Here is a 60,948-nt window from a genome sequence, read left to right as displayed (position 1 = left end):
TAAAAGCAAGATAAAGAGCACTAGTTACAGTGCAGCATGAGTTCAGTCATGAGTGAGCCTGCGCTGTAGGATCTCAACACAAGTAGATGGTGAAGTGCTGTCACAGACGAGTCCCCTGCTGCCACTGACTGCTGGAACACTTCTTAACTAGGACTAGATGTGACAGCGGTTGAGTCCTCTGTTCTCCTGCTTCGACAGCTCGTCACTCACTGTCTGCACACTGTTACACATATTCAACAGCTGCTTTCTCTTGCTCTTTGGTCCTATTAGACAAGAAACACTACATTTGTACAGTATTCATACTCTGTTGAATTATTCATTGGGAAACATTAAAATATTCAGAAACATGGTTGTGTGAAATCTTGAGGGATTCATTGTACAGGAGCACATGCATTTTGAGAAGCCTGCTTAAGTTCCTACTCATAAATAATTAAAATAATGGATTTCGATGGAAGTGTCTCTTTTTTTATCAACTTTTGTTTTATTAAAGAAAAGACAGAAATTACAAAGGAAAACTATTATCTTCTTGGTAAAATATATAATATTTGACTTTTAAAACATTTTTTGCATATTTAGTTCAGAATATTAAACACATTATCATATTAAGATGAAATACATAAATTAAGCCATCAATTTATTCATATTTGGATTTATTGTGCTAATACCAGTGTTTTGTGAGAGATCAGAAAGTAACCAGAGAAGCAGGTGAAATGTGTAAGAAAACATCTGGAAAGCCTGTTGCTCTTGTTATGTAATCTTTATGTAAAGTTATGCTATTTTAATATTTTAATGATAATTTGCTGAAAATGTCCTAAACTTTAGGCCATCCAAGATGTAGATGAGTTTGTTTCTTCATCAGATTTGGAGAAATGTAGCATTGTATCACTTGCTGGTTCCTCTGCAGTGAATGGGTGCCGTCAGAATGAGAGTTCAAACAGCTGATAAAAACATAAAAATAATTCACAACACAACTCCAGTCCATCAGTTAACATCTTGTAAAGTGAAAATCTGTGTGTTTGTAAGAAACAAATCCATCGTTAAGGCATTTTTACTTTAAAACGTTGCTTCTGGCTAAAATTCATGTCCATAATATCCATAATAACGTTTCCTCCAAGTGAAAAAGTCCAACTCCTGTTGTCTCTCAAATCAAAATAAACACACATATTTGTTTAGAACCGTTTTGGACTGTTTTCTCTTTTAAACGGTGGTTAATCTGTTCATATTTTCTCCTGATTCATATGAGATGACTTTTCCACTGGAGGAAGCATTATTATGGATAATGGACTCATATTTTAAATAAAAGAAATGGTTTATGGCATTCACGATGGATTTATTTCTTACACACATGCAGATTTTTACTTCACAAGATGTTAATTGATGGACTGGTGTGGTGTGGATTACTTGTGGATTATTGTGATGTTTTTATCAGCTGTTTGGACTCTCATTCTGACGGCACCCATTCACTGCAGAGCATTCATTGATGATGCAAGGCTACATTTCTCCAAATCTGATGAAGAAACAAACTCATCTACATCTTAGATGACATGAGGATGAGAACATCTTCAGCAAAGTTTCATATTTAAGTGAACTATTTCTTCAAGAAATGTACTACAGTAACAACTCAGAGTTCTGTTTTGCTCTAAGCTGTGAGCAATGGAAATAGTAGTTTTGCTTGTAAGCTTATATCTACCAATATTTATGGACTATGGAGTCAGTCTCTCATCAGGCATGTGCAGCGTGCATGAATCAGAAAGTGTATACAGCTCACAGCTTTGAATACATCAGCTCACAGTAAAATATTATAATTATTTTTTAGCTGACGATATCTGGCAAACACTAGAGCAATCCCGAATCAGACTTTATGCATAAACATTATTAGTTCAAGCACAGCACTAATCCTAAACTCAAATCTGTTCTCTTAGCCCATGGCGGCCTCTCACAGCAGACATCACATCTCCCTTCTGAAAGTAATTCATTGCATCCAATTATTTCAGCGCTTCTCCGTTCAATAGTACTGTCCCAAATAGACCTTAAGAGGAAGCGCACGGCGCATTGCGTTTTATACCCTTTTTTATATTCTGTTTGATTTGTTTATGCCTTGGGAATTGAGGCAGCTTGTCTGTCGGTGGTTGTTCAGCACAAATCATGAATCCCTGTCTCTCAGTGGCCAGGAAAACTTCTTGACTTATTCTGGATTTCAGATATTATTTAAAGTGTGTGGAAGTCATGCCATTTCTGTTGGCTGGTATTGAATACATACACATACACATCAATATAACAAGTTTGGAAACAATGGAAGTTAAATATGTAATAAAAAATTAGACACTTTTTTAAAATGTACTGCGACATACTACAAGTATGACATGCTTAAACAAAAGAGCACTGTAGTCTATTTGCATGAATTGTTATTGCACTGATGTTGATCAGGTGGTAATGGTTATGCAATGTGATATTTGGCCCAGTTTCACATTATCTGCTCAAAATACTTTTGCAGAATGGGAACAGAGGCAGCTTTTGTCACAGTGGTACAGCAGTCTAGACTGCATCTTAGGACTGTTCATTTTAAGAATGCATTTATTACCACTTACGGCCCTCGTTTTGGCTAAACTTACCCCCCAAATACTGATCTGTTTCTTTTATTTAATGCTTTGATATTGTGTGTATTTACATAGATGTACATTGGCTGAAACTGGCATGGTAAACCGCCAACTTGGTAAAATTTACACCCGTAAATGTTTCATATCACTGAAAACACTAGAACTATTGCATTTAAGGTCTAAAAAACCCATTGCTGGATGAGCTTTAGGTAAAAATGGCTGAAGAGCACCCGAATGTTAAATAATATTGTTTGTAATGGCAATAAATTCAGGAAATTTCAAGGTATTTTTTAATATTATATTAAAGCCCAGACAAAAAAAAAAAAAAAAAAAAAAGAAATATGTATACTACATTTACAACTTTATTGAAGTCAATGGTTCCATGAAGAGCATTTATCCAATGGAGTCTTTCCATTACACAAAAGTTCTTTATATTGTTCTAAAAAAACAAAAACAACAGCAACAACAAAAAAAGACTCTTTTATGCAATGTTCTTTGGGGAACCAGAATGGCTCTTCTGTTGAATTGCTACAAAACTCTTTTGGAAGTTTTAACAGGATAGTTCAGCCAAAAAAAGAAAGTTATGCCATCAATTAATGATCTTCCACTGGTTCCAAACCTTTCTTCTGTTATTTTGAAGAATGTTGGTAATCGGTTGACAACAGCCATTGACTTACATAGCATTTTTTCCATACTAAGGAAATCAATGACTGTTTGGTTGCCAACATTCTTCGAAATGTCTTCTTTTGTGTTCTACAGAAGAAAGAAACTCATTCCATGAGAGTGAATAAAACACACAATTTTCATTTTTGCCTAAACGATCCCTTTAAGGTTAATAATTATGGACCCATTTCAAACACGGTTCCTAAATTTAAACAGTATCAAGTATCAATCAAAGAAACAATGCATTATTTCTTCTGCTCCTCTCATCTTTTACTCGTTTCCCTCCTCCACCTCTTCCCTAGGGAGCCCTTCAGTCTTCTGCCACAGACTAGGAGTAGTAATGCCAATCACACAGCCAGCGATTCTCTTCCCAGCATTCCCACTGCGTTTGCTCTCCTCATCCGTCCCCATTCCCAGATCATCCTCCTTCTCATGAACCACCACGGCGCGTCCCAGAATGGACTCACCCCCAAACAGCTTGGCCTCCGGGAGCTTCTGGAACTTCCTTATAACTCCTTGCTCAGAAACAAAGTTGCCCAGGTCTCCGGGATGACCGGGATGGTCGACTGCCCGCGGATTGTAATGAGGACCAGCAGTGACGCATCCCTGACTGAGGTCTCCGTACTGATGGATGTGGATGGCGCGCGCTTGCTGATCATCGGCAGGCAAACCACGGAGGTGGATTTTCACTTCTAGAGTTCCATTGGGAAAGATCTGCTTGAAGAGCACCTGCCCAAAGATCTGTGGCTGGCTTGGTGGTAAATTAGGGACGGGATTTACTTCACAAGTGGCGTAGATTGTGTTGTTGAACTCCACGACTTCTGGCTTTGGAGCTTCGGCGATCTCATGAACAGGACTGTCAGAGGACGATCCACTTTGTATATGCAGCACCAGCAATATCAGAGGGAGCTGTAGGATGATTTTCTCCATGTTGCTGTTTAAAGCCTAGAATGAAGAGTGGAATCAGTGAAATCATGCAATTTTAGCAATGTAGTGTTTTTGATAGAGGTGCAATTCAGGGAAATATTTTTTGTTCTTCTCTTCTCTGCATTAGGCACATTACAAATCTTTCTTCCAGGGAGCTTTGTGAGGGGAAGTTGCATTAGCTTGAAATAGCACAGCCAGATTAGATTGCATTAATGGCAAAACAGCACAACCGTATGATTTTTTTTTTTTTTTTTTTTAAATGCTGAACAACAAATGTTCTTTGTATTGAATGTGCACTTGTAGTGTGCTTCAAATCTTGAAAGTATATTTAAAAATAAAAAACATGTACTTGCACTTAAGTGTGCTTAAAGAGAGACACTTTCATGACTGTGTTTCTTAACACACTTAAATATACTAAATAATGTCAAATTAAAAGTTACTTTAAGTAGATTTTAAATTAGATCATGTTTTAATTTTTTTTTTTATTGCTTTAAAATACAGTTGACACACTAAAGCACATAATGGTAAAAGTGTTATTCAATATTCCATTTAAAGTTAAGATATTTTAAATGCACTGAATTGCAACTCCATCATTATAAATGTCATCTACATTTTTTTGCTATAAATTCTTGTCAGTACATACAGCAGTACTTTAACCATATTTCTAAAACAACAGAAGTAATTATAAAATTACATATAAAGAAGTCCTACAAAAGCACTTTAAAGTTCAAATAATCGAATTTAATATAAATTTAAACTGTAATGCGTTTCATTCAGTTGCAATTATTTTCATAACTTGTACTCTTTTTATGTGGAAGTCTACTTTTTAACAAGGGAAAGTTAAAAAGAAAGACAAAATATTAATGCTTTTGTTTAACACTCTATGATATTTTATTTATATAGCTAAATCCCAACAGCTTTTCTAGCACATTCTGTCTGGTATTATTAGCTATGCAACCAAAAAAGAAGATAAAAACAAAAAACAAAGGGAAAGTCCATAACACAAAAAGCTACATTGCTGATTGGACTTGAACATCAAGTCAATATTTGCACCATCAACATCAAGTCGATATTTGCACCAGCTATCAATGAAAAAAACAAAACAAAAAAACATTGAAAAACAGCGAAGATACATTACCGTATTAAAATGTTGTCCTGAAACAGTGTGCAGACTGAAAATTGCAGTCACAAGGTTTTTGCAAAGCTTAATCCGTGTGCTGGGGTCGAGAGAACATCCACTTGTGATCAAACTTTGTATTATTGATTGGCTGCTCTTCTGAGAACTCATGTAGAGCTTAAGTTAACCATGATAACACTCCTAGTTATGTTTGGTTACAATTATTTTACAGTACAGACAGTCTCAAAGTTTTTATGTAAATAAGGCATATTAACCCTCATGTTGTGTTCCAGTCATTTTGACACAGGGAGGTTTTTTTTTTTATTTATTTATTTTTTTTTGTTGCCAAAAATGCTAGTTAATATTATCACATTAGACTAAAACTTACTGATTTTGCCTTCACAGTGAATATTTACTTCTCTTTTTTTCCCCCTTTAGAATTTTTGTACTTTGAGATATTTTCCCTCTATATTGTTACACTTAAGTCAAAAACTACGGAAGAGGATTAGGGCCAAGCAATAATAAAAAAATAAAACCATCTCGAGATTAAAGTCATTATATTGCGAGATTAAACTCATTAAATTTTGAGAAAAAAAAAGTCGAAATACAATCTTGCGAATAAACTCATTAAATATCGAGAATAAAGTCGTTGTGTTTCGAGATTAAACTCGTTATATTTCGAGAAAAAAAGTCCAAATACAATCTTGAGAATAAACTACTTAAATATCGAGACTCACGTTGTTGTGTTTCGAGATTAAAAACTCGTTAAATTTCGAGAAAAAAAAAAAAATACAATCTAAATACAATCTTGAGAAAAGTCGTTGTGTAACGAGATTACATTAAATATCGAGAATCAAGTTGTTGTGAATTCGAGATAAACTTTGTTAAATTTCGAGAAAAAAAAAATTTCGAAAAACAATACAATCTTGAGAATAAACTCATTACATTACACGCCATTAATGGCAATGCCGTATGGTTTTAATTTATCATAGCTGTCCAAGTCCCAGAGTGCATTTGGGTGAAGCCAGCGATAACCTTGCATTTGTCCTCTGGTTGTCATTTCATGTTGGACAAAAGCGAGTAGCCTACATCGCGCAAATTGGACTGATTTTTTCTTCTAAAAAGACCTAGCCGCTTGCAAATTCTCTTTAAAGTTCGTATGCTAATTATTATTCTGTCATAATTAGCTAAAGTTGATAGTATTTCTTTGTTACTGAAAGAAAGTCTAAAATATAGCTTGACTAAGTGATCCAACTCTGCCATGTACTCTATCAGTAGGCTATACAATGAACACTGATCGAATGCGTTATTCTCTACATTTCATTTCGACTTTTTTTTCTCGAAACACAACGACTTTATTCTCGAAATTAAATGAGTTTATTCTCACGATTATTTTGACTTTTTTTTCTCGAAATTTAACGAGTTTTTTTCTCGAAACACAACGACTATGTTCTCGATATTTAATGAGTTTATTCTCAAGATTGTATTTTTTATTACTTTTTTTTAATCCTCGAATAACAACTTGCCTCCAAATGGGCAGTTTAATCTCGCAATTTTATTTTAATGACTTTTATCTCGAGATGGTTTTATTGTCAGAAATATTATATGGATAATGTCCTGGATATATTTTCTTTTTATAACAGGTGCAGGTTTTGGTATATATATATATATATATATATATATATATATGTATATAAATATATATATATATTTTTTTTTTTTTCTCAAAAACAAAAACATAAGTTCAGATCAATGAGGCCTACAACTAGTTGAGTCCAAAAAGAAATACAAAACCTATGCAAACTGAAAGAAGACAAGTTGACAAAAAGATTGAATCCAGGATTTGGAAATATTATAGCATCATGAGAGATTTACAAACAATTATTAAAAGGCTGGTCATTTTTGACCAGGAACACCAAATTAGGACAAGGATTTTCAGCACAGCATTTGTTATATAAGAGTTACATTTGTTGTTAGATGTGCTTCAGCTGTTAGTTATCTTACAGAAAACTGATTTTACAAAGCCACCAACATGCTCTGTAAATGCTTCTCCACTTGAAGTTCATTCATAAACCACGCTTCATAAGGGACTGTCGTAAGTGAATATCTCACAGTTCTTCTGTTTCAAGAAACCATTTCTGCAGACTCTTTCCTGAGCCTGACAAGCCACATGCAAATGGCCTGTTATTTAATTGTCTGTGAAAGCAGAAATAAAAATGGCCAGTATTTCAGATTTATACAGAGAGCAGTGCAAAGTCTTGTTAACGTTAACTTTGTTTTTCCCATCACCATCAATTCCCAGCCGCGAGCAATGATCCTGTTGCTATTATGAAGCTTGTTAGCCATGCCTAGGCTGTGTAATTACCGGTGTCGACGGCAATGATTGTCTTCTGCACTAGCTGATTCATTACAGTAGATTATCATAGTCTGAATGTACAGGAGCTGTCTGAGATGTACAAGTGCTCAGTACATTCTGAGACTTCATTCAGGACACTCTCAAGGAATGCCAGTTCAGGTTTTGATCATTTCTCAATTATATATTGGATAGAAATATATTAACTGTTGACTAAACACATTATATGGGAATACTACTGTAAAGTGATTTCTGAAAATCTTCACATAAATAACATGCATAGTAAAAATTGGATATTTGCTGCAGGCAATAACATCAGACTTGTGTTAATATGTTATAGATAATTTATGTCTGAGACATCTTTTAGTGAAAGCGGTAGTTCATCCAGAAATAAACATTCAATTATTTACTCACCTGCAGGTCACGTTTCCTGTTAGTTTCTGATCTGTTTCCCTGTTCTGTTTATGTTTAAGTCTGTCAACTTTCTAATTTAATTAGTTTAGTTCTCCTTGGCTCCCTGCTTGTTTGTTTCCATGGTTACTGATTATTTTGAGTCCTCAGTTCAGGTGTGTCTTGTTTGGTTCTTCCTTTGTTCTACTTTGTATTTAAGCCCTCAGTTTTCCTTTCACCTTTGTTTTGCATTGATTCTGTTGCTGTTTGTTTTGAGTTGGAGCGGTTGTATTTTCTCCTGCTTTATGTTTTGTGCTATATTAAAAAGACTGCCAAGGATCTCCTTCATTGTGTGCTTTATTACAGCCCTCAACCCATTACAGCATATTGTTGTAAACTGGAAAAACTTTTTTTCTGAAAAGCATAAATGTAGATAAAACCTGCATACTCCTGTATGCACATAATTGTATTGAATGTGCACTTGTAATTTAGGACAGGAAGAGCCACATCCAAACCGACAATGTGTTTATTAGATCCAGTACCCACTAAATTACCGAAAGAGATATTATCTGTAGCAGAAAAAACACTTCTCAATATTATTAACTCGTCGTTATGTCTAGGACACATCCCAAAGCCCTTCAAGATTGCGGTTATTAAGCCTCTTATTAAGAAACCACAACTAGATCCTAGTGAACTAGCAAATAACTGACCCATTTCAAATCTCCTGTTTTATGGCTAAATATGCTCCTTTCTGCAAAAAAAAAAAAAAAAATATATATATATCTATGAATAATTTCAGACCTTATCATAGAACAGAAACTGCACTTGTTAAAATTACAAATAACTTGCTTCTTGCATCAGACCAAGGCTGCATCTCATTGCTAGTTTTATTTGATCTTAGTGCTGCGTTCAACATTATAGATCATGACATACTCATAGATAGATTACAAAACTATACAGCTATTCAAGGGTAGGCTTTAACATGGTTTCAATCCTACCTGTCTGATCATTATAACTTTGTTTATTTTAACGGGGAGTCATCTCAATTAACTCCAGTAAAGTATGGAGTGCTGCAAGGATCTGTCCTAGGCCCTCTACTATTTTCAATATATGTTGCCCCTTAGTAATATTATTTGAAAATATGGGATTAGTTTCCACTGTTATGCTGATGATATTCAACTATATATTTCAACAAGACCAGATGAAACTTCTACATTATCTAAGCTAACAAAGTTTGTTAAAAATTAAAAGATTGTCCTATCAAATTCAGATAAAACAGGAATATTACTTATTGGATCAAAAATATTTTAGATTACAATTTGCATCTAGACAGATTTACAGTTACTGCCTCTACGGTCAAAAATGTTGGTGTTATATTTCCCATGTTACAAAAACAGCATTCTTCCATCTTAGAAACATTGCCAAGCTGCGAAACATGTTACCTGTTTCTGATGCAGAAAAGCTAGTTCATGCATTCATGACCTCTAGACTGGACTTTTGTAATGCACTGCTAGCTGGTTGTCCAGCATCCTCAATAAACAAGCTACAGGTAGTCCAAAATGCAGCGGCTAGAGTCCTTACCAGGTCAAGAAAATATGATCATATTACCTCAATTTTAGTCTCTACAATGACTAACTATTAAGTTTCGTATCAGTTCCAAAATATTACTTACTTATAAGGCCCTTAATGGTTTAGCTCCTGCGTACCTAACTAGTCTTCTACCACGCTACAATCCATCACGCTCCCTATGGTCACAAAACACTGGACTTTTGATAGTACCTAGGATAGCAAAGTCCACTAAAGGAGGTAGAGCTTTTTCACATTTTTTGTTAAAACTCTGGAACAGTCTTCCTGATAATGTTCGGGGTTCAGACACACTCTCTCTGTTTAAATCTAGAGCCAAGCATTCACATAATGTATCTCATAACTTTATGCTTCAGCTATCTAATCAAATGCACACATGATCATTCTTGCTTGGTTGGAACAGCAGCTACGCTAATTTGTTCTCTGTACCTGAGAAGAGATGATGCCAACACTGAACCAACACACAAAACTACCAAATAATGCTTTAAGTTTAATCGCAACATATAATTATTGCTGCTATAGTGTCCACCATCTGTTTGAATACATGTCATTAACTGACTGCATGGTTTGTACTGTATATTTCTGGCATATAGACGTCACCGCTGATAAGTTATTTTGCAAAGATTTGTATCGTGAAAGCATTATACAAATAAACGTGAACTGAACTGAAATTTACTAGAAATCTTAAAAGTATTTTTAAACTGTACTTGCAGATGCATGAAATAAAAGGCCACTTAAGTGTACTTAAAGAGACACTTTGTGTTTTTTATTCTTTAAAAGCTAGATAACATAAAATAAAAAGGAATACACATTTGAAATCATTATTTTCTTTTATATTTAAATATTTTGACGTGCTTAGTAACATACTAAAGCACATGTAAATATATTGATTACAATTTTAACTCAATATCACATTTAAGGTAAATATATTTTAAATGTACTTTTTATGAAAATAAAACAACTGGCTGTTCCTTTTAAATACAGTCAATTACTTACAACTAAAAATCCAGCAGTTATGACTTGCAAAGAAAATCCAAGACACTAGGAACAAGAAATGTATAAAAACATCTCTCATATTAAAAATGTTATCGCCCATTTTTGTTTGTGTTCTGTTTGATGTTTGTTTTTGAAAGAGAAAAAAAAGAAGAAGAAAATCCAAGGACACAAACTCTGTAGCGCCGCGTGCGGTGAATACCGGAACTGTCGCGCGCTCTGCTTTATTTGGCGCTAGATATAATATCCTCCGGTACAGTATGCAGACAACCCACAACGTGCATTATTCAGTATACATCTCTTGCAACCTAAACCAAAATATACTGAATAATACGCATAATCAGAGGCGTCTGCTGCAGTGTTGAGCTTCGGTGCACTTGCAATAATCATGATGAGGTAAGTGCTTCCGGTCGCCATCTTGTCTTTTAGCCGCGCTTGGGAGAGAGAGAGAGCAGTGGCTGCGGTGGAGAAACCGACCAAACTCTTTTCTCTTTTGCCTTATTAATATTTCTATTACGAGATGTCAAAACGGCATCGGTTGGATTTAGGCGATGATTATTCGTCGAGCAAGAAGAGGTCATCTGACGGGTACGTTGAGCTGGAGGAGTGTATTAGCAGTGAGCGGCTAGGTTGTGCTAGCATAGTCACACTCCTGTGCTGGTGCGGGTTTAATACCGCACAGACAGGGACATCGTTGCTAATACATATTGTATATAAAAGGCACGGTTGCCTTCCGAAGAGGTTATTGTAGCTCGCAGGAAAGCGTGTGTTTGCACAGAAGCGCGCGAGTCTTTGTGACGGCTGCCGCTAACACGTGCGCTGCTGCGTCGCTTTGACGTACAACTGGCACTATTTACATTTCTCTCTCTTGTGTGTGTGTTAAGAGTAGCTACTTCATACTTCTGGTTTGCAATATGTAAAGAAGCAGACACGAAGCCTTTGTGAAGCCGTTAAATGAGTAGCGTTAGCGGATGATGTTGAGTGTAAACGTGTTGTGTAATCGTGACTTTGCCGGTGTCGGAATGTGGAACACCACTAGGCTCCGAAACCGTCCTCAAAAAACTAACTATAAAAAGAGTAAAATGTTTAGTGTTTGGGATGTGATCTTACGTTAATGAGGCTGTTTTTTGGCTGCATGCTGCTAAAGCGCGGCCTGCTTTGTTTATCTTTGGTTTTCAGTGACATTGTATTATCTTTTAGTGTATTTGTATGAATTGCTCGTTGTTTGGGTTTAATGTTGTTATGAGTAGAAGTTCTGAATTCTAAACGAGTTGTTCTGTTATGCCGGATCTTTTAAACGATTCGATTGAATCGGTTCTCGGTAGTGTTCTAAACGATTCGTTAACCTGAGTGAATCGGTTCTCGGTGGTGTTCTAAACGATTCGTTAACCTGAGTGAATCGGTTCGGTCGTCGACTTGTTGAACTGAAGGATGGATGGATGATGAGAGTTAAAAGGGTTTTTATTTAACGTTGTGATGTTGGGAATAGCGTAAATGTTACAGATAAACACCTTACGAATATGTTTGAAAACGGGCTTTTTTAGTAAAATTTGTATTTTATTTTTCATTTATTTTTTGCCAAAAGATGTCAGTTTGTTCAGTGATTTTTGCCAAAAGATGTTTTCGCACTTGGTTCAGTGAGTTGACGACCAAACTGATTTAATCGGGTTTGTGAACGAATCATTCAGACTCTTTTGAGAGCCGACTCAACTGATTCATTTAAAGAAAAGGCAAGAAACGCACAGAAATTCTTTTGAGATTCAGACATCGCTGTGCACCATTCAACCTAAGCTACAAGCATTTATCAAAAAAAAAAAAAAAATTAAAATACTCTCATTTTTAGTAGTAAAAGCAGAAGAAAAAAATCCTGTTCATTTGCTTCACAGGAGAATTGATTTTGAACACTAACTTTAAACACTAAAACTGATCTGCTCTCATCTCTGATATCACATAAACTGTGAAAGCTCTTTGTCCACATTATTTCAACTTCAGTAGTTATGATACTTGTACTTTTAGAAAGAGTTGTTTGCCTGAAATCAATTACTGGCCTTTCATCACTAAGTTGCTATTAAATGGGTCCTAAACATACACATTGTTTACATATATATAAAAACAAACAAACACTGGGTGGGTCTGTATCATTACTGGCTGGTTGTGTGTACACAATACCAACACTCACGTTCAAACAGCATGTAAAAGTGAATTTTGCATCTGATGACCCCTTTAATAAGATGTTATGTTGGAGTTGGCTAATAGAGTCATGCAATCGCTTGCATACATGCATAATTTGAATATCAATTTCTCATGAATGTTATCAGTTTGAACATTGACTTTTTTCCAGGGAACTAAATCCTTGTGTTGTTCTTGATGTGTTCCCATCAGTAAGGACCGTGACCGCGATCGGGACGAGCGGTCGAAGGATCGGGACCGTGATCGTGACCGGGACCGCGATCGAGACCGGGATCGAGACAGCAAGGCGTCCAGCGCGTCCCTCAGCTCCGTCGTGCCCAGCGCCGGGATGCTCACACTCAAGCAGACGGCCATGCAACAGCAGATCAACCCCTTCACCAACCTGCCTCACACGCCGCGCTTCTACGAGATCCTCAAGAAGAGGCTGCAGCTGCCCGTCTGGGAGTACAAAGAGCGCTTTAATGACATCCTCCACCGGCATCAGAGCTTTGTGCTCGTCGGAGAGACAGGCTCTGGAAAGACCACACAGGTCAGTCCAAACAAGGGTTTCCTTGTAATTGATCCTGTCATTATTATTGTTACATAGACAAATAAAACGAATCATATAAAATATTCCCCTGATCATTAATCCTATTCAAATACACACCAAATCCTTTCTTGTATTTTAAATCATGCTGCCTGCTAACAGACTCAGGCAACCAAAGCTAGTGTGCCCTTTTTCACAACCTTCCCGAGAGTCATTCTGACGAGTTTGTGACTGGCACCATGTTAACTACTCATTCATTTGTTCAAGGGAAGACTAGAGAAACACAGTAAAGCGCATTAATGAATCGGCCGTCTTTTTCAGATCCCTCAGTGGTGTGTGGACATGGTGAGGGCCCTCCCAGGCCCCAAGCGCGGCGTGGCTTGTACACAGCCTCGTAGGGTGGCAGCCATGAGTGTGGCTCAGAGAGTGGCAGATGAAATGGATGTCATGCTTGGCCAGGAGGTCGGATACTCCATCAGATTTGAGGACTGTAGCTCTGCAAAGACCATTCTGAAGTAAGTAACAGTTCTGGTAGAAAGCAAAGGTTTAGACACAAGCAATGTGTATGTGGTTTTTAAACAGGAGTCGTAGTGTAGGTACTTTTGGGCAAATGACACCTGAGATAAAGATGAGTGCATTAACGTGTGTTGTGTTCACAGATATATGACAGACGGTATGTTGCTCCGCGAGGCTATGAACGACCCGCTGCTGGAGCGATACGGTGTCATTATTCTCGATGAGGCTCACGAGCGCACCTTAGCCACAGATATTCTGATGGGCGTCCTCAAAGAAGTGGTCCGGCAGAGATCCGACCTCAAGGTATGTCATGCTGATCGTATGCTTGCACCACCTTGTGGTTGTTTTTTATCCTTAGAAACTGGAGGACATGAGGGGAAGAATATTTAGGTCTGCATGAAATGAAAATTCACCTTATTTTCTACATGCATCTTGATGATCTTATTGCAAACAATTTATCCATGCATTTCTTTTTTTTTTTTTTTTTTACCATAATGTTCAAAAAAATAAATAAAAAAATCATAGGCCAAGATTAGATTGGAAGATTGCATTCAGTTATGCCTCCAACAACAACTGATGGATAAAATATATATATATATATATATATATATATATATATCTCTTCAGTTACTTCGGTCTCATCACAACTTTAGAGAGAAAATTAGGCACTTTATAGTACAGTCATGTTTTATATGTACGTACAATGTACTTACTATATTATTTGCAATAACTGAATAATAACGAGGTACTAATCTTGAACTTGCACCTAAACCTAACCTAAACCCATGTCGTAACCTTACATTAGTCTGTACTTTCTTTGGTAAGTACACTGTAAGTTACACTAAAGTGTAAGGTGTATTTGATCAGTTGAAAACATTCATGTTTGTTTATAGCAGGGTTTTTAAAAAAATTGTTTATAGCAGGGTTTCTGCTGGTCTTAAAAAGTTTTAACTTGTCCTTCCACAAATTAAGGCTTTAAAAAGATCTCAAATGGGAGCAGAAAGTCTTAGTTTTAGCGTTAAATGTTGCTTACACTGCAAAAAAAAAATAAAAAATATCACTCACTTTTGTCTGGTTTTCCAGTATAAATATATAAAGAGCCTTAAATCAAGAGTTTTTTGAGAGTCAAAATTATGATAAAGTCTTGTTTTCTGAATTAAATATCAAAATTAAATGAATTTATGGTTAAAATGAGCACAGATGTCACTCAATAAGGGAAAACTTGTTTCCCTTTGAATTAAGTTGATTTTCTGACCTCATTGGCAGATACTAATCTTAAATGCTTAATTTTGAGCAATTTCTCAGAAAACAGGACATCTTGTGTAATTTTGCTTCTCCAGTACATGTATCTTGATTTCAGATTTAGATATTTTAGATATTGTTTTTAATTGGTCTATAAAAGGTCTTGAAAAATTCTTAAATTTACCTTCATAAAGCCTGCAGAAACTCTCATAGATTTGTGTCCTGGATGTCCAGGTTTCATTTCATAAACGGCTTTTTTAACCACTAGTTGTGGAGGCGAATTTGTAAAGCAAAATAATATGCGCATTAACAATCGAATAAAAATGGAATAATTTGGATTTGATAGTATTCTGAATATATAATAAATAAGGTGAAATTTACCAAAAACTGAATATTTTGGAAGGTGACTATTGTGTGCATATACATATATTTGATTAATACACTACCATATACATATTAGCAATCATCCCTTTGCTGTTGGAGTGAATAGCTGTTGATGTAACGGAGAAGAGAGAAAAGCTAACTAGTGAGTTGTTCAGTTTTGAAGCCAGATCATGCTGAGCCAGGAGAAATTGTTCTCTTAACAAATGCAAATAATTCTGCAAGTGTGTGGACTGTCGCCGATGAAGCCGCTCACACACCTGACAGCTGCGTGTCCGTTTGTTTGAAGACAAACGTTAGAAATGCACAGCCAGTCGCTTTAGTGGAGGTAAAGCTGCCGCTGCTGGGTCAGCCCATTTGAAAGCCATCAGCCCAAGGAGAGCAGAAGCGCAGCCAGTTTTATGGCTGAAATGTGCTGGAGCGATTCTCATAAAGCAGATGGGTAATGACTAGTTGTTGTCAGGAACAAATCAAAGGTTATACATGTGTTCAGAGACTGTTAAATAAGGTGTAGGTGACTCCAAGTGATCCCTCAGCCCACCGTCCCCATGCAGCTTTAAAGTTTAATATGCTTTAAGAGCTATTATAACTCGAAATGATGTGGAAAGGTGGCGGGTGGACCTCAGAATAGCGCTGTGCCTTTTTTTTTTTTTTTGTTTGATTGCAATCATAATATCCCCAGAGAGAACGAGACGTGCTTGCTGTCGACACGGGCAAAGCACAGCGGCTTTTACCGAATGCTGTGTTAAACGGTGTCTGTTCAAAAGCCAACGCAGTCTATGTATTTCTCCCCAGGTCATCGTAATGAGCGCCACTCTGGACGCTGGAAAGTTCCAGGTGTATTTCGACAGCTGCCCCTTGCTGACTATTCCCGGCCGGACGCATCCCGTGGAGATCTTCTACACACCCGAGCCGGAGAGGGACTACCTGGAAGCGGCCATTCGCACGGTCATCCAGATCCACATGTGTGAGGAAGATGAGGGAGATGTGCTGCTCTTCCTCACCGGACAGGAGGTAATGCCTCCTCTGAATATAGCTCATGCAAATAATTCTACAATCCAAAAAACGCTAAAAAAATTAAAACCAGATAAATTTTACAATCCTTAACACGTTAAAAGAATTTAACGCAAAATTACTGAAGCACAATTTAAATTCTAACCCTTTGCTTCTCTGCTTGCGATCAGATCCGTGAAACTAACCAATACAATGATAAACTAATAAAATGCATTCAAACAGTCTGTCCAAAACAACGCTAATATAAAGGAAACCAGGCTGATTACATCAGAGATTGCAGAGAGAATAGAGACTTGCGTTGTGTTTTCAGTGAATTATACATTCCAGTGTGTTTGGCTTTAAAGGGCAAGCTCTGTCATATTCTGTGATTGTCCCTGAAGAGCGTGAGCTCACACGTCGCACTGTGTGAAGCACAGACTGAACGGATTGTCAACAAATCCCAACGCTGTATGGTCAGATGAGACGCAAATTACGTTTTCTCAACTGGATAACCAGTGTCTTGCTAGTATAGTTTTGATGGATGAAGACTGCATTTAAGGTTAAGACGATTGCGGTGGCGTACAGGAGTCATACAGTAAACACTCGTGAGGCCATTATATTTATGCATGTATGAGTGCTCTTTATGCACTGTTTGCACATTGTATTATGCACAGGTACAGACATTGTTTCCACACACATTGACAATAATGTTTTGATTGTCATGTGTATGTTGCTGTGTTTAGTTTTTCTGAATGGATCCGTGTACTGTAGTAAATGCAGTCAGCAGGTGGTTGGTTTATGGGTTTTTGGCATCTCCATGTGGTCCTGTTCGGTATCGCAACTTGACTTCTCTGAAATGTAAAAAGCTCTATGCTGTTGCACTGTACACATAGGCTACTATACAATTCTGAATTTTTTTAGCTCTTTTTTTTCTTTCATATGTGCTTATATGGGCTCCTTATATCATATTATATCAGGTCCTTTGGTGTCCTTTTGGAGACCTTTTTTGGAAAGACATCTAAATTTATCTTGGAAAAAAGCTTGCAAAAATGCAGATTTTCGAGAATCACCCTTCAATCTTTTGGTTTGCTTTGCTAGATATAGCAAATGATGACAAAGTAAAGATAGATGGTCTATGCTTAATTTCATGAAGTGAGCGATTTAAGGGTGTGATTAATTAGATTAAAAATTTTAATTTGGTTTCTTTAAATTATAAAAAAGTGAAAAAATGAATGGTATTATAATGTTATACTAAAGCTAAAATTAAAATAATGGGAAAAAACCTTAAGATAACATGTAGTAAGAAAAAAATGCATCTTAAGCACGCAGAATAACATAAGAGGACTTTGAACAATTAATTGCTATATATATATATATATATATATATATATATATATATATTTTAGAATATTATATATATATATATATATATATATATATATATATATATATATATATATATATATATATTGTGACATTTCAATATATTTCAATATCTTCGCAGAAAACCATGAATGACAAACGGGGGGTGCTTTATTTTGGTTGTGTGTGTGTGGCTTTATGACTTCACATTCAAGATGCTCATTATGAGCCACATTTGTCATTTGTGACATTTTTCAAGCCGCCTCACACACAACTGTTAAATAGTGCGGAAGAGATCAATGCTTAGATTGATAATGGCCATGAACACAGCTGGCCTTGGCGCAAAGGCAAAAGCCTGTGAGAGATGGCAGAGAATGACCCAGATTCAGCCCTGAAATTAAGCCATTTATTATTTTACGTCTCCCGCAACCAGTGCTCACCTGAGCACAGTGGAGGCTCAGGGACCCACCCAAATGATAAATACGCTCACAGATGGAGAATCACCAGCGTTCCCCACATATCTGTTCTCTTCGTTTTCTCCTTTTGCTAAGATCAAAGAAAAAATTACTTCATTTTCTTGGATGCTTTACATAAATATAATGAGGAGGCCAGAAAAATCATGTAAATTGCAGTAATCCAACAATTCAGTCAATTTGAAACCTCATTCAAAGCAGGCTAGACAAACGAACAGACAGACAGTCTAACTGAACATACTACTTCCTCTATTTATGTCTCTTACTTCCCTTTGCAAAGAGAAGTCATATCTTCGCACCATCCACCTAATCAGATAATTTGACACCCTATTTATTAACGGCAGACTCTCGTCATTAGTTTCTCCAGTGGGTCTGCTCGTGTACATCCGTTTTCATTTGCAGGTGTGAGATTGATCGCTGGCTCGTTGCAGAATGAATGAACTCAAGTAAGTTGCAGTTGGACTGTCTCCACCAGCATCGGATGATAATTGAGTGGAGATTTATTGATGCGCAGGATTGTTCTCTATGCTGTGAACGAATCATTATCAAGTCCAGAATGTCAGCGGATACAAGTGAGCTCGTCTTTATCGCGAACAGACTGACTCTGTTTGCGCTTTTGATATGTTTGTGTGGATTTTCTGTGCTGCTAGTTTTCAGAAGTAATTGAAAAATTAATGACGGTTCTAAACTCGCCCATCTACTGTTTTCTGCCAAACACATAGTCCTGCCCTGAACTCACACCATTGGTTGAGTACTTAGTTTTTGTGTCAGGCAACAGAGCAACATTAAAATCATCAGTGCTTATACAGAAAATCAACCTCCATATGGCATTCTTAAAGGTGCTGTATGTATTTTTTTTTTTTGACTATACTGAAGAGTAAAAATACTGTATGTTTGCAGATATTTAGGAAACATGCCAAGTTCAATCTGTGTTCTGTGTTGGGATGTCTATTTTTGTTTTGGTCTGTGTGACTCCACCCACTGCTAGTTTACCCAATTGGATTTCGACACCCTGGGTTGCTAGTTGGTAGAAAACACAGCTTATTGCAGCCACGGAAGCCAGCAAACGAACTGGAACATAAATAGCAGATTTTACTTGACCTAAAAAACCTCGGCATCCATTTATAAAAAGCTCTATGACCAGAGGAATATTAAAATGCAGATAAATCAACACATCAACTTACCGTGTAAGGCTCGTCGCCTTCCGTTGTCAATTTTGCTCGTTCCAGTTGCGAGTCCTCAATCTGGCAACCTGCATGAGTGTTGAGTCTTGAGGAATTTTTTGTATTTGGACTGCAGTACCAATTTCAACCAGTAGCCGTCAATATTACATACTGCACCTTTAAAGGCATAGTTTACCCAAAAATGAAAATACTTTCTTCTGTTGAACGTAAGATACAGTACTTTAAAGAATGTTGGTGATCAAACAGTAAGGACATAATATTGACAAAAATACAATGTAATTCAAAGGGAACCAGAACTGTTCGATAACCAACATTCATGATAATATTTGCAGAAAAAGAAAGTCATAAATGTTTGGAACGATGTGACGTTATATGAAATGACAACATGATATTGGTTTTTGGGTGAATTATTCCTTTAATTGGTATGTTTACATAAAAGAAATAACAACTTAAACTCACATTAACACGTTGGCTATTTGGACATCTCTTGGCTTTGTAGTAGCAGATCTTGCTTTTTAATGGATATCCGCTTGTTAATGTGCTTTTAATTGGGTTAATGGAGTTCATACGGACTTGGGCAGTTCAAAGGGTGCAGTGCTTCACATCTTAAGCATGTGATGAGACTAATGATCACAGTAGTGGAGTTGGCCATTATATTTCACCCATTTAAAGAACGATTGAATATGCTAAAATCTAGGCCAGGAACATGGTTTTTAGGCTGGTCACATAATAGCTCAGTTTGCTCCTTTTGGTCAATGAAGGTGCCTCATTTCAGTTGAGCAATTTACACTGTTTGTCCACTTCGTTTTAGCTTCTTTATCTTTTCCTGGTTCCTGCTAATGCATCGAAACTCTGCAGAAGAAATGGACGACTTAACTCTATAGGCTTTCCGCAAACAGCAATTAGTTTTAAACCACACGATCTTTCAAAAAGAAAAAACCCACGCTGATACGGTTGCGGTTATTTGTTCAACTTTGCTCGTTCAAATCAGGCCTAAATTACCACTGATTAAGATTAGTTTTCTCCTTTAGATCTGTGCCAGCTCATTTGCATCTGCAGCATGTAGATTATAGCGTCCATTTAAAATATTTTTCTCCAGCATTGTATCGCGCCACTGCGAGAAGCGAGGGTCTCGATTTGGCATCCTGCTCCAGGTGCAGGCTCTTCTGCTTTGGCACAGCCGCTTGTCCCTCTCTCCCCAGTGCCTTGGCAGCAAGGATAGCAGTCCTCCTGACAGCTGCCGCTTCCCAAGGGCTGATGGACTATTAATACTTTGGCTAATTTGATCAATCCATTCAGATTTGCCTTGTCCTGCTCCGTTGTGGCAGAGCTTTGATTAAGATGCACATGGCCACCGGCACCATTTTCTGCGCATATTGTGCCCCAGGGAGCGATTCGGTGCGTGCACGGACTACCGTGTCTGGGATATCAGCACGCTTACGAGCTTTAATGCTTTTATGGGTAAATGATCAGCTATGGCTGCTTAGATACCCAATGAAAGGGTCTCAAGTAAAAGACTTTTAGGGCCTTTCGATGTTGCAGTGCATGTCATGATATCGATAAATGCTTTATTACAACAGCCTGAAGTTTTTCTAGAGATGTACCATTTATCTCTTTCCTGCTCAAGTCGCAGTGCACACTTTGCCCTGAGGATGGCGGTACTGCATAAGCTTTGACTTCCAAATGAGTAGGACTGTGCCACTTGTCATGAGCGCAGTGTGCTCATGCATGAAGAAAAGACAAAGCTTTGCTGTAAATACTAAGCATTCTTCATTTGTGTCAGAGTGAATATTTCTCTTGACTTGTGAGAGAAGGCATTTAGTGAACACTGGTTAGGGTAGTCTAGAACTTTATTTTGACACCTTTTTTTCTTTTGTAAAATGCGTGCTTGTTAAGGCTGCACTACAGTGTGTGCTTTATAAAACACGTTCGGATCTCTAATTTTCTGTGATGACTGGCACGTATTTCTAGATCTCAAGCCATAGTGTTTGAAAAGTTCAGCTTCACTTAACTGATCTGTTGTGATTTGCTCCTAGTTATGCACCATTGCGGCTTTCTCATCTCACATTAGCTCTACTACGTTGCCATCTGGAATAATAAAGTGGGTATGTGAATGTACACGTGCCCTTGTGACTGCCGCTGTTGATAGCACAGCCGTAAGGATCTTACCCAAGCACCACGAAAGCCATGCACTCCAGCTTTCGTTTTCTCACTCGGGTGACATGACTGGCACGTCAAGTGTACCACCACTGAACCACCAAAGCCTCAGTGGTGCTGGTGTTTCCAGAATGGGGGAATTGATCCAGCAGTTAATGATGTTTGTAAAAGTGGCTAACATGGAGCTTAACGGGTAGCTGATCCAAAATCAGTTGATGTGAGGAAGTTGGACAAAGAGAGAACGGATTTACACAACCCACTGATTTGGAGCTTATAAAAGCAAATGAAAATAATTATTTAACATACCCAATGCGTCCTGTTTTTAAAGGGAAAGGTTGTACAAAATGACAATTCTGTCATCAGTGTGTCGATCCCAACCTTTATGACTTACTTTCTTTCATGGAACATAGAGACATTGTTTTAGCCTTTTCAAGTCAGTGGGGTCTGAACAACACACGACCCTAATGGCATTTGCTCTATGGACAAAAACATCCCTAAAAATATGTTCTAGTTTTTATTTGGTGTCTTTTGGGTCCTAATGGAGATCTGGAGGAAACTTGCCATTCTAGACTATACTTTCATAAAACAACCAAGATTCTTTGGAAAAACATGACATCTCTGGAAACTATTACATTGCTTCTTGCAGGTTTTGGGACACTTTCACAGTGAAATGTCCAGTGAGCCAAAAAATGTGTTAGTTTCCAAATCATGCACGGTGTTAAGTGTTTTTAGCTCATAACATAGTAATTTGCAAGGAACTGGGCAAACATAATACAATGAATAAATGGCTGACATAAAAAAATAAGTCTAATAATCTGCCTTATCATTATTCATGTGAAAAGGAAGAAGTTGTTGGTGTTTTACTGTCACTAGTGTTTATTCCAGATGGAACCTGCAGAGAATTGTATGTTTTGGTATGTTTTTGGACACATTTTTCCAACGAGCCTTGTTTGTGTTTAAAAAGTTGTCATTGGCAAATGTCAGCCATTTATTCCTTGTATTATGTTGCAGTTCCTAATATGTTAATTATATTTAATTTACTTGCTAAAAATGTCTTTTGGCAATCGCCAGGCATTAATTTTGCACCTGATTCTCTGTCTGTGGTCTCTAACATCAGTCTTTTTACCTTCTAGGAAATCGATGAAGCCTGCAAACGGATCAAACGTGAGATTGACGATCTCGGCCCTGATGTTGGCGACATCAAAATCATCCCACTCTACTCCACGCTGCCACCACAGCAGCAGCAGAGGATCTTCGAGCCGCCTCCGCCCCGCAAACCCAGCGGAGCCATCGGCAGGAAGGTAAAGATCAACATCGTACATATGTCTCAATACATCGTGATCATCACAAGATCTTAAGAGGGTTAAACTATGACAAACCCAGAATTCCTAGAAGTGTATTGCTTTTAGTCCCTCTAATGTGGTTTGGTTCAAGAGATTCTTAAAATTCTTTGATAGAATATTCCACAGACAAAAGTTCCAAACCAATAAGGGGCCGTTTTTTGCAGCTTCTCGCATATGGCACCACGTTTTTAAGAAGCCGTGTCAAGGCGCAGCACTGCTCCTCAATGTCAGTTTGAGAACTTTGAGCCAATCAAAAGATCCCGGAGGCGGAGCAAGTGTTTCAAGCTTTTGTTTACAGTAGCAAGTTGGCATGGTGACTTTTTTATTTAACAGCAACATGGTGGACTTGTTTTTAATAACTTTTTTTAAAAACCCATTCCTGAGCGCAGCATCTCGTGTTTTTAGACACAAAGATGCATTCTGTGTGAAGGGCCCTTAAGACTCTCATTCATCTTTCAAACTCAAATTTTAGGATTCTCTCAATTTTTGTCCATGCATTAAAAGTCCACTCAAGCAAACCTTCTAATCCATTTAAACTACATGTAGCTATTCCTTTCACTTTTTTCAGTGAAGTATGATATCAAAGATTCAAAATATTGATGCGATTGTATCAGCACAGCTATAGTAGCATCTTCAATTCATTTAAAGAAAGGAGAGGATGAGAGAATGACTCAAGTGTGTCAGTAGAGGGAAGGATGAGGAGCAAGGAATGGTGGAAATGAGGTTTTCTTTTTTCTCTCCTTCCATCTTTAGCTTTGGTAAAGCAATGACTCATGGCATATGTTGCTTTTGTCAGCATATGATTCTTTTCTCTAATTTTGGAAAGGAAAATTACTCATCCTTCCATGGTTTGAAAAGGGTTGGAGCAGTTATGTTTTTCTTGAGTCGGTTTTTTGATGGTTTGCTTTTGCTCCCTCCTGTTCTGCTTCCCGACTTGAATATGGTCCTTTGGCATTTTTGGCATATTGGCTTTGAAAAAATGAAACTCACTCTAGCTGTTTTATCAGAGCTCATCCGCTATAAAGTGTCTTTCATTGTCTGTCATCCTTTACTCTTAGCAGGAGGTTGTGCAGATACAATTGCTCTTTTGTTTTCTCTACTCGCATTTCACTTCTTTGTGTCTCAAACAAGCCTGATGACTCCTGCGTGACTGGCCAAAGATCTGACAGAATATCACATCTAATCAGCGGCTCTGAGTTTGCAAACATTTGGCCAAACATCTGATGAGGAGTTGACTGAGTCATCTCTCCCCTACAGAATCGGCTCTGCTTGTCATTATTTCCAGGCAAAGATTTCTGATGTCCTAATGAACGAATGCATGCGTTCACTGAACTGCAAATTTCCACATTCTTGTTCCTTCAACATGATGGCTCTATTTGTAGCTGCAACGAAGTCTTCGCTCCATGCCTGGTTTGTGTTTTGATGTACCGAAAAGCATCAGCATCCTCCTGCTTCACATATCAAGTATCTGCCTCCTCCATCCCCCTCCACCAGGGCATTGTGTCATTTCATCTCTCCCCTGACCACTTCCATGTTTAAAGAGGCTCTAGGTTTCTCAGAGGTTTGATTACTCGTAAGCCCGGGCATAAGCTGCTTCAGAAGTTCAAACATCTGCCGGTGTTTGCCTGCGCGGTTCAGAAGAAAATGAAAGTGCACATGGATTCACAGGGGCTGATGTGAATATGCTGCAACCCCTGTGATGCAAACGAATTTTGGGAACTGAGAACTGCTTATTATTCAGAAACATTCTATTTGAAAAAAAAAAAAAAAAAGGAAACAAATTGTTCACCAGGTCTCCAAACTGCAACTAAAACAGTTGCATTTGTGACCAGAAATATTAAATTGCATATGAAGTTTTTGCTGAGGTCGCTACTGGCGACTAGGCCTAAGTATTTACACGTTATAACTTAAATTAATTTTCCTGATTGTTTTGCGATCACAACTTTTATGTTCGCATATTAAACCGAGATAATGCACATCAAAGTTTTAGTGGAAAAAAGAGTTTCAAACAGTCCTCATCTCTGAGATCGGCATGACGGAGATGTAAAAAGTGAAAGTGAGTAAAAGCAGCATCTATTTCACGCACAACATGAACAAGCTACAACAGGTAAAGCTGTCAGCTGTGTGGATATTGGCAATATTGTTAATTCTCGTTTATAATCATTAATAATATGGCTTCTTCTTATCAAGATCTTAGTCTATGCTGTGTTCTGTTGATGCATGAGCTTCATTTTTTGAAGCGCACTTGCCGTCCAGTAATCGCAAAAAGCTTTGTGCTTTGATACTTTTGAATAAACAAAGTATCAGCTTAAAATTTTTTCCAAATTCATATCAAAATTCAAACAATAAATACAGTTTTGGAGCTATATAATGTGGCAGGCTCGGTCACTTTAGCGCCTCAGTTCAAGACACAGTTCAAGCGGCAAGTGAACCCATTTAATCTTCCTCTTTACTACTATAGTAATGAACATGAATTAACATCAAAAGCTATTTTATCAGAGAGCTTACAGGACAACTTACTGAAATGTCTCATGTAAAAGCTCATGTAAAGATTGTAAACATTGCAACGTAATATACATTTACCTCAGAATATAAGCTCATCAATCAGCTAGAAAAATAACTATAAAGAGGAGCATTTTTCTATATTTATGCGCTATTGCATTTTAATATTTTTACTTGTCTACATTGAACTCCTCCTATAAAAAATTGGATTTTGCGAATTAAGAAAAACTGAAAGTGTGAAAGACATACACTCTGAAAAATAAAGGTGCTTAAAAGGTTCTTCACAGAACCATTTTTGGTTCCACAAAGATCCATTCAGTCAAAGGTTCTTTAAAGAACCATCTCTTTCTCAACTTTTTGTAATCTGAAGAGCCTTCTTTCGCCACAAAGAACCTGTAAAGGTTCTTCAGATGTTAAAGGTTCTTTATGAAATCATTTAGAAAAAAAAGGTTCTTCTATGACATCGTGAAGCACCTTTATTTTTAAGAGTGTATGACAACATTTACAGGATGCACTGAGGAGCCCAAACTACACTCCAAGTGATGATTATGGTCCATCATATTGGTACAGATTCTGTGTAATAAACAATGTGTGACTGTATATTTCAAGTTGTAAAAGACATTTAGTTCCCACTTCAAGTGAACCTTAGTTCCCAGGTCATCGACAAGATGAATTAAAATGCTGATAAAGTCAAGAAAAGATGAGACACTTATCACAGGGAAGTAAGAATTAAATGTTATAATGTAAAAAAATAAATAATAATAATAAAATAAAACACGTTTATTCTGTGGCACCTTAAAAAATATATTTTTCTTATAGGAGCCAATGGCTCTTTACTCGATTTTTTTTTTTTTTTGTTTGGAGCCCTGTTCACAACAATTGTTTTTTGTTGCAATCAGTGATCTTTTATAGAAATGAATGAAACGGTAGTATTTTTTGTAAATATATGTAGCGGTATTTTTTTTATTTATTTTTTTAGTCGAAAGCTCGGATTATCTAGTAACAAGGTAACGAATGATGATTCTCTACTTTCCTTGCATTCAAAAAATTGTTTATTAAATTAAGAATCCTCCATGCAGTTAGTTTAGGGCCACAAAACAACACCAACTTTAACTAACCAGTGTTAATTTTGTGTCATTGAGATACTAGTATTTTTATTAATATTTTGAATTTTTATTTTTTTCTATTCTCAGTTTAAGCTTTTTTTATTTTTGTAATTTTTTTTTTTATATCTATTTAATTAATTTGTATATCAGTTTGTTATTTTTAGAGCTTCAAGCAAGATTAAATTAAAAATGAGTGTATATGAGTATATTTTATTTCCGTTAAGGTTTAAGTAATTTTTCATGTAGGTTTTATTTTATTAAACCGTAATAAACATTGTTTAACTGAACATTTAAACACAGTCGTTCACTTTTCTGAAAAGTGCAAAATTACACTTTCAATATTTACTCTCTTAATGCAGTCCTATGCAAAGCATGCTGAAAACTACAGATCTACTGCCCAGTTTATCTTAACAATAAGCAATACCTATATATGATTAAGTTAACTTGTATAACATTTAAATGGATTAGGCAATGAAATTAAATTGTGACAGAAAATTCAAGATTTGTTGCATTAGCGCATTTTAAAGGGGTCATATGATGTTGCTAAAAAGAAAATTATTTTGTGTATTTGTTGTAATGAGATGTGTTTATGCGGTTTAAGTTTCAAAAAACAATACAATGTAATTCAAAGGAAAAATTTAAATTGCATTATATGACCCCTTTAAAGAGATATGAACAGACAGCAAAAGTCATTTTTTGAGGATGAGGTAACTGTATAGTGTCTTGAATTCAGTTTTTTTGGCACCTTGCTTGTCTGTCCTTCAGTGGCAGCAGTACATAAGGATAGGCTCAGATTACCTTGTAAAATTGTCAACTCTTCACACCCTCTGGCATATATTAAATGCGATGCATATAAGCCAGTTTTGGCAGATACAGGATATGTGTGTGTGTGTGTGTGTGTGTGTGTGTGGATATTGTGAGATCCGCACCTGTGCAGTCACATCCTCCTCCAGGACAAATCCAGCAGCCCTTCTGCACTGCTGATGCATGGATTTATTAGATGGGATTTAACTTCACGTGACTCTCTGCAGTCACATGTAGGGAAATCGAGGACTGTGGCAAATTTCGGCAGCGACTTTCTTGTTGATCCTGGAGTTAATTGGGATGTGGTAAGATCTCCCTCGTGCTGACTGCGGGAATGGAGGGTTATGGAAGAATTAAGGGAAAGCGAGGCTGCCGTGTGTGTGTTAACCACCTAAAACAATCCTTAATGAATATCTGCACTTAACATTGGATTGCAAATCTAGCTTTTTAATAACTGTATCTGGGCAGAAAGTCGTCTTTATGGATATTTAAGACCCATCTAACCTGATAGAGACCATATCTGTGCCTAAAACATTTGATACTTTACTGTCCACTCTAAGCAAAGTCATAAAGCATGTCTGTTTTAATTTAAAGACTAGTCCATCAGTTTTAACGGGTTGTCGATACAGCCCAGTAATGATGGTAATGTTTGGAGCTCCTTCCACTTGTGCTGCTTAAAACCCAGAGGTACAATGAAATTGTGCTATTTCTGACGAAATGTCTTTTTTCATTCAATACAGAATTAAACAGACAGTAGCCGTCTCAGCTTGTTTGCGACTGCCATGGCTTCCATAGTCACTTTTAATTCAGCTTGATTGAAGGCAGGCTCTCGCTTATCTTTGTGAATATGAAATGTGAGCGACTGGTCAACTGCTGTCATGCTGGAGAAACCGTTTGAAGAGGATCTCGCAAAACAAAGTTAAACTGTCAGCATGTTTATAGCTAGTTACCTTAATAGCAGCACATCTGCACATTTTTACGCTACAGTAATGAAAAAAAAAAAAGGAAAAGCGATGGTGACTATGCTTGCAAATTTACAGTACTGGTTATTTGATCAAAAATACAGTAAAACTATAATTCTACTATTTAAAAGAATGTTTTTCTTTTTTAATATATTTTAAAATGTGATTTATTGCTGTGATCATAGTTGAATTTTGATCAGCTATGTGTAATATTTTGTGGAAATGGTAATACACTACCATTCAATAATGAGGTAAAAAAAAAACTAAATTGATCAAAAGTAACATTTGCTTCAAATAAATGCTGTTCTTTTTAAATTTCTGTTCAACGTAAAGTCATAAAAATGTATATGTTAAGCAGTAAAAACTGTTTTTAACATTAATAAGAACTAATATTAATAATTGAGCACCCTTCAGCATATTATAATGATTTTCGAAGGATCATGTGACACTGAAGACTGGAGTGATAAATTGATGATAAATTCAGCTTTGCATTACAACAATAAATTACATTTTAGATTTATTCAAATACGAAATAATTGCTTTAAATTGTGATAATATTTTACAAGATTATTTTTAATCTTTTGACCTATAGTGTATGTGTCTGTCTTAGTTTTATTATTTTTTTTCAACAAAAAAGGAACATTGAATGAGAGACTCATTGGAGAGAATTGAAATTGCATTTATTCAAGTGAAATGTTGCTGGTATTAGCCTTGTTCGGTCAGCCCACCTATTTTTTTTCCAGACCACTTGCGCATGGATCATTGCCTCCTAAAAGATGCAATTTCTCAACACCTCACGGTTCAACGACTATGACTAAGTACTGGTAATGCATTTAGTGTTTTTGCTGTGCAATTCATTCCAATGGCGCTCACCTTTCGATAATTTCCATGGCTACCGCTCTGGAATATATTTCATCTCAAAGGTCTTTCCCAGGTGGTCCTATTTTCTGAAAAGATGCAGACTGGTTAGGAACCCTCATTTCTTTTTATCATGTGTCTGAAAAGCTCCGGACCCTGCTGTCATTCAGTGGTCTGTTAAGAGCACGCTCTGTGGGCATTGGGTCGTAGCCCTTAGTCTCCAGACTCCAGATGGCCTTTTTTCAGTGAATTCTCCCAGCCTTTCCATGAATATATAGGTAGATGATTCTTTTCAGCAGCTGAATTACATCAGGTCAAAGGCTCTATGAATAGACCCTCTGCTGCATTACCAAACCAAGCCAAACATTTGTGGCTATAGAGAAATCCACTTATAAAAGTAGGATTCAAATGCCTCATAGGCATTTGAGGAGGCTGAATTACATGAAATATGAGGTTTGTTTGTTTTCTGTTAGTAATGGGGGCCAGGAAGTTTTATGAAACTCAAAATTTACATTGCAAAAACTTTTTGGTAGAGCTTGCCAAAGCACTTAGGGTATTTAAACAAACCTAACCCATTTAATTAAACTTCAGAGCTTGTTTCTGCTCTAGGCATGAATTAAAGCACAGATTGTGTATTACTGTAAGATATTTGAAAAATTCTCTATTTGTTTCAAGGGAAGCATATTTGTCCATCTGTCTGTTACCGTTGTAATTTCCATTAGGATACTTTTCAAATCTTAAAGGTGCTGTATGTAGGATTGACACCGAGTGGTTGAACTAGGTATTGCAGTCCAAATTCAAAATATTGGAGAGGGTTTTTTCACCCGGCCCCTCGTCCTCAGACTTGACGCACACACAGGTTGCCAGATTGATGACACAAACAGGAACGAGCGCACTTGACTATGAACGAAATGAAATATGCTGTTTTCCGCCAACTGGCAACCATGGTTGCCGAAATACAGTTGGGTAAACTTGCAGTCGCACATTTTCTAAGGAGAATAACTGACTGTAGCATTGTTTTTCAGATAAACGAGTATGTTAACTTAGCATGTTTCTTAAATATCGGCAAACATATGGTATTTTTATGCTTTAGTAGAGTCAAAATCTTACATACAGCACCTTTAAGTTGGCATGAAATGGCAATTTATCCTATCATTTTCTAAATGCGTGTTATTGGTCTTTAATTGATTTATCCATGCATTTGTTTTGCTTTTACATTTTTTTGCTCAAAAAGGCATAACTCGATCTTCCAATGAAGCAGCAGTCTTTTTGTTGACGTATACCAGACTTTTTCAGTCATTTACTACGTTTAAACCCCATCCCTTTATTACAATTGACTGCAGGCTACATTCAGATCTGCCTCAATCAAATCAACAACCGATGCACAGAACCAAGTCCTCACCCTACATTTAAGAATATGTATATGCTTTTGCTACGTTAACTTTATAGCGTGCGAAAAACATTCAAAATCATTGTTATCTGTGAATGTGCGCCTCACACCTCCATAGTTCTCTGTCCATCGATGCCATCAAGCTACAGCTCTGTTGGCTGCACATTTTTTTCTGGGACACTACACAAAGCAAACCTTTAAATTATCGAGAGACTCTGTCCTACCTCTGACTTGACTCGGATTGATGTTTCTCGTCCTGTGATTCATGACAAGCATTTGGCTCTTTTGACTCCAGTAAGCAACCCTTACCTATGCAATGTTATAAAGCTCTTCCGAAGCATCTCGTTCCACGGTCTCTCAAAGATGATTTAAAATGTCACTAGCATACATGATGAAGGCCACCTGTACTGTAAAGGGACAGAGAAAGAGTGAAGGAGTGAGACGTGGCATGAATAATAGAGTTTCTTAGAGGTGGGCTTCTCTAGGGAGGGGAAGATGGCTGCATGCTGTGCACAGACATGTATCTTGCCGCCAAAAAGAGCAGTAGTAATGTGTCTGGACGGGTTGCTCAGTGAAAAGCAGTTCGGCTCAGCCGGCACACTCCCGGTTTGACTTGATTGCAGCAACTGTTGCCTTACTCCCCTGTTGGGTTGTATTAGTCTTCCAGCTTGAGACAGCTCACTGAAGTGTCTTTAAGGATTTAATTCCCACTGATTTTTTTGCCTTTTTTTTCACCCCTCTCCAGTTACCACAGAACTTTTTCCTTTTAATTTGATTTTTGTTTTGCCCAGAGCAGTGCAGAACTGTCTAATCACCAATGAAATGTGCTAAAAAAAGCCACCCTGCTGGTGTAGAGAGTGGTTAGAGATTTGAATAAACCCATTAGGCTAAATATTCAACATTACTTGTCCTCCACCACTTGTGCAACTGGCATGAATGATGTGTCAAACTGTGCAACTTGGTTAAAGTGATATTAATATAAAGACATTTTGAAATGTGGCAAAAATGGACTTATCTAAAGGCCAAAGTATACTTTGGTTTTTACTCGTACGCGAGGGTCAGCGTACAGTGTGCATGATGCAAATTTTGTACCAAAATAGTATGTGTGCGCACTGTACATGCACCACACAAGTTTTGTAACTGCACATACTTAGTATGTACAGGTCGCACATGTGCATTTAATTAATCAGTTGTTCCACAAGGTGGCAACCAGAGCTGGGTACATTACTTACAAATTGTAATCCATTACTGATTACAACTTGTAAAACTTACTATTGAGAGTACCATATTGGTATAAAAAAAGCGAAGAGAAAGAAAATATAGGCTGTTCCTTTTTTTTAAGCATTAAACATTACATTAAACCAGAGGTTCTTAAACTGGGCTTAATACAAGAACTGCAATGGGTTTGTGAATTGATAAAGCTAAACATTAATCAAACACTAAAGTAGAAAGATTTAATTAGTTTACCTGCATGTCAATGTGACCATTCAGTGATGCATCAATATGTAAACATGCAAATGTATGGTTAAATTATTGAAATATTAAGTTCCTCAGATATTTCATGTCAAAGTGGTTTTGACTGACAAAAATGTATGGTAATCCATTTAAAAGAAGAATTAGGGAGAATCAGATTATAAATGATTTACTGCCATCGTGTGAATATGTAATCCATAAAAAGTAACTGTAATCTGATTATGAGCATTTTAAAATGTAACATACTCTAATTGCGAGTACTTAATTTTTGGAATCTGATTATGTAATCCGGATTACATGTAATCAATTACTGGCCCGGGCTGTTTTTTTTACCATAGAAAACAAAACTAAAAAGAACAACAACAGAATACCGAAAACGACAACAGACACCCGGAAGCGTTTGTGTGAGGTTATGATAGCCGCAACTTTAAAAGATTACTAAGATATTTTTATCAGTCATAACTTCTGGAAAAACAGTGCAGAGACTTGACAAATATGAATCTTGAATTTGAGCATATGCTAGCATACACATACATAAGCAAAGTAAACTTTGTGTCGTAAAGAATTGAGGATGGGCTGTTTTGTTAGTTTTTAAGGTGCTTTTTTTGTGTGTGATAAAAGATGTATGGTCAGTTTGATCTTCTGATCGTATTGTTTTTGCTCTCGTAGGTTGTGGTTTCTACAAACATCGCTGAGACGTCCCTGACCATCGATGGCGTGGTGTTTGTAATTGATCCTGGCTTTGCCAAGCAAAAGGTTAGTCTTCTCTCCTCTGCCTCACTTGTCTAATCTCGCCCCATCATCTGTTTCTCTTGCCTCTGAAATCCCCAGATAAACCCAGTGGCTGGGCTCTGACAGCGACTCGAGATGGAAAAGCTAGTTATTTATTCTGCTGACATTTCCCTAGCCCAGCTGCTGCTGTCATACATGTAGTCCAGTCAGAGATGAAGGATGGCTTCGCTTTGGCATATTGCTGTGGTGCAATGGTGTGCATTTATTATTCACAAAGCTCTTTCCTTTTCGTCGCACAGGTGTATAACCCTCGCATTCGAGTCGAGTCGCTGCTCGTAACGGCTATCAGTAAGGCTTCGGCCCAGCAGAGAGCCGGTCGTGCTGGACGTACTCGCCCAGGAAAGTGCTTCCGGCTCTACACTGAGAAGGCCTACAAGACTGAGATGCAGGTTTGTGAAACCAATCATAACTGCTGCAGGCATCTGGGAATCGCACTTGTTCTGATTTTATTGTACGCCAGTGAAATTGGTTGGATTGTGTTTTGGTCGATCAGCAGATGACCCTGGTTCCTTCAAGCCTTTAGTACTTATGGTCACTTCTAGCCCCATTTTTGTACATAGGACAAGGCAAATTTCCATGTAAATTTTTTCTTTCTATGTGTCCTCCCTTTTTCTGTCAGGACAACACATACCCTGAGATTCTCAGGTCGAATTTAGGCTCTGTGGTGCTACAGCTCAAGAAGCTTGGTATTGATGACCTAGTGCACTTTGACTTCATGGACCCACCAGGTATGAGTTTTAAGAATACTTTCATAAATATCTATATCTGCAGTAGACTTCAGCAGAAGATTTTGCTAAATTAAGACAATAAAATGAGAAAAAGCTCAACCCAACATTAAAATTTACCATAGTTTAAAACCTGTAATATTGAGTATGTTCATATTAAAAAGACAAACACATTTACTTAAACCAATCAGAAAACAATAGCAACCAAATAGCAACATGTTAAAAGTGTTGAGAACACCATAGCAACATTCTTAAAAGCGATTTTAAAAAGCTGCATCCCAATTGGCATACTAGCCATTTTAATTAGTGTTTGAAAATAGAATTAGTGTGTACCAAATCAAAGTAAGGTAAAATGAATGTTAACCTGGTTGTTTTAGTTTTTCCAGTAGAAATTCAGAACCTTGCTCACTCAGCTAATATGGGCCACCGATTGCGCATTGAACATGGATTCGATTAGAACTACAAATGCAAATAAAATGTTACAAAAAAAACTACAAACATAGTGGATGTGAGAGACTGGCGGTTCAGTAATGAAGTTTATAAAGATATGTTTGGTCATTAACTTTTAAATGCATCATTATGTAAACAGTGTTCTCGGCATGAAAGACACGTGATCGACTGGCAGATCAGCATGCCTCTACATTTCTCTCCAATACAGTAGGAAATTTAATGAAACTAAATGTTGAAGATGTTAACTGTGACAAGATGATTGACAGGGCAGTTTAATTGGCGACGGAATGCACGTAACTAAGCAACAGAGCATTCCATTAAAGCAGCTGTGACGAAGTCATATGGCTCAAATCTTTCCTACTCTTCTGCTACACATTTAAAAGTATATACTTTTTCTTCACAAAAAGAGTACGTACTTGCAGGGCATATTGGGGTGAATTTATTCTCATACACACACACACACACACACACACACACACACACACACACACACACACATATATTTCTGTATTTCTGAAAAAATGGCAAGATGTGTTAAAAATGCTTGGTATTCACATTTTCTTCCGAAATGTCAAAATCTATTTAGCTCTTTTAGAGTTATGCATAGATTTGTCCTGGTCATTTCAGAGTATCTGGTGCAGCTTGGGTAAAAAAGCAACCGGACACTGCCTTTCATAAACTGACTGATTATTCAGAGTCTGGTTTTGCTTTGATCGTGTAATTACTTTTATGCAGTATAAAGACTGATGTGGACATTCATTAAAAGTTCAAGATGGCCAGACTTATAATCGCTGAATAGTAACAACTGGCACTTTCGCGATTGGCTCATCGTCTTTTCTGAAAGATTCATGACCTTAAAAGATCTCCAAAATTGCCTTAAAAATGTTGAAGCTTGTGTAGAAGCTTTCTGCTTTCAAAAGCTGTGGTCACACTTGACTTTGAGCATGTGAAATTGTTTACAATGGTAGTGTTATGAAATCTTTTTAAAAACTTAGATTTTCACATAAATTATAATACATCTAAAATGTAAATATATACAATCTAATCCACTTTCCTGCAGCGCTGCAGTTTTAAATTTGTTCTTTTAATTCAGTTACGAGGTCATTGTTATTAAGTATTCATCGGCTGTTGGTCACACGGTTTCATGTGATGCGAATTTGCAGGTCAGAGTTCACCAAGCTTGAACTTTGCAATTCAGCAAAATGTGAAACTTTTCGTACGGGCTTGTGTTTCCGGTCTGACGCATTCGCATGCGTATGAATGGAAGTCAATGGAATAAAAAGTGCAGTGTGACCGCCCCTTAACATACCATTTTGTTTGACTATCTACGTAAATTTATAGCTGGGTAATATAAAAGGGAGATGGTATTCAGTATTATTATTTATGCATTTGTACTGCAATATCTTAACCTGTTAACACGCACCTGGACGCCGGCTTACTGAACTCTTTGTTTACAAGTGTCAATGTTTACAAATAGATGAAATGAAACAGGACAAAATTAATCTTGACAAACTATATATCATTATAATGATCTAAGCCTCAAGCATCGACGACAGATCGCTGTTTTTCAATGGAAAGCTTAAAGAATGTATTTGCTAAATTTGTGTAAGCAGTACACATCAAAACATGAAGAATAAAAACGCAGTACATACCAGATTCGTCGTAATAACGAGTCATAAACACATCCACAGCTGTAAATCACTATTAACATACTAAACTAACAATCTACACAAATACATCTCAAGTTCAAGTTCAAGTTCAAGTCTGCTTTATTGTCAATTTCCACATGTACAGTACATACATACAGAGAATCGAAATTGCGTTACTCTCAGTCTCCGGTGCATACAGATAACATTAACATTAAAGCCTAAAAAAATAACTAGATCAAATATAAAATGTAGATACAATTATACAATAAGGGATTTATAAAAAAAAAAGACATATAATAAAAATAAAAGTTAAAAATAAAGTTAAATAAAGCAGCGCAAGGTAAATGACAGATATAGTGCAAATCAATGAAGTGAACAACAGTGCAGGTAAAAGATTTTTAGTGCAAAAAAAAATCACTTATTAAAAATATCTTAAGTCTGATTAAAGTGACAAGTGACAAGTGACCAAGAGCAGTTATTTAACTGACTGATGAGGTAGTTCCATGCCGAATGAGGTAGTGAGCGGTGAGTGAGCAGACCAATGCTGCACAAGTGACTCGTGCATGTCATCATATAATTAGTGTGTGTGTGTGTGGGGGGGGGTTCATAGTTCAGTGGTGCCTGGGGAAGAAGAGGGGAGGGGGGGCAGGTTCGGGAGGGAGTTCAGCTTCCTGACAGCCTGGTGGATGAAGCTGTCCTTCAGTCTGCTGGTCCTGGCCTGGAGACTCCGCAGTCTCCTCCCTGATGGTAGCAGGCTGAAGAAGCTGTGTGATGGGTGAGTGGGATCACCTGTGATGCAGAGGGCTTTTCGAGTGAGACGTGTTCCATAAATGTCCTGGAGGGAGGGTAGAGAGACACCAATGATCTTCTCATCTGCTCTCACTATGCGTTGTAGAGTCTTTCGGCAGGACGCGTTGCAGGCGCCATACCACACAGTGATGCAGCTCGTCAGGATGCTCTCGATGGTGCCTCTGTAGAATGTGTACATGACGGGGGGGGGGGCTCTGGCTCTCCTCAGTTTGCGGAGGAAGTAGAGACGCTGCTGTGATTTCTTGGCCAGTGCTGCAGTGTTGTCGGTCCAGGAGAGGTCCTCTGTGATGTGCACACCCAGGAACTTGGTGCTGCTCACTCTCTCCACAGTCGCACCGTTGATGGTCAGAGGAACGTGCTGAGTGTGTGCTCTCCTGAAGTCTACAACAATCTCCTTCGTCTTCTCCACGTTCAGAGAGAGATTGTTATCACTGCACCACCCGGCCAGGCGGCTCACCTCGCTCCTGTAGTTTGTCTCATCTCTGTTGCTAATGAGACCCACCACAGTCGTGTCATCCGCAAACTTAATGAAGAGGTTGGAGCTGTGTGACGGTGTGCAGTCATGGGTCAGCAGAGTGAAGAGGAGGGGGCTCAGCACACATCCTTGGGGGGCCCCAGTGTTCAGTGTGATGGTGCTGGATGTGTTGCTGCCGACCCGTACTGCCTGAGGTCTTCCAGTCAGAAAGTCCAACAGCCAGTTGCACAGCGAAGTGTTGAGCCCCAGCTGACTCAGCTTGTAGATGAGCTGTTGAGGGATGATTGTGTTGAATGCTGAACTGAAGTCTATGAACAGCATTCTGACATAAGAGTCCTTTTTTTCCCAGATGGGTGAGTGCTGAGTGGACGGCAGTGGAGATGGCATCATCGGTCGACCGGTTGGACCGATATGCAAACTGGAATGGGTCCAGGGAGGGGGGGAGGGCAGACTTGATGTGGTGCATGACTAGCCGTTCAAAGCACTTCATGAGGATGGGGGTAAGTGCAACAGGACGGTAGTCATTGAAGCAGGATGGAGATGGCTTCTTCGGGACTGGAATGATGGTGGTAGTTTTAAAGCATGTGGGAATAACAGCCTGACTCAGTGAGATGTTAAAAATGTCTGTGAAGACATCAGTGAGTTCTGCTGCACAGTCTTTCAGTACACGCCCAGGGATGTTGTCAGGACCCGGAGCTTTGCGGGCATTGATCCTGCTGAAGGATCTCCTCACACTGTCTGGGGTCAGAGTCATCACCTGGTCGCCGGGAGGAGGTGGAGTCTTCTGTGCAGTGGTGCTGTTTTGTTGCTCAAAGCGAGCGAAGAAGGTGTTCAGCTCGTTCAGCAGAGAGATGTTGTTGTCACAGGTCCGTGGTGGGGGCTTGTAGTCCGTAATGGTCTGTATCCCCTGCCACAGGCTCCTAGTGTCTCTGCTGTTACTGAATTGGTGAGCTATCCTCCTGGAGTACTGTCTCTTAGCCTCTCTGATGCCGCGGGACAGGTTGGCCCTAGCTGTTCTCAGGCCCACCTCATCTCCAGCTCTGAAGGCAGCATTCCGTGTCTTCAGGAGTCTGTAGACCTCCCCCCGTCATCCATGGCTTCTGGTTGGCCCGGACAGTGATAGTTTTTTGTGATCGTTACATCATCAATACACTTATTGATGTAGGCAGTAACAGTCTCTGAGTACTCCTGGAGGTCAGTGGTGTTATTGCATGTGGCAGCCTGTTTAAACATGTCCCAGTCAGTTGTGTTGAAGCAGTCCTGAAGAATCTCTGATGATCCTTCTGGCCACACTTTAATCTGTTTGTAAACTGGTTTGGCGACTTTAATGAGTGGTCTGTATGCAGGCATTAGCATAACAGTGATGTGATCTGAGGCTCCGAGGTGGGGGAGGGGGAGGGCTTTGTAAGCTCCTCTCTGTGTGGTGTAAACAAAGTCGAAAATGTTATTACCTCGTGTTGGAAAGTTGATGTGCTGGTGTATTTTTGGAAACACACTCTTAAGGTCAGCATGGTTGAAATCCCCAGCTATGATGAGAAAAGCATCCGGGTGTGCTGTCTGCTGCTCACTGATGTGTTGGTACAGTTCATTAAGTGCGTCGTTCCTGTTGCTGGTGATGTTGAATGGGGGAATGTACACTGAAATGAGCAGTATAGCAGTATATTCCCTCGGCAGATAGAACGGCCGGCACTTAATAATCATAAACTCCACCAGGGTTGAGCAGTGTTTGCTGATCACAACAGTATCGCGGCACCACGCGTCATTGATGTAAACACAAAGCCCGCCGCCGCGGGTTTTTCCTCCCGCGACGAGAGCTCTGTCCGCTCGATAGCACGTCAGCTGGTCGAGCTGAATAGCGCCATCTGGAACGCTGTTGCTGAGCCATGTTTCCGTGAACACAAAAACACAACAGTCTCCGCCTATCTTTGACTTTGACATCAAAGATAGATATCTTTGACATCTCATGGAGCACGTTTAGTCCAACGAAGCAATAACGTTGTAATATGGATGATAATTCCTTTGTTTACGTTTCAGTTCTTCAGGGACAGTATTGTTTGTGTCCATTATGGAATAACTCGCGCTCAGAAAACTGTGTCTTAGTAGTATAAAACAGCATGGTTTTGTAGAGAACAGTGTCACAAACAGAATGAGACGATCCATTAAAAAAAGTCAAAGATAGGCGGAAGATTGTTTATTTGAATTCTGGCGCTCTCTCGTGACAGCTTGTGATGCACCTGTCATCTGATGGAGGCGTAACTCAGCAATCAGCGGTTTCTTTATTTTATTTTATTTATTTTTTTTCAACATTTTTCATATATGTGTGAGTGTGTGGTTAACAGGTTAAAAGGGTTATATATTTATACACACACACACACAGTGGTGGCCAAAATGATAGAACACTAGTATTTTCACCAGCCTAAAAATGGTTTTAAGTCAGTTATTTTTATCTTTTGCTACAGTAAAATATAGAAATAACTTAAATGCACTCAATCAGACATGCAAATAAAAAAACAGCAGGGATTTGATTTGCTGGATGAAGTCAATGGAAGCCATTTGCCAAATGCTTGCTTGTACTTTATTCACTTTAAAACACCTTAAGCTTTCTCTCTCATTGATTTTGCCTTCAGTTAACACTGGCACGTTCCCTGCTATAGTTTATTTCTGATGTGTTGTCCACATGAATAAATTACTTTTTCCAGCTGGGTTCACTGCATGGCACCTATACTTCATTTTTACCTCAAATGTATTACTTGCTTTAGCTCGAGTAATGCAACACACTTTCACAACAAATAGAAAAAGGTTGTCTGATAAACCAGATCAGAACTCATTCATAATAATAGGCTGACCGCTGCACTTTTTTAAAATGAAGTTTTCCCGACTCATTGATAAAGACAGCCACAGTCTTTTATCCTGTTCAGCAAACTCCTCCAAACCTTAGGCAATGCTAATTTTCAGTTAACATGCAACTGGTCATTAGAGCCTAACTCTCTAGAGCCAAAGGTCAGTAATTGAATTTGTTGGTGTGTGACCAGTGTTGATGCATTAAGTAGAGGTTCCTCCCTATAATTGAATTAGTGGCGCTGCTGTTTGGAACTGCTTGCATGTCAGATGAAAAATTAGCCCCCTTTGTCTTGAATTAAAAGTTAGTTGTCCAGGAGACCACAGCCACAATGTTTTCACAGCAAGAAAATGGCTTTCATTATGTGCATTTTTGTTTTAAAGAAGGTATCTAAGACAAGTATCACAATAACTTTTTCCTCATGCTTGGGGTTAGATTTAAAAAAAAAAAAAAAATTGTAATCAATACCTACACTTGCGGTCTTTGCGCTTGACCACTTGTCTACCTCTATTTGGCTGAAGTGTTCAAGTGGGTGTGAAGGATGCAAGTGTGTATAATACCTTTGATTACCCAGTGAGAGACGCAACATATTCGTGCAAAAATGCAAGAGCTAACATTTTAGTAACATTTTCAATACTTTGCACTTTTCAGATGTTCCTAAAAAAATACAATTTAATTGTGGTGCTTGTAATTTAAGTGATAAGCAGCGGTTGCTAACATTTTACAAAAATCATATGCTCATCTCTGAACCAATACAATGTGCAACACTTTACATTATACTACCAAATTATATATTGCAGTGAGAAGTGATTTCATAATATGGGAGTAGTGGGATAATCTTAGCCTGAAATACTGCTTTAAAGTGTGAATTTAGTGTTTAAGGGTCTAAAGTTGGGACAGTCTTGGACACTTAGTACAAAATGAAAAGACAATTTACAAAACAATATATGCATAAATAATGCAATTTATATATGTATAAACATTTAGAATATATTGAAATATAAAGTTATTTCAGAAGTGAAATAAACCTTAATTCATTCCTTAATTCCTTAGTCGCACTATAGTTGGAGACCAATTTTCACTGTTAACAATTAACTGTGACTTTTGCATAACTCAAACTCCTAATTTACTGCTTATAAATATTTAATAAGGTTGTTGTTATGTTTAGTTGTATTGGGTGGATTAAGGGATCTAAAAAAAATGGTCATGCAGAATAAGGCAATATGTGAAAATTGGTGAAAATAAAGTTTGTGGCTGTAGGACTGTCCCATTACCATTATCAATTTTTAAATATACAGTACTATATAAAATTATCCAAATTGCAGTTGTGCAAAATATATCAATATTGTACAATTAGACTATTTAATTTTTCAATTTACAGCACCTTCATAACAATTTTATTCAGAGGTGAATGCATTTAAAAAGTATCACCTGAATGTATTAGATTTTTATTTTATTATTTTTTTGTCTAGTGTTAACCTTAGAAGTCTCATATCTTCTTGATTATGACTTTTGTTATTCTGTTTTCGCAAATAAGATTGTCTTGCTGCTGACATGGCCTTAAAACAAATACAGCACCTTCATAAATTGAATACAATCACAAAAAAGCTAAAGCACACATTCACACTTGCTCTTCTTAGGTGTTTCTCTTAGGTGTTGCCAAGACTGCAGGTGTGGGTTTTGGGAAAGGACTACAGTCACAAACTCGGTTTCTTTATGAATCAGCCGTTTTGAACAAATTGATTGAATGAATGACTCAATGACTTGCTCATTAAGACAGAGACTTTCTGCCCCTCACTGGCACTTCGTTTTATTTCAGAATAATTTTGTTTAAACGTATCATTAATAAATTGCATTATTTATGCAATTGTAATTATATTAATTTAATTTTGTAATAATTATTAAATTTAATTAAATGTAAAAATTGGACATAAAATGACACACATTTTAATAATGGTAGTATTTGGGGGGCCAGGCCCCACAACAGGCCTAAACCAGTACAAACACACTACTAAACAAAATATTGTCTGATTATCGTCATCGACAAAATTCCACCCCCCTTCCCCCAATATCTTTTTTTTTTTTTTTCTCAATATTGCACGCCTTTACTCTAAATGCCCGTAAGCTCCTGTAGTATTGTCCTGTTTAGTTTCACATTTCAATTTCATGTATTATAATATATATTTTATTCTGCCAGCTCCTGAAACCCTGATGCGAGCCCTGGAGCTGTTGAACTATCTGGCGGCGCTGAATGACGACGGTGACCTGACGGAGTTGGGCTCCATGATGGCTGAGTTCCCTCTCGACCCCCAGCTGGCCAAGATGGTCATCGCCAGCTGCGATTTCAACTGCTCCAATGAGATCCTCTCCATCACCGCAATGCTATCAGGTAGTATAAGCTCACATACACACAACCCCTGCATATGATCTAAGACTTATTACGGTAGTCTAATGGAATATGAAATATTAATTCTTTGTAGCTCACTCATTATCAATTAGCAGAGCAAAAAAATGTTAGTCTTCTGTTTTGTCTACATGTGCACAATTTAAAGTTGCCAACCAAGTTAGTCATAATGGTTGCATAAACGAACAATCTGCTTATGCTTTTAGCTGCTTGGCTGAAGCCATTATCTAGAACGACTCTCAGAGGAAGTGTTCACAAACAGTCCAGTGTCTTTATGTGTCACACTGTTAGACTGCCAAATCAGAATGGAGCTTGAAGCTATTAAATGTCTGATGCAGAGGGGTGGGGGAGAGAAGGACATGGGATACGATCACTTACTAGCACTTTAGAGGTTCAGGCTTTGTCCATCAGTCTAATCTGATCCGAGTAAATCTTCAGATCGGGTCCAGTATAACCTAAACTCATAAACATTTGAACATCACTTATTCCTAATTACACACACACAAAAAAATATTTAGGTCTTAATATAAGATTTATGTTTTTGAATTGCATGTAGATTTGAGCTAATTGAATATTGCTTGTTCAACAGCAAGCCAAAATGTAACCATGTTTATGTATTTAAATTAAATAAATGTAATAGTTTGTAGGTGATTCTAAGCAATTTGAATAAACACATTTTGAAAATATTTGCATACAGTATTTAAAGAATTTTAATAATCTATGCTATTTTTTGAGTGCAGAAATCTGACCTGTTTCTTACCTATTTTATTTATGTATGATTGGTAAATATGCATCACAGTAATTTAATTCCATAGTTAAAATGGTGTCGGAAAGATTGTCTTTGAGTTAAACTAAAATGAAAGTCACTGCAAAGCGTGTCAAACCTTTCAGATGCAATGGATGTAGCATCTGTATTGACAAACTTGTTGAAATGAAATAATTATACATTTTTATATATACAGTACTATATAAAATTATCCAAATTGCAGTTGTGCAAAATATATCAATATTGTACAATTAGACTATTAAAAATGTTTCAATTTACAGCACCTTCATAACAATTTTATTCAGAGGTGAATGCATTTAAAAAGTATCATCTGAATGTATTTGATTTTAATTTTATTTTTTTGTCTAGTGTTAACCTTGGAAGTCTCATATCTTCTTGATTATGACTTTTGTTATTCTGTTTTCACAAAAAAAGATTGTCTTGCTGCTGACATGGCTTTAAAACAAATACAGCACCTTCATAAATTAAATACAATCACAAAAAAGCAAAAGCACACGTTCATATTGCTCATTCATTATTTTAAAGTTTAAAAATCTTATTTTCTAGAAATGATACATCTTGTGCAAATGGGTTTAAATGTCATTTGAATAATTAGTGCTCATAAACAGCTGTTGAAATGAAAGGAGTAGAGGCTTGGACCCAGAAACAGCATTCCTTGCGTCATGACCTAACAAGCGGATTATGACTTCCCAATTTCCTTCAACACACTAAAATTGTGCAATTCAGATGCATACATCCTAAATTCAGGCCTAAGTATTCTGAGGGCATGTTTTGTAAATGAACACACGTAACATCAATCGAGTGACTCCCCGAAGTGTATCTTAATTTGCGCAGCCGCAGTTCCTCTCTTCCAGAAAGTCAAAAGCTGAGAGAAGCGTCTCCCCCCCCCACCCCGTCCTACCATTTGGTGTAGCGTACCCTGTGCCGTGCTCTAGCCTCAGAACTAGGCCTTGTGTCCTGTCTGGGTGAACGCTTGACTCATCCCTATGGGCGGCTATGTTGGGGCCCATACCAACCTTGTTTAGTCCCACAGTGCTTTGTGCGGCCCACCGAAGCTAAGAAGGCAGCCGACGAGTCAAAAATGAGGTTCGCCCACATCGACGGGGACCACCTGACCTTGCTCAACGTCTACCACGCCTTCAAACAGAGTACGTATACACAACACACACACTCTAGCATCTTGTGCTCATGTGAGATGATTCCCTCCACCCGTTTTTAATTAGCCTAATTGCCTAAATCTGCTACAACTAATTTCAGGTTGTTTTTGTAGGTGGCCAAATATCTTTGAAAAAAATGTTTCATCAAAATCGGTGCTATTAAAACTGTCAGCTTCCGTATTTTCTCCCAAACTCCCATGGGTTTTCTTGCACCTCACCTGTGAGGCTGACAGGTTTCATGTTAAAGCATTTTTGTTTGTCGGTACAAAAAAGTACATTTTGGCATTTTTCTAAAGCACCATTTAAAAGAAAAATGTGAATCTGTCATATTGTGTATCAACACTATGATAGATTAACACATATCTTTTGAAAAATTATTATTATTATTATTATTAGTCATAAACCAATAGGTCTTAATGATTATTTAAAATGACTGTGAAACATATTTTCCTTGATTGTACTTTTTTTTATGTAAATAGACACTGGTTTCATTCAGAGGTGTGTCTAACTGATTTATTTAAAAATGTATCACCTGAATGTGTTTTAGAATTTTTGTCTAGTGTGCATCTGAAATGTCTTTTTATAACCTTTTCTTAATTGTATACCTATATTTATTCAGAGATCGCCATGAAAATAGCCTTGATGCTGGCATGGCGTTAAAACATAAATAAATGAATGAATGATTAGTTATAGGTATTATCTGTAAAGTTGGATATAAACCCTTTAAATTAGTGTTGAATTACATAACTGAATTAGAGCTTACAGTTAACCTTCAGGGACAAAAAGCATTGACATTCATGTTTTCCTTTTTTTTTTTTTTTTTTTTTTTTCTTCACCCTTTAGCATGTCTTTAGGAAACTTTTAGTTTTGAAATCCATTCCATTTTGGCAGAATTAGGTTGTAACTAGGAAAAAATGTTGCAAAAATGCAAAGCTGGCCTTTTAGGGTTGCAAATTTTGTTAACACAATTCAGCACACATGTATTTGGAAAATATATTCCAGCCAGTTTGGATAGTCATGAAAATTAAGAAATTTCATTAAATGACCAATTGAATACTGTATTCATATCAGTATCAAAGCGTATTTTAAACATAATGTAGTAATTATTCTTTAACTACTAAAGCTACTTAAAATAACTTGCATAAATAGTTTTATAGGCTCCATAGTTTGATATGGAGCCATAGCCAGCTTTGCATTTTCGCTATTATTAAAAAAATGGTCTAAACTTTATGTACTTTGAAATCTCCAGGACATCACTAGACATGTAGAAATAAAGAAATCAGTTAATGTTTGTTTGTTTTCATTTTTTTCCTGACCTGTACTGTCTTTGTAATAAATTTTAGCAATGTTTTTACCAACGTTTAGTGAAAATTAGGTATTTAATTGCTTTATACAATGCTAATTCTCTGAGGAATACATTTCTTCCAGCTAAATAACAACATGGGCCTATTGCTGGTATGGTTACGGTATCACAACATTTCTTGCATTCTTAGTACTTAACAGTAAAGTAACTTAATGTAGTAAATTATTACATTGTTGCACTGTATGGATACATTTCTGTGAATTTAAAAAATGGAACTGCGTAATTTTTTTTACGCAGAAATTACACACTTCTTGAAGCAGCAGCTGAGTTTTTGCTATTGAGCTGCATGTTTTGTAAATTTGTAGATGATTTTGCAGTGCTGGTCAGAGTTCAGATCTTCATGGATGTTGCTCTTAAGCTGGTTTTAATGTATAACTCTTCTGTTTCAAGACCACGAGGCGGTGCAGTGGTGCTACGATAACTTCGTTAACTACCGCTCGCTGATGTCGGCGGATAACGTGCGGCAGCAGCTCTCACGCATCATGGACCGCTTCAACCTGCCGCGACGCAGCACAGAGTTCACCAGCCGAGACTATTACATCAACATCCGCCGCGCTCTCGTCACAGGCTTCTTCATGCAGGTGCGTTTGACAAAAATACCAATTATTGAACAAAAAACAACCCAGTATGCTGCTTAAGTCCTGCCATGGTTTTGATTCAGAGTGTTTTAAACATCTGTAATGTGTGCGATTGTACATCTCCCTGAATGTTGTTGCACACAGAGATGTGCTTTATGGTAAATTGTAATGTCCATTGCGATACTCTTTTTATCTTGTGGAAATGTCATCAACCCAGAGGCTTAAAACATAATGTGTTGGCATATCAACAGAAAATGGATGTGGCCTTGTGGGTCACTTGAACTGATCTTGATAAATATGCACTGACTGTGGTTATAACGTGTAGAGTTTGCCTGAAGACAGTAATATAAAACCAGTTCTGGATACTCATTGGTCAGTGTAATGTTCCAGCTGTATTAAAATGTTCAATATATGAATCTCAGCACTTAAATTTTCATGAAAATATTTTTTGGAGTGTATTTTTATAAGAAAATTCTACTACAAAATTTCAGTTTGTTTCTTGTGGACGCCCGTTTCTGCCACAGGATAAAAATAAAGTTAATTGCAACCTTTTATCTCACAATTTGGACTTTTCTTGTAATTCTTAAACAATTTTGAAGTTTTTCTTGAAGTTCTGAGGAAAAAAGGCATATATCTTATTATTCAGAGTGTCTTATCTTACAATTGTTTTTTTTTTTTGTTTTTTTTTGCCTTGGAAAAAAAAAGTATATATTTTTGCTATTCTGACTTTATATCTAGCTTTTGTGGCTTTTTCTTAGGATTTCAAGAAAAAATACTTGTGAGATATATACTTAAAATTGCATGGAGGAAAAGTTAGTGATTACCTTTATTTTTTGATTCCATAGTTTAAACACGTTTTTTAGCCATTTCAGAGTGAAAATGTTTTCAACGAAAATCCTACACCAATTTATTTATATAAATTTTTTGTAATAATGTTCTAGAATCAGCAGTTCGGTTTTGTTAATACAGTCTCAGCTGAAGGGTTGTCAAGTCAGTAACACCCTTTGACCGTGAATATATTATAATAAAACTAGAGTGCCTAGAGTGATCATATCACTTTAGTTAATTCTTAGTCCACTGCATTATTCTTAAACTTAAACTAAAATACATCGAGTTTTAAAGCAAAGCTTGATTTCTCCCTTTATTCTCCTCTGTCTGAATTAAGTTACTGTGTCTGTTGGGAAAACAGGATCACTGAAGCTTGCTAATGTAATGCATGGCTTTCTATCAAAGTGTGACCGTTTAAACGCACACAAGAAATCACGGCAATTTTGGTCTGGCTTAGCGAAAATAAATGACGTTTTTATCAAGTTGCTCTACGGGAGGGGGTTCCTGAAACAAGTGACCTGACTAGCTGAATTACTCCATTAATATTGAAATATTTGTCAACATTAACCTTTACGGGTGAGACAAATTTGCGCCTAAGTGTACGAATTACCGGGCGCTCTATTGCCAGCGTCTCTGTTTGAGTCAGTCGTTTATTGAGACTGATTGCCCAGGTTAATCTCGACATCCTTACGGTGTCTGAAGAAACGGCCGTGTGCGCGTTTGGTTAGCTTGTGGTTGATTTATTCGTTAATTTGTGTCTCTGGTGTTATCAGGTTGCTCACCTGGAGCGCACCGGCCACTATCTCACAGTGAAGGACAACCAGGTGGTCCAGCTGCACCCTTCCACCGTACTGGACCACAAACCTGAGTGGGTTCTCTATAACGAGTTTGTGCTGACCACCAAGAACTACATCCGCACCTGCACTGATATCAAACCCGAATGGTAAGATAAAACATGCAAATGCATTGCATTTGTTTGTGCATTGTTGGCATATTCTTCTGCAACAAAGAAAGCAAAAACCATGCAAACATTCTGCGTATCTTCTCATCCTTCAGGCTGGTGAAAATCGCTCCAGGATACTACGAAATGAGCAACTTCCCTCAATGCGAGGCTAAGAGGCAACTGGAGCGCATCGTCGCTAAACTTCAAACGAAGGAGTACTCTCAATACTAAACTTGCGCAACAGTGTAAGGACTGTACGTTTTGAATTATGCGCTGTGCAATGCTTCTGAAGTTGTACATCGTCACACATGTCGAAATTAGGTTTCTGTCTGTTTCGTTTTCTGTTTTGATTTGTCATCAAGATATAATTATTTTTTTATAACTCTTTGCTCCCGGCTTCGCCATGTGTTTTGGCACCTGGTGAAAGCATATTGTTTAATTGGTCACTCTAGGCACTAAGGATTGGTTGGGAGCAAATGCTTAACAGGGATAAACACCATCAACTGTTTTTGCATGAGCATTCATGTGGATGTTGACATTCCTTATCGACATTAGAAACTTCCTGCTATGTTATTGAGTAGAAAAGTCCCTGTTCATTCTGTAAAGGTGCTTTCACTTCAGTAATAAAATACCTTGATATCAGTCATGCTCAAGTTCATTCTTTTTGTTGACTGTTATAAATTGCACAAATGCATTCACAGCTTAGGAGTTAGAATTTATCAAAATAAAGTTTATTAATAGTTTGGGTAGACATATATTGAATGCAAGTTCCGCTCTGCCATTATTTCTGTAAATTGCTTAATAAATTAATGAAGTAGTACAAGAGTGGTCATCTTTGTTAGGGTTGAGATGAGGGCAGTCGTGTAAATGTGTTCATTTATGAGGTTAATTGCATATGTTTAACCGCATTAATTTTTTAATCATATTCACCCAATTTAGGATTCCAGTGGTTTCCTTCTTTTTTTGTGTCTGATTTCTAAAGAGACGTTGAAGAAATACTTAAAGGGGTCATATGACAATGCTAAAAATAACATTATTTTGTGTATTTGGTGTAATGCAATGTGTTTACACGAGTTAAGGTTCACAAAACACATTATTTTCCACATACCACACATTGTTGCTCCTCTCTGCCCCGCCTTTCTGAAACAAGTCGATCTAATAAAATCTAATAACTGATTGTAATAAAAGTAGTATTCAAGTAAGCCCCTTAATATGATCCCATAATATGATCACTAGTGGAAGCAATTGACTTTTTCACCTAAAATGCATGTTATTTGTACATCTATGTACATCAGAGTTTTAGTTGATTGTAATATAAATACACCTCGATATGGAAGGTCAGTGAATGAAAATATAATTGAAGAGCACAAGGCAGAGTATGGATGCAAGTCATTGATTAGCCCTTACCCTTGGAGTACAGTTCAATCAATAAATCAATAATTAAGAAATGGAAAGAGCTGTCAATGTACCTAGAGAAGGATGCTCTCAAAACCTGAGTGGCCATGCAAGAAGGACACTTGAGACCAATGAAGGAGTTACACGCTTCGGTGGCTGAGATTGGAGAGACAACTGTCATCTGGGTGCTTCAGCAGTCACAGTTTTATGGAAGAGTGACTGAGAGAAGCCACTGTTGAAAATGTCATATGACATCTCGGCTGTAGTCTGCCAGAAGGCATGAGGAAGACTCCGAAGCCAGATGGAAGAAGAGCCTCTGGTCTGATGGGACCAAAATTGAGCTTTTGGCCATCAAACTAAATGCCATGTTTGCCGTTCGCCAATCGCTGTGCATCATCAGAAACGCACCATGAAACCCGACCGTGACGTGTGGTGATGAAGTTCTGCAGCAGGTCTTGGAAGGATTGTGGGGTGTAGCGGATGAAATCAATGGAGCGAAACACGGATAAATCCTGGAGGAAAACCTGATGCAGTCTGAGACACCTGCGATCGCCTCAGGAGATGATTTATTTTCCAGGACAGTGACCCAAGCACGAAGACAAAGCTACACAAGAAGTGTTTCTAAACAATGTTGAAGTCCAGGAGTGGCCAGGCTGAGATCTCAATCCAACTGAGAACTTATTGGTGGACTCGGATCAGATTAGCTCTCCATGAAACTAGACTGAGCTTAAGCAGTTTGTCAAAGAGCAATGGGGAAGCATTGCAGTGGCTGACAGAGACCCATCCAGACACACTTAAGGCTTGTGAAATTCTTCGAAAGATGCATCGACTAAGTAGAGTTGTGCGCAGTTCAGAACTGAATTGAGAATTGCTTTTCAATTCCAAATCGGTTACTGAATTTGATCTGAGGTATGAAATGGGATGCAGATTGCAATTCAAATGTTAAAGGAAGTAGAATTTACATTCATTTAAAAGAAATCCATATGTGATCCTGGAACGCAAAACCAGTCTTAAGTCGCTGGGGTATATTTGTAGCAATAGCTAAAAATGCATTGTATGGGTCAAAATTATTGATTTTTCTTTTTCTTTTTATGCCAAAAATCATTAGGATATTAAGTAAAAATCATGTTCCATGAAGATATTTGGTAAATTCCCTACCATAAATATATCAAAACTTAATTTTTGATTAGTAATATGCATTGCTAAGGACTTCATTTGGACAACTTTAAAGGTGATTTTCTCAATATTTTGATTATTTTTTTTTTTTCCTCCCTCAGATTCCAGATTTTCAAATAGTTGTCTTGAACCAAATATTGTCCAATCATAACAAACCATACATCAATGAAAAGATTATTTATTCAGCTTTCAGATGATGTTTAAATCTCAATTTTGAAAAATTGACCCTTATGACTGGTTTTGTGGTCCAGGGTCACATATGACTATTTTGAACTAACTGCAACAGTTAGGTTCCAAAAGTAAAATGTGATTTTCTCCATAGGGAAACTTATTATTTTTTTTTAATGATAATCATTTAAAGATGGACCTGTTGTCAGCCCCGAGGTTGTTTATCGATGATATCTGCTGAAGCCATCTGTTAACATTTTTAAAGTAGTCATGTTTAACAGTAAAATCTGTGATGAAAAACTGCATTACCCATGATGCTGTGCAGAAAATTTGTGCCAAAAGAGCTTGTTGTGAAAGATCTTTCCCATATCAAGTTGGTTTTCCTCCGCTCTCAAAATACTTAAATATTTGTATGTGTATATATATGCTTTTTCTACAGATATAATCAACTTTAAATCCATAGTTTTATATTTATACATCGTTTTTAATTTGATTGTCATACACAATGCTTAATGGGATTGCAGTTCTGTCCCTCACTAAAGCCAGATCTTACCTTTTGTCTTTTTGTGCAAATTTCAAATTCTTTGTTTACTTCAGACCAAAGTTTGTAATGTTTTGATTTGCCTCGTAGCTTGTTTTTTGTATTGGTTTATGGCATATAATGTTTTAACAAAGGCTCTTTTGAAATCCCTATGCAAGAAATGAAGGGCAAAAGCACTTCAGGAACTAGTGTTGCCAAATGCACCCATTTAAATTCAGTACATTCTTCCAACATTTGATTCAATGCTAATTCGAATTCAAGCTCATGAACGGAAAGCAAGCCAGTTTTTAAAACTCTGAACTTTGCACAGTCCTACTTGTGGGTAAATTACATTAGTTTGTGCAAAACATTTTTTGTACCAATTTGTAGATTTTTCTTCTCACTTTTTGATTTATCAGTATTACAAAAAATAATAATAAATAAAAACTACAATTATTCTATGGGTCAGTGTTGTAAACTGATAAAACATGAAAACTTCTCCAACTTTCATCCTGTAGGCTAGTTTCTGCTGAGTTTGCTGGAGCGTGAAACCATCAGAAATTGTAGAGCTGAGCTGAGCATCCTTGAAAATAGTGGCTTCCTTTAGGCCCCGGTCAGCTAAGGTCCACTGTAATGGTGCATCTGACTGCCGGTGGTCAAAGTTTCATTGTTGTTCCTTTGTCATTCCATTTTAGTAGCGCCATCATAAAACGAAAGCATCACTTGGAGCTCAAACGCTCCCGACAGATGAGAAAAAAATAGCTTAATGCCTCATTTTCAGTGTCTTCTGAAAGAGCACGGGTATTTGTTTCACCATTTTTCCCGAGACGTACAGAAGGCAGTGTCTTATTAATCCACGGCAATGCCTTTCCCCTTGGCCCTGAGACTTTAAAGTTTCATTGTTGTGTTTTGCTGCACTTTCGATAAGAGAGAACACGGTACCCAGGGGGTCTTTTTGTTCTATTTCCATATTAATCCATTAGTCGTAGATGAAGACCAAATCCATTTTTCACCTATGGCATTATACAGCACGGTTATGTGCGAGGAGTGGGGATGAGCCATTGGCAAGGTGACACGTGAGCGAGATGCGCAAACTTCAAAAGCGACCTTAAGTTAGCATTTGCCCTCAATTGAAGTTTCAAAGGAATATCAGCAGAGAGGCGGGGTGCTCGTGTGGAGTAGATGAGAAGAGAGGAGGCGACCACGTGTGCCATATGCAAACGGCAGAGATTAGCATGTTTATTTTGATCTTTTCTGACTGTTGGGGAAAAAAAAGTGTTCAGCCCCAAGTTTTTAAATAGATGGCTTTCTACTCGCGAGCACATATGTAGCCGTGAAATTGTGCCAGAGATTACCGTGGTTCGCTGAAGCCAATAGAAAACACATTAGTTTGAGCTGATCTAGAAATTATGTGCAATTGATCTCGAGGGAAAGGGGTTTTGTCATACTGAGTGTTTCCAATTGATCCTTCCCAGCATAATTACCCAAGAAAATCATTATTTTTCTAAGTAGTTGCTTGTTAGACTGGTCACTGGCATGAGTTGGAAGCAAACCCGACAATTTTGGCTTTCTCTTCTTGTTTCATTAAAGCGGTTTTGTCGTATTTGTTGTACAAGGTTCCACTTAACCCTTTTTTGACCACACCATTGTACAATATATCAATATGGTGATTCTTCTTGCCAAGATCAATTGATAAGCCTTTTGCAGTGAACTATTACTGTTTTCTTACATTGGGATGAATTGTATTATTTGCTCTGTTCAAATGCTACATCATACTGACAGTGTGAAAACCCCCCTTTTTTATTAATAATTAATCTAACAGAGCTATGATTACTACCTGAGTTATCCTTTAACCCTATAAAGCCTACTGTATAATATTTGACAAGAAAATTTATAAAGCCTCTAAATGACTGTCGTGATCAAAACTGCCGGAAAAACTAGTTGTACTCAATCTACTCCATGCCTTCTTTCGGTTGATAGGTTATAGTGTTTTTATTTATTTTTTTTTTAAATACGTAAAAGGCACTTTAGTGTAATTGTAAATATTTCCCTCTTCAGGCCATGGTTCACATGTATTTTCACATGAAATATGATCATACGGTTTTTCAGATGTTTATTTGTTCATCTCCTAATCATCATCGTATTGAATTGCATTATATGTTTTGAAACTACAGAGCTTTGATCATAAAATGTAGCATTTAAATATCAAAAAAGCACGAAGATGTATTATTGGGAGAAATAAATGGAAAATGTGCATTTTATATAAATAGTCTGTTTGATTTACATTACTGGCTGTTAGAATTTCATTTTACTTTTTGTACATATAAATATCAGTAAATGTAAATGTGACTCTGAATAAAATTGTTTTTTTCCCCCTCCACAAGTTTGAGCTCTCAATATGAGCCACAAACCTTGATGTATCAAATAAGACACTCAAAAAACATCTTGCAAATGTTTAAGTTTTAATAAACTGTTTCATAATTTATTATTATTTTTTATATAATTGTGTCACACTTTAAAGAGTTAATATGATACTTCAGACTGAGCTCAGATGCATTGATCATGTTTCTCAAACTTGATTGTAATCCACCTGTGGCAGATTCATTTGAGATGATCTGGAAGGGCACGTCATGGTCCCATAGACCGTACTTGAACTGAAGTCTGGTAATATAATACTTTCCTCTGTAAATGGGTCGCTATACATGGAAATATATATACATATATGTATGTGTTTATGTGGATTCTGATTACGTTATTCAGATTACATTTTATCAGTTCACACACAGATAGGTACATAGATTGGGTAGGTACTGATTACATGGAATCTAAAAAATCTGAATTACATAAGATTCCAAAAATGTATAATTACATAATTACAAAAAAGAAAAAGTATATTATTCATATAATGGCAGTAGCTAAATCATTCATAATTTTATTGACTCTCCCTAATTCATTTTTATCAGCCAAAACCACTTTGACATGAAAAATTTAGGGAAGTTAATATTTCAATAATTTACCAACACAATCGTGTTTACAGTTCGATGTTAGCTTTTTATCAATTCACAAACCCACTGCACTTCTTACATTAAGCTCAGCTAATGAAACCTTGGTTTTATCACATTTTATGATGTTGAAAGAAAAAATAAATAAATGGAATATATTTTCTTTCTCTTTCTCTTTTTTACATCAATATATTCAATGGTACGTTTAAAACAAGTTAGATAAAAAGTGATCTAAAAAGCAGTCGGGGTAATTTACCTAAATTAAGTAACCTAGATTACATTACTAACAGAGTTTTCATCATGTAATGTGTAATCAGTAACTGATTACCATTTGTGAGTGATCTACCCTGCTCTGTGTTTATAAATAAGATAGAAAGTTTCATAGTAACTTTTGAGGTCCATAAATAAATGGTTTACTGAGCCTAAAACATAGACTAAAGAGACTATTAAAAACTGCACACCACTGCCATCAACATGCATCAGATGTTACTTTGATCAAATAAATGAGTTTGCATACTAAATTCCATTAGGCTTGTATGTTATTCAGACCTGAGAGTATTAAACATTGATTTAAATCAAAATTTGGAAGCAACAACATCAGCATTGTAGACACATGCATTGTTTCTTGCAAATGCACCCAACTTTCACAAACATTGCAATGACAAAAATATCAATCAAGCTGGTGCACAGGGTCTACAGGAGCACCCGCAGCACTCTGAGGATGTCTCCTACAGTTTGAATTGTGTTTTTTTTTTTTTTTTTTTTTTTTTTTTGTGGGCAACCCAGCATTTCCCTACCTATCCTTTCCATGTTGTCCTCCACCTGTTGTCCCGAATGAAGCAGAGACAGGTGTCTTATCTTCATCGCACAGTGTTAGCCAAGCCAATCTCGGAGGAAGATGTCGACTGGAATGTGACAAATCCATCTGTCCTGGTTTGAATTTGTATGCTAATTTGAAGTAATGACCCCTCTGGTGACAGAGCGATGGAACAATTCAATCACGCCATCTCTGACAGGAGCTCAGCAGCCTACCTGTGATGGGTTCCTGCGCGACGTACGCAAGGATGCCGTTGATATATTAGCCCTACAGGGAGAGGAGAACTATCCTGCTTGTTTGAAATAAACTGCAAATGGTGGATCTTTGAGAAATGAATCTCAGTTCAGTTAAAAGACAGTTCAGGGAGATTTGCCGCCATCTGCATTGCTGCAAATGTGAGAAATGAGAGCTTAACACAAGATTCTGGAGCATATGCTTTGAGTTCCATTAGCTTTACCTAGTTTCCCAGGCCTCTACAAAAAATATTGCTAAATATGCAGTAGAAGTGCAATATTGACAAAACACCTCATTATTTTTTGTGATTTTTCAACACCGATAATTAAAGGCAGGTAAAGTTGATTTAGTTCAAAAAGATTTTTTGTTATGCTGGTTGAAAGTCTCTTCACATCCTGATAGCAATCACTAAGTTAAGTGGTCTAAATTAATTTATATGTATTTATATCATTGGTGACCATAAAATGTTCGTCCAATCATATCTCTCAGTCTAAAGGCTATGATAGGCTGTTCTACCTACCTGTCAACATACAGTATGTATTTGCATACCTCTGTGCACCCTGTTTGTGAAGACATGATACGTCTTCAGTGCATTTGCAGAGCGAGCGAGAATGAAAGGCGTTATTATTGTAATATTATGCGTTTTGTACTGTAATGTTTCTCAGCGGTGAATGAGACATGAGGTAGTCTGACAGTGTTGATGCCGTCTCTCATCATGTGACTGGTTAGCCTCTGCACGGTCATGTTTTGGAGGCGTGGCTTTGGAAAGTGATTTGCAGGGAGGGTGGGATCTTGTGCTTTAAAAGCTAGCTTGCTATTGCTTGACTCTCCAAAATCACCTGCTCTACCTTTAAATAATATTTTGCTTAGTGTATTTTTAAGATGGTACCTTGGCTAATTTAGGCTGTCATGGATTAATAAGTGACACTTAATCCACTTAAAGTTGGCAAGTCCCTTTTTTAGTGATTCATTGAATTATTCATTCAAACGATTTCTTCAAAAAAGTGGATTCATTTAGAAACATAGCAAGTGGCTGTCTTTGATATTGAATCATTGACTCAAATGATTAGTTCAAAAACAGATTCATGTCAGTGTGCATATTGTTAAAACAACTATCATTACATTATTGTAGAAGATAAATATTGCACACCCCAATATGCGGTCTTGATCTGATATTGCGACAGCGCAATACAGATGATGAACAAACCAATCTATTGTGTTTATTTGGCATGCATGCCTTCTTGCAGTTTAAAGCCCAGAGTTAGGTTCAAAATAGGCTTTTTTGATAATTAGGAAACTTCTGTTGGCTGTAGATTTATTCAGTTTCACAATATCTACATCTGTTCACAAAGCAAAAGGAAATATTGCATGAAAGGGCTCCCTAGGAATCCCTAAAATTAAAGTCAATAGATTAACATCTGTAAACTTTCAAAAGCGCTTACCGAGCACTGCGCCTGTAAGATAAAAAATACATCTGTTAAAACATTTGATCAATGTATCTGTTCTCTTTGATATGTAGAGCAGGCTATGTAGAGCTGTTATCAGGCGATTCAAAAAGAAACATCAGCACTGAGGATTTTGATACATGACTGTAAATTATTAAAAAAACAATGTCAGTTTTATTATCTTATTAATTCACGTGAATTTATAATTCTGCATCATAGATGTCAGACATGGCACAATGCATCTACAGGTTTTTCACCAAAAGTTACTGTATGGATTCTTTTTAATATACTTTCATGTACATGCACAACATATTTAGATAGTAATTGGATATTTAAACCTTGATTTCAATGGAAACTTAAAATTGCACTTCCTACAACTGACCTCAATGGTTGTGTATTAACAGAACTTTTTTTCTGTCATTTACCTAATTTTACATTAACAGATAATCCAAAATGCTTTTCATCCGTCTGACAGATAAAAAGCTAAGGTATACGGTCTATTGCATCTCTCTACTTAAAGAAACACAGTAAAGTATGCTAATAGGGATTAGAAGTGAAGATAAAGGGGAGAAAATAAAGTTTTAAATTACTTTCAAGAAAATAAACCAGGAAAGAGATGTGTGTGAGGATTTGAGAAGCGGAACGAGATTCCAAGGGTAGTCCAGTGAATAATTAATGGGATATAGTTCATTAAAGCAGTTTAAACACAGGGCCTGTTGTCTTTTTCACTTTGCAAGAGTAAAATATAAAGAAAAAACCAATGCAGTTGGTGCACCATGGAAGAAGGCCAGGTTTGGAGGCATATGAGGATGAGTAAACGATGACAGAAATTTCATTTTTAGGTGAACTATCCCTTTATATTCAACAATCAATCTTCAGCTTCTCAATTCCCAAACCCATATGGAAAATATACGTGGACTCTAAATACTACTCACAATCTAAATTATGTTTTGACTTTGCACTTTTATAATCTATAAGGACCTACCCAGGTAAGAGTTTTTGGTTTCCAGAATGTTATTTTAAGGTTTGTTTTTGGTTAGCCAGTTTTTTTAAATGGAAATAGAATGTTAGTTTTTGGTTTGCAGAATGTTATTCAAACATTATCCTAACATTCCGATATCAATAACCTGCTGTGTGTCAGTAATCATCCATCACACCCACGACCAAGTAGTATAAGCGGTATGGATGATGGATGTATGCCTATAATCAGTATTATACAAACCATATCTTTTATTTATTTATTGTTTAATTCATAAAAATAATTTGAGCACATCAAAGTAAAAAAAAAAGTGAAGTGATATACAGCCAAGTATGGTGACACATACTCAGGATTCGTGCTCTGCACTTAACCCATCCAAAGTGCACACACACAGCAGTGAACACACACACACACACTGTGAACACACACCCAGAGAAGTGGGCATTTATGCTGCGGCGCCCGGGGAGCAGTTGGGGGTTCGGTGCCTTGCTCAAGGGCACTTCAGTCGTGGTATTGCCGGCCCCGACACTCGAACCCACAACCTTAGGGTTAGGAGTCAAACTCTCTAACCACTAGGCCATGGCTTCCCCGCAACCATCATATTAAATAAGTCCATGAATGAGTCCGAAGTGAAAATATTAATCTCATCAAAGTCAAACACAATTTTGGGTTCGATTCATACTCAACTGACAGAATTTGTGGGATGTTACCCTAGATGAAAGAAGTACTAAAGAATCATTTTTAGTACAAAATTAGTGCACAAAAATAGAGCACTGTAAGTAGCCTATATTATGGAAGTGTACTTTTTTTTTTTTCACCTGGGACCTCAGAAAATAATTTCCATTCAGTAAAGGTAAACAGAGTAAACACTTAAAGGTTTCTTATGGAAAACATATATGGACTACTAATATAAACATTAACATCTAAACCAAAAATGAAACTGATGGACTGTCTGTCTACAATAATAATCTATAAAGACCTAATGAGTCCAGAATGAAAATTGTATTTATTATTCATGTAAAGAAATCCACAGATATTTCCAAGACAGTTTGCTATCCATCCTGATGAGTGCAACAGCTCAGGCCTCATTAGGTGATTGAGGCTAATTAACTGTAAACATGAGTCATATTACTTTTTTCTTCCATGCAGTTTAATTCTAAACATCCCTGTCTGACCCAGACAGCCCCGTTACTCATATATTTGACACTAAAGGCATTATAAGCAAGAAGATGTAAACAGGATTGAACGTCCCTGTGCCGTTGGAGAGATCCTGATTTTTTTGGAAGCGACGGCGCGCACGTGACGGAGCGGAGCTGCCGCGCTCACGAGCCGTTCGTTAAACCCAAGGACGACGGAGAACCAAACCGAGCCGGCTGAGACTCATCACGGGGAAGAAACAGAGGTTTTCTCGTCAGAAATATTCAAGAGGAGACACGGAGACGATGGACGGTTATGGGCTTTCGGATGACGAGCTTTTCTCCTCCTGTCTGCTCAACTTCACCTGCGAGGATTCATCTGAGCAGGTAAGAGTCACACCTCGGCATGCCTCCTTATCTGCCCTGCTATTGCTTTTATAAGCCTTTTAGCTCTCATTTTTCAGATTGCGTACTGTACAGCGACTTTCAGTGTTTTAAATGTGTGTTGGCTAGTTTCTTGAGGTGATTTGTCCGTTAGGATTTGCCGCCCAGTGCGTTTTGGCGCCCCTATCTTCAGTAGCCTACTTTTAAAAGTTTATTTATTTATTTATTAGTTAGTTAGTTAGTTAGTTAGTTAGTTATGTGAACCTATAATGAAGTGGCTAATAATGACATTATTTTTTATTTTGTGGGATGTAATGTTTAATATAAATAGTAAAAGTATAAATAAGCGCCACTGTTGCTATGCTTACGTTAAAGGGATAGTTCAACCAGAAATGAAAATTCTGTCATTAATTACTCACCCTCATGTTGTTCCAAACCCGTAACACATTCGTTAATCTTCGGAACACAAATTATATTTTTGATGAAATCCGAGAGCTCTCTGACCCTTCATAGACAGGAAGGGCCCTACCGCGATCAAGGCTCAGAAACGTAGCAAGGACATCGAATAATCCACGTGACATCAGGGGTTCAACCATAATTTTTCAAAGCTATGAAAATACTTTTTGTGCACAGAGAAAACAAAATTAACGACTTTTATTCAACAATTCGTCTCTCCGCGTCAACCTATAGAGGCATTTTGGAGAGTATTCACTGAAAGTAAACAATGGATACTATTCCGTGTCAGCAGCACCACGCGTGTCGTTATCTTTATATAAAGTGTTATTACTGTTTCCTTTGCGCACAAAAAATATTCTCGTAGCTTCCAAAAAGTACGGTTGAACCGATGATGTCACATGGATTATTTTAACAATGTCCTGGCTACGTTTCTGGAACTTGATCATGGCAATATCCTTGCTGTCTATGGAGGCTCAGAAAGCTCTCGGAATTCATCAAAAATAAATTAATTTGTGTTCCGAAGATGAACGAAGGTTTTACAGGTTTGGTACGACATGAGGGTGAGTAATTAATGACATCACTTTTATTTTTGGGTGAACTATCCCTTTAACGTTACCTCACAAGGCCTTCAAACTGATCGTAAATATTTGCCATGCTTTTACTGAAGGTTGTCGAAAATGCTATTGAAACGTTCTTTATGTAATATAGATAGTTTATAATGATAGTTTTAATGAAAATGATGTAGGTGAACTATTTCAGCCATCTGTATGTTGTCTTTGAACTTCTGTTTTTGCAGTAGCTCTGTATATTTCTGTGGCATTGCTGTCAACGAGTAATTAACAAAGTGGGTTTACTTTTGTGGAGTTAACGCAAGTTGTCATGAGCATTGTAATGTTTGAAGTGGATGCCATTATAAATCTCTGTAGCATGGGTAGATTTTAAAAGGAGCGGCTCATAAATTCATAAGATGTTACCTTCATGATGTGGAAATACAGACCAGAAGACAGAAGATGTGTGCAGTGCTGAAAAGTACTGTAACTCTCCCGTCACCAAAACTTTAGACCAGTCTACTCATGGATTAATTTGCACGATTTTTAGGTTCAGTAAATTCAAGCTCAATACACGGAACTTGTGGGCTAATGTTACCACAGAAAATAATTTCAACTTGAAACACGGTTACAGTAAAGTAGGCCTACATAATAGATGTAATCACAGCCAATAAATTAACGTTACAATACATTGTCCACGACCTAAATATTAGGTTTTACACATGCTGACAACATGTGCCTAGTGTGTTAAATTGCACACTTATCTTGTCTGTATAAAGTTTTGTATCCAATATTTAGATAT

General features: G+C 37.3%; 2 protein-coding genes across 4 annotated transcripts; one reads left to right on the top strand and one right to left on the bottom strand.

Moving 5' to 3' along the window:
- Positions 1–2,941: 2,941 nt before the first annotated feature.
- On the bottom strand, positions 2,942–8,228 carry LOC109065717 (extracellular superoxide dismutase [Cu-Zn]-like). 2 transcript variants are annotated; one of them, XM_042728711.1, is made up of 2 exons: positions 8,072–8,228; positions 2,942–4,205 (listed from the first exon to the last, which is right to left on the bottom strand). In XM_042728711.1, the coding sequence occupies exon 2, from the start codon at positions 4,188–4,190 to the stop codon at positions 3,531–3,533; it is 660 nt and encodes a 219-aa protein (XP_042584645.1). In that variant the 5' UTR covers positions 4,191–4,205; positions 8,072–8,228; the 3' UTR covers positions 2,942–3,530. The 2 variants fall into 2 exon arrangements, with proteins under 2 accessions (XP_042584645.1, XP_018938269.1); XM_019082724.2 differs by lacking the exon at positions 8,072–8,228 and adding an exon at positions 5,326–5,490.
- Positions 8,229–10,866: 2,638 nt separating this feature from the next.
- Positions 10,867–48,528, top strand: LOC109094271 (pre-mRNA-splicing factor ATP-dependent RNA helicase DHX15). Of its 2 annotated transcripts, none has more exons than XM_042728709.1 (14): positions 10,867–11,020; positions 13,007–13,343; positions 13,662–13,855; positions 14,000–14,159; positions 16,275–16,493; positions 22,782–22,949; positions 32,756–32,842; positions 33,118–33,267; positions 33,498–33,606; positions 42,024–42,215; positions 44,043–44,165; positions 45,928–46,118; positions 47,717–47,886; positions 48,000–48,528. In XM_042728709.1, the coding sequence occupies exons 1-14, from the start codon at positions 11,013–11,015 to the stop codon at positions 48,115–48,117; spliced, it is 2,226 nt and encodes a 741-aa protein (XP_042584643.1). In that variant the 5' UTR covers positions 10,867–11,012; the 3' UTR covers positions 48,118–48,528. The 2 variants fall into 2 exon arrangements, with proteins under 2 accessions (XP_042584643.1, XP_042584642.1); XM_042728708.1 differs by lacking the exon at positions 10,867–11,020 and adding an exon at positions 11,035–11,212.
- Positions 48,529–60,948: the final 12,420 nt, after the last annotated feature.

This window comes from Cyprinus carpio, chromosome B7 (genome assembly GCF_018340385.1).
Source record: "Cyprinus carpio isolate SPL01 chromosome B7, ASM1834038v1, whole genome shotgun sequence".
Lineage (NCBI taxonomy): Eukaryota > Metazoa > Chordata > Actinopteri > Cypriniformes > Cyprinidae > Cyprinus > Cyprinus carpio.
The sequence above is the reverse complement of the archived record's forward strand: the minus strand, read 5'-3'. Positions and strand labels throughout refer to the sequence as shown.

Coding starts and splice junctions, on each gene's coding strand:
- LOC109094271 (XM_042728708.1), top strand. CDS start 11,145: ATGTCAAAACGGCATCGGTTGGATTTAGGCGATGATTATTCGTCGAGC. Junction 16,494..22,781: donor TCTTCCTCACCGGACAGGAG/GTAATGCCTCCT, acceptor TTTACCTTCTAG/GAAATCGATGAAGCCTGCAA. Junction 47,887..47,999: donor ACTGATATCAAACCCGAATG/GTAAGATAAAAC, acceptor CTCATCCTTCAG/GCTGGTGAAAATCGCTCCAG.
- LOC109065717 (XM_019082724.2), bottom strand. CDS start 5,475: ATGAGTTCTCAGAAGAGCAGCCAATCAATAATACAAAGTTTGATCACA. Junction 4,206..5,325: donor CAGGACAACATTTTAATACG/GTAATGTATCTT, acceptor TCTTCATTCTAG/GCTTTAAACAGCAACATGGA.